A 72,089-nucleotide genomic window follows, 5' to 3' on the forward strand; every position below is an offset into this window, starting at 1 on the left:
CATTTCCTTCCCGTTGGAGATATTTCGACGTTTAAGCACTCGTTGAATTTCATTTTACAGTGCTAATGCAATGCACAACCATTTAAGCGCCGAAACAATCAAAATATCTCGCAAATCGCGAAGATTTCGTCGATTTTTACGAAAAATAGCCGTCATTTCCTTCCCGTTGGAGATATTTCGACGTTTATGCACTCGTTGAACTCCATTTCACAGTGCCAATGCAATGCACAACCGTTTAAGCGTCGAAACAATCAAAATATCTCGCAAATCACGATTTTGACGAAAATTAACTGTCATTTCCTTCCCGTTGGAGATATTTCGACGTTTAAGCGCTCGTTGAACTCCATTTTACAGTGCAAATGCATTGCACTACTGTTTAAGCGTCGAAACAATCAAAATAGCTCGCAAATCGCGAAGATTTCGTCCATTTTTACGAAAAATAGCCGTCATTTCCTTCCCGTTGGAGATATTTCGACGTTTATGCACTCGTTGAACACCATTTCACAGTGCCAATGCAATGCACAACCGTTTAAGCGTCGAAACAATCAAAATATCTCGCAAATCACGATTTTGACGAAAATTAACTGTCATTTCCTTCCCGTTGGAGATACTTCGACGTTTAAGCGCTCGTTGAACTCCATTTTACAGTGCAAATGCATTGCACTACTGTTTAAGCGTCGAAACAATCAAAATATCTCGCAAATCGCGATTTTGACGAAAAATAGCCGTCATTTCCTTCCCGTTGGAGATATTTCGACGTTTAAGCACTCGTTGAACTCTATTTCACAGTGCTAATGCAATGCACAACCGTTTAAGAGTCGAAACAATCAAAATATCTCGCAAATCGTGATTTTGACGAAAAATAGCCGTCATTTCTTTCCCGCTGGAGATATTTCGACGTTTAAGCGATCGTTGAACTCCATTTTACAGTGCAAATGCAATGCACTACAGTTTAAGCGTCGAAACAAGCAAAATAGCTCGCAAATCTCGATGATTTCGTCGATTTTGATGAAATTTAGCCGTCATTTCCCTCCCGCTACAGATATTTCGACGTTTAAGCGATCGTTGAGCTCCATTTTACAGTGCAAATGCAATGCACTACCGTTTAAGCGTCGAAACAAGCAAAATAGCTCGCAAATCTCGAAGATTTCGTCGACTTTGACGAAAACTAACCGTCATTTCCTTCCCGTTGGAGATATTTCGACGTTTAAGCACTCGTCGAACTCTATTTCACAGTGCAAATGCAATGCACTACCGTTTAAGCGTCGAAACATGCAAAATAGCTCGCAAATCGCTAAGATTTCGTCGATTTTGACGAAAACTAACCGTCATTTCCTTCCCGTTGGAGATATTTCGACGTTTAAGCACTCGTCGAACTCTATTTCACAGTGCAAATGCAATGCACTACCGTTTAAGCGTCGAAACATGCAAAATAGCTCGCAAATCGCGAAGATTTCGTCGATTTTGACGAAAAATAGCCGTCATTTCCTTCCCGTTGGAGATATTTCGACGTTTAAGCACTCGTTGAACTCCATTTCACAGTGCTAATGCAGTGCACAACCATTTAAGCGTCGAAACAATCAAAATATCTCGCAAATCGCGATTTTGACGAAAATTAACTGTCATTTCCTTCCCGTTGGAGATATTTCGACGTTTAAGCACTCGTTGAACTCCATTTTACAGTGCTAATGCAATGCACTACTGTTTAAGCGTCGAAACAATCAAAATATCTCGCAAATCGCGATTTTGACGAAAAATAGCCGTCATTTCCTTCCCGTTGGAGATATTTCGACGTTTAAGCACTCGTTGAACTCCATTTCACAGTGCTAATGCAGTGCACAACCATTTAAGCGTCGAAACAATCAAAATATCTAGCAAATCGCGATTTTGACGAAAAATAGCCGTCATTTCCTTCCCGTTGGAGATATTTCGACGTTTAAGCACTCGTTGAACTCCATTTTACAGTGCAAATGCATTGCACTACCGTTTAAGTGTCGAAACAATCAAAATAGCTCGCAAATCGCGAAGATTTCGTCGATTTTGACGAAAAATAGCCGTCGTTTCCTTCCCGTTGGAGATATTTCGACGTTTATGCACTCGTTGAACTCCATTTCACAGTGCCAATGCAATGCACAACCGTTTAAGCGTCGAAACAATCAAAATATCTCGCAAATCACGATTTTGACGAAAATTAACTGTCATTTCCTTCCCGTTGGAGATATTTCGACGTTTAAGCGCTCGTTGAACTCCATTTTGCAGTGCAAATGCATTGCACTACTGTTTAAGCGTCGAAACAATCAAAATAGCTCGCAAATCGCGAAGATTTCGTCGATTTTGACGAAAAATAGCCGTCATTTCCTTCCCGTTGGAGATATTTCGACGTTTAAGCACTCGTTGAACTCCATTTCACAGTGCTAATGCAATGCACAACCGTTTAAGCGTCGAAACAATCAAAATATCTAGCAAATCGCGATTTTGACGAAAAATAGCCGTCGTTTCCTTCCCGTTGGAGATATTTCGACGTTTAAGCGCTCGTTGAACTCCATTTCACAGTGCTAATGCAATGCACAACAGTTTAAGCGTCGAAACAAACAAAATATCTCGCAAATCGCGATTTTGACGAAAAATAGCCGTCATTTCCTGCCCGTTGGAGATATTTCGACGTTTAAGCACTCGTTGAACTCCATTTCACAGTGCTAATGCAATGCACAACCATTTAAGCGTCGAAACAATCAAAATATCTCGCAAATCGCGAAGATATCGTCGTTTTTGACGAAAAATAGCCGTCATTTCCTTCCCGTTGGAGATATTTCGACGTTTAAGCACTCGTTGAACTCCATTTCACAGTGCTAATGCAATGCACAACCGTTTAAGCTTCGAAACAATCAAAATATCTCGCAAATCGCGATTTTGAGGAAAAATAGCCGTCATTTCCTTCCCGTTGGAGATATTTCGACGTTTAAGCACTCGCTGAACTCCATTTCACAGTGCTAATGCAATGCACAACCGTTTAAGCGTCGAAACAATCAAAATATCACGCAAATCGCGATTTTAACGAAAAATAGCCGTCATTTCCTGCCCGTTGGAGATATTTTGACGTTCAAGCGCTCGGCGAACTCCATTTCACAGTGCAAATGCAATGTACTACCGTTTAAGCATCGAAACAAGCAAAATAGCTCGCAAATCGCGAAGATTTCGTCGATTTTGATTAAATCTATCCGTCATTTTCTTCCCGTTGGAGATATTTCGACGTTTAAGCGCTCGTTGATCTCCATTTCACAGTGCAAATGCAACGCACTACCGTTTAAGCGTCGAAACAAGCAAAATAGCTAGCAAATCGCGATGACTTCGTCGATTTTGACGAAAAATAGCCGTCATTTCCTTCCCGTTGGAGATATTTCGACGTCTAAGCTCTCGTTGAACTCCATTTCACAGTGCTAATGCAATGCACAACCGTTTAAGCGTCGAAACAATCAAAATATCTCGCAAATCGCGATTTTGATGAAAATTAACTGTCATTTCCTTCCCGTTGGAGATATTTCGACGTCTAAGCTCTCGTTGAACTCCATTTCTCAGTGCTAATGCAATGCACAACCATTTAAGCGTCGAAACAATCAAAATATCTCGCAAATCGCGAAGATTTCGTCGATTTTGACGGAAAATAGCCGTCATTTCCTTCCCGTTGGAGATATTTCGACGTTTAAGCACTCGTTGAACTCCATTTCACAGTGCTAATGCAATGCACAACCGTTTAAGCGTCGAAACAATCAAAATATCTCGCAAATCGCGAAGATTTCGCCGATTTTGACGAAAAATAGCCGTCATTTCCTTCCCGTTGGAGATATTTCGACGTTTTAGCACTCGTTGAACTCCATTTCACAGTGTTAATGCAATGCACAGCCATTTAAGCGTCGAAACAATCAAAATATCTCGCAAATCGCGAATATTTCGTCGATTTTGACGAAAAATAGCCGTCATTTCCTTCCCGTTGGAGATATTTCGACGTCTAAGCTCTCGTTGAACTCCATTTCACAGTGCTAATGCAATGCACAACCGTTTAAGCGTCGAAACAATCAAAATATCTCGCAAATCGCGATTTTGATGAAAATTAACTGTCATTTCCTTCCCGTTGGAGATATTTCGACGTTTAAGCGCTGGTTGAACTCCATTTCACAGTGCAAATGCAATGCAGTACCGTTTAAGCGTCGAAACAAGCAGAATAGCTCGCCAATCGCTAAGATTTCGTCGATTTTGATGAAATATAGCCGTCATTTCCTTCCCGTTGGAGATATTTCGACGTTTAAGCGCTCGCTGAACTCCATTTTACAGTGCAAATCCATTGCACTACCGTTTAAGCGTCGAAACAATCAAAATAGCTCGCAAATCGCGAAGATTTCGTCGATTTTGACCAAAAATAGCCGTCATTTCCTTCCCGTTGGAGATATTTCGACGTCTAAGCTCTCGTTGAACTCCATTTCACAGTGCTAATGCAATGCACAACCGTTTAAGCGTCGAAACAATCAAAATATCTCGCAAATCGCGAAGATTTCGCCGATTTTGACGAAAAATAGCCGTCATTTCCTTCCCGTTGGAGATATTTCGACGTTTAAGCACTCGTTGAACTCCATTTCACAGTGTTAATGCAATGCACAACCATTTAAGCGTCGAAACAATCAAAATATCTCGCAAATCGCGAAGATTTCGTCGATTTTGACGAAAAATAGCCGTCATTTCCTTCCCGTTGGAGATATTTCGACGTCTAAGCTCTCGTTGAACTCCATTTCACAGTGCTAATGCAATGCACAACCGTTTAAGCGTCGAAACAATCAAAATATCTCGCAAATCGCGATTTTGATGAAAATTAACTGTCATTTCCTTCCCGTTGGAGATATTTCGACGTTTAAGCGCTGGTTGAACTCCATTTCACAGTGCAAATGCAATGCAGTACCGTTTAAGCGTCGAAACAAGCAGAATAGCTCGCCAATCGCTAAGATTTCGTCGATTTTGATGAAATATAGCCGTCATTTCCTTTCCGCTGGAGATATTTCGACGTTTAAGCGCTCGCTGAACTCCATTTTACAGTGCAAATCCATTGCACTACCGTTTAAGCGTCGAAACAATCAAAATAGCTCGCAAATCGCGAAGATTTCGTCGATTTTGACCAAAAATAGCCGTCATTTCCTTCCCGTTGGAGATATTTCGACGTTTAAGCACTCGTTGAACTCCATTTCACAGTGCTAATGCAATGCACAACCATTTAGGCGTCGAAACAATCAAAATAGCTCGCAAATCGCGAAGATTTCGTCGATTTTGACCAAAAATAGCCGTCATTTCCTTCCCGTTGGAGATATTTCGACGTTTAAGCACTCGTTGAACTCCATTTCACAGTGCTAATGCAATGCACAACCATTTAGGCGTCGAAACAATCAAAATATCTCGCAAATCGCGAAGATTTCGTCGATTTTGACGAAAAATAGCCGTCATTTCCTTCCCGTTGGAGATATTTCGACGTTTAAGCACTCGTTGAACTCCATTTCACAGTGCCAATGCAATGCACAACCATTTAAGCGTCGAAACAATCAAAATATCTCGCAAATCGCGAAGATTTCGTCGATTTTGACGAAAAATAGCCGTCATTTCCTTCCCGTTGGAGATATTTCGACGTCTAAGCTCTCGTTGAACTCCATTTCACAGTGCTAATGCAATGCACAACCGTTTAAGCGTCGAAACAATCAAAATATCTCGCAAATCGCGATTTTGATGAAAATTAACTGTCATTTCCTTCCCGTTGGAGATATTTCGACGTTTAAGCACTCGTTGAACTCCATTTCACAGTGCTAATGCAATACACAACCGTTTAAGCGCCGAAACAATCAAAATATCTCGCAAATCGCGATTTTGATGAAAATTAACTGTCATTTCCTTCCCGTTGGAGATATTTCGACGTTTAAGCGCTCGTTGAACTCCATTTTACAGTGCAAATGCATTGCACAACCGTTTAAGCGTCGAAACAATCAAAATATCTCGCAATTCGCGAAGATTTCGTCGATTTTGACGAAAAATAGCTGTCATTTCCTTCCCGTTGGAGATATTTCGACGTCTAAGCTCTCGTTGAACTCCATTTCACAGTGCTAATGCAATGCACAACCGTTTAAGCGTCGAAACAATCAAAATATCTCGCAAATCGCGATTTTGATGAAAATTAACTGTCATTTCCTTCCCGTTGGAGATATTTCGACGTTTAAGCGCTGGTTGAACTCCATTTCACAGTGCAAATGCAACGCACTACCGTTTAAGCGTCGAAACAAGCAAAATAGCTAGCAAATCGCGAAGACTTCGTCGATTTTGACGAAAACTAACCGTCATTTCTTTCCGGCTGGGGATATTTCGACGTTTAAGCGCTCGTTGAACTCCATTTCACAGTGCAAATGCAATGTACTACCGTTTAAGCATCGAAACAAGCAAAATAGCTCGCAAATCGCGATGATTTCGTCGATTTTGATGAAATATAGCCGTCATTTCCTTCCCGCTGGAGATATTTCGACGTCTAAGCGCTCGTTGAACTCCATTTCACAGTGCAAATGCAATGCACTACCGTTTAAGCGTCGAAACTAGCAAAATAGCTCGCAAATCGCGAAGATTTCGTCGATTTTGATGAAATATAGTGTCACGTCCCGCGCTCCGCACGCGCCGTAACAAGAACAAGAAAACCATTCTATACAAAACGCGCAAGTAAGGATTTGAATGCACAAACGAACACACGGCGCTACAAAACTAAAGGAAGGATTAACAAAGCGAGGGCGACTAATAAATCCAATCAGTATGAAATAAAATAAATAAAACCAGCTAACGGATTGAACGAGTTACGAACCAAACAAATAAACCAGGAAATAAGAATAACTACAAAAGGGGAAATAATGGAAACCCCAGAAATACAAGTATATATATATATTTTAATCAATCAACTTTGAGAGTTACATATAAGTATAAACATATATGCTAGGCATGTAATAAAGTAGTAAATATTAGAGTTAGTGCTTATAATACTATGCAACAAATACAATATTATCAATTTATGAAATATAAGTATATACAAAGTTAAAAACTAATAGTCTAACGAATACATAAAACATACAATATTGTATTATTAAAGAAATAAAAGTTACACTGTCAGAAACATATATATATGTGTGCGCATTCTATTAAACAGATACATACTTAAAATTAGCCTACGTTCCGGTAAAGAATTATAAAATAAGAACTACATTACGAAACATGCATGTCTATATATAAATATATAAATTATATTCTAAACTAAACTACTATTAATGTATGCTCTTTCTACATTATTGATTCAAATCGATAATCTAAGATACATACTTAAAACTAGCCTACGTTCCGGTAAAGAGTTATAAAATAAGAACTACGCTACGAAACATGCATGTCTCTATACAAACATATAAAAATCTATATTCTAAACTACTACTAATCTATGTGCATTCTACAATCTAAAATACATACCTAAAACTAGCCTACATGCCGGTAAAGCATTATAAAATAAGAACTACATTATGAAACATGCATGTCTCTATATAAACACATAAATAATCTATTTTCTAAACTAAAACTACTATTAATAATCTACAAAAGAAATAGAACACACAACGCAACACTTGGGACTAAGCGACAACCTGTCGATAGCCCAAACGCTCAAAATAATTAAGACCGCAACGACTTGAGGAATTGCATACAGAAATTCTATCATCAAGCACAAATATGTAAACATACATTAAACGCACAATAATCTAGAAACAAAACCTTCAATACTATGTTGTCACAATACAAGATATATATGTATATATGAAATCAAATGATTGACACATAACCTCAAATACACAACACTATATCACTAAAGAATCTAAATGAAAATCACTTTGCCAGAAATATATACATATATACGTGTGCGTGTGCGTGTTCTATCTTATTAAAAGAAATTAATATAAAATAAATAATTAACATTTCATTTCGTATGAACACTATATGGGCAAGAGAAATATGCATATAAATACGTATATATATATATATATATATATATATATATATATATATATATATATATATATATATATGTGTGTGTGTGTGAGTGCATATGTTTTATATTATCGAATACTCTATAAAATAAACTACTCGAAACAATAAATAACGCAATCGAAGAATCACAAAACATTAGCCATACTGAAGTGACACACAACATAAACATATATATATATATACGTATATTCACACGAGCTATACTATTGTCACTTTAAAACAATATTAATAAATAAATGTTCTAATTGCGGTAGAATAAGGAAAAACGAGCGACAGACGAAAAATTACTTCGATATCAAACAAAACTAAAGACCCGTCACTAAAAACTTTACTGATGACATTTATGAGCAGCCATGTTGGATTTACACGCGTCATGGCGACAGGAATATTAGGGATTAATGGAAGTCAGGCGCGAGAAACAAATCATGAAAACACATTGTTAACACTTTTCTTTAATAAATTCTATGCGCAACTACAAATATAAAAATATATATATATATATATATATTGGACACAAAACAAAATACATCAAAAAAAAAATTAATAATAATAAGGAACATCAAACAGCGAACCAACGAAATTGAAGCAGCTACACTAAATCAAAATCGAAGCAAGGAGCTCCGGGATAAAGTTCGCTGAACTCACGCATACACCAATAGCGCACAACAGGGGAAATTCCCTTTCTCCCAGAAGCATGGTGACGAAGATGTGCCTCCAAAACCTCTTCGGGAATTTCATTCGCAAAACGAACTTTCACGCAACGATCGGTATCAACGATTTCAACCAGAGGGGGTTCCCTCTCCAATACGACGGTCTCTGCATCGAAGAAATTCTCGTCGAAAGTAACCAAATCGTCAAAGCCCAATTTCGACACGGCCTCGGCATCAATGTTGAATAGTTCCTCCAACCACTCTGATACTCGTGGTTTATCACAGGGCCGCATGCGTTTGATGGATCCTCCCGAGTCGCCCATGGGTTCTTCGGAATCCCTCTTTCGCTTGGGCTGAGAACAACACGGTATATTTTAAATAAAACGAAACAGGACGAATCAAGCGGACTAAAAACAAGACTAAATACATACCAGGGAAGTCTGGAAAGGAACCTCTGATGGAAACGACTCCGCAAACATTGTTCGAACGTCGATCACCGAAGCCTAGGGAAATAGCAAAAAAGGAAAAAACAATCAAAATCACAAAACAACCATAATATGCAAACGTCCAAACTTACGCAAAACAACTCGAAGGAGGAGGTCCTTGTTATGGGAGAGCAGCGGAGTTGCGCGTGTTGCCCGAGCAAACATTGAAATGATAATGATGCTGCAGCCACCAGCCCTTCCACGCGCCGAAGAAACACCGGTAATTCCCACGGTACAGCACGTGGAAGTTTCTCGCGGAAAGGACTAGATCAGCGTGGAATGCTTCAAATTTCCTAGACGCTAGCTCAGCAGAAACACAGGACTGATAGAAACTAAGTCGAAATATGGAATTTACATTTTGTCACGTACGATTCCAAGAAACCCAAACTGCAACATCCCGATTCCCACGGAAGCGTACCCCCAGTGGATCACCACCCCGTGGGGGATGGCATTATAAATAAGTGTAGCAACATAGCGCAGCGTTCATTAGTTTGTTCATAATTCTTGTGATCGTTTGTCATTACAGCTCATTATTCTTTGTTCATTATTCTTTGCGTTCGTTATTGCGCTCATCACTGCGTTTAGAAATTTTGTATTGTATTTTGCGTTTCGGGGTCTTTAGTTTTCCGGTAAAGAAAAGAGAGTTGCGACTAAGTAAAAAGAAAATTTTATCTTTGAAGTCCTCATTTCATCGCTTAGACACAAACGCGCATTGTAATTGCGATATTAATCTAGTTAGTAAATTGTTCTGTCCGTATCGAAATAGATAAATAAAGTAAACGTTGATAGTAAACTATATTCGAGTTCAAGTAATAAACCCAGCAAAAACTTCGACGACTAACGGAGCAGCTGAGGTAATGGCGCCAGACAGCGCCTACTCCTCAAGGTAAGAAAATTAATTTTGAGAATTTCCTTCTTCTCTGATAATTTCGTTGCCCTCGAGAATCGAATTAGAACTTCCTACCATCGATCTCGTTTTATTTTCGTGAACGGTTTTGAAGATAGAATCATTTGTAAACTTTAAACAAAAGAGTTGTCCGCTGTGTCGGCTTGTGCGAACGGTGTTTTCAGCTACTGAAACACCCACTGATCTTCGCATTCCTCCTCCCATCGTTGGCAAAATATTGCCCGTCTTTGGGCAAGGCTTGCGAAATCACACAAATCCCGCACAGAAAGGACTATCAAATACATCGTCGGGGTCAATCGAAAATTAAGAGCAATACCGGCATTGCTAATAACCGATATTCTTGCCATCGTTGCATGCGATTGTAAGAGAGAAATAGCAGAACAATTTCCCTTCGGAAATTTAACCAAAGGATCGTTCGCTGTGTTGGCTTGTGCAAACGGTGTTTTCGATTATCAAAAACACCCGTCGATCTTCGCATTCCTCCTCCCACTGTTGGTAAAATACTACCCGTCTTTGGGCAAGGCTTGCGAAATCACACGAGTCCCACGCAGAGAGGATCGTTAGAATCATCCTCGATTATTAAACTCAAAAGGCAAGAAAATCGTGGTAACAGAATTCATCGTAGTAAACGAATTGAGTTTCGGTTCTAACGGCAAACTACTACAGCGAAATTAAAAGAGAAGAAGAAGTCAAACGTAAAAATAAATTTATATAAAGCAACGAAAAATCTCACGTTCCTATCTAATCCAGCAACGCTAAAATATATATATCCAGCTAATAAAATATATATATACAATAACCTAAGCAATTCTACGTCGAAATAAAAATCCGTTCAACGAGGAAAAATATTTATTGTACCCAGCTTTAATCCTCTCCCGTGCTAGTATCCCTGCGCATAGCAGGTTAGCCAAAAGGTGGAATTCGTTTACCAGTTGCATTAAGTGTCAGTTAACGTTACCCATTAAACGTAAAAGAAGATCATAAAATAAAATATTTTGAAATAGTCCTTAGACTATTTCTGGTGGCAGCAACTACCGTATTAATTAGAAATTTAAATCAGTATTAAATACACAGAAATATCATTTCAATTTATTTCCCTTCAGATTAAATTCAAACTCAAACTATAAAAAAAAAATTTTTCAGTAAAATTTAAACTTAAGATTTGATCGATTTAAACAAATTGATACGTAACAGATTAGTAGATTAAAATTTTTGGTGGCAGCGGTGGGATCCGCTTCACGGAGGATTAAAATTGGTTTAAACGGTTCGATACGCTCCATAGAACATTAAAGTTGTCACGCTTGTCAATAAAATATATATATTTAAGAAACAATGGCGACTGTAGTGGAATCGTTGGACGAAGAAATGGTTTTGACATTGTCGGAAAAGCTTAAAGCATGGGATGCGAACTTTCGCGATGTGAGTGCAAAACTCGCCGAATTACAAACCGGCTTATTCGAACTTAAAACAAAACAGGAACCTAAAACACCCGTATCGTCGCCGACAACGCAACAAGAAACGGTCCAGACGAGTGTACATGCCCAGCCAATTAAGCTAAAAGACGCGATCGAATCGGTGCCAGTGTTTGACGGACATCGACCATCGGTATTCCACTTTTTAAGAGCTTGTGAGCGCGCGCGAAATATGATTCCCAGATATCAAGAACCTCAATTAGTAAAATTGTTAGTAAATAAGCTTCGTGGACACGCGTTCCTCGCCATCGAAGACACGGAATTAATGAGTTTAAATGATTTCGGAAACAAATTAAAGGATCTATTCGGCCCAAAGAAATCTCTTAACGAATATAAAGGAGAATTAGGAACGATATTTCAACGACCCGGGGAAGACATATTAGATTATATGGATCGCGTTAGAAATCTTAGATTGGCAATAATGGACGGAGAAAGAGGCGACTACGGCATCATATCCCCCGACATCCAAGATACTATAGATTGGAAAACGAGAGAAGCTTTCGTTAAAGGACTTCCGAACGAGGTATATGTACGAGTAAAAATAGCAGGGTACCATACTTTAGAAGATACTTGCGTATCGTCAAGCCGTTAAAGCAACACACGAATTGAGACAAATAACCGATAGAACACGACCCCATCGACCGACACCCTCGAACTATTACAGACGCGACAACGCACGTCCCTCGAACACTAACAACAATATCAGAAACAACCGCCAAGATCGAAGATCGGTACCTCCATCGCAGAATTTTCCGAATACTACTAGACAAAACATCACGTGTAATTATTGTAAAAAACCCGGGCATTTAGTGAAGGACTGTTACAAATTTAAAGCCCGAGTAGACGCCGGATTAATCGTACCCTATGCTTCGAGACCGTCGGGAAACCAAACACGTCCTTCGGGAGAATGGGGCGAGCCACGAGGGAACGATACGCCGAATCGCCCAAGAGTACAGGCGGCAATCAGGCGACCGGCGCCGACGGCAACAAACAGGACGAGGGCAGCCACCCACGCGAGATCGATTCCACCACCCATAACGAGAGACGGAGCGAACGCAATGCCGACTATAAGATCGAACGAACAGCCACTAAATACTGTGGGGGAGTCATCCCACAACCAAACAAGGCCACAGACAGAGAATCCAGAATCTCAAGACAAAAGGGAAAGAGCGAAGCACAAGCAACCGGCGAAGGAAAATCATCAAGAGTTGAATTCAGATTCGGAAGGCGACCTCTCCGAATTATTTCAGTAAAATTTAACGATTCTCCAACGACCCCAACTGCACGAATAGTTTCCCCAAATCTAAAAACTAAGACGAGTTTATTATTAGACTCTGGATCGGAAATCAATATTATCAAGAAACCTGCTTTACCCGATTCAGCCATCATCGACGAGAAAGAATCAATTGAAGTGCGAGGAATTACGGCAACAAGCCTGGTCTCCCTAGGGCAGACGGTAATACAGGTTGTGGGCCATCCGGTTATTTTTCATGTAGTCGATGATTCATTGCTAATCGATCAAGACGGAATCCTAGGATCCGAATTTTTTGCAGGTTGTAAAGCTCGTTTAGATTATGAAGAAAAACATATCAAGTGGGGAAATATTTATATTCCCTTCGATACTAAGGAGAAAATAATTATACCGAAGCGAAGTTCAATAACGTGTTCAATTAATATCGCTAATCCAGAGATAAAAGAGGGATTTATTCCAAGAATCGAGCCGAGCAAGGGAATCTATTTTGGAAATGCAGTTGTGAGGAATCATAAAGGAAAAGGCTATATAAGAGTAATAAATACTACTTCAAGAGATTACGAATTTACAACACCGACGATGGTAATTAAAGAATTTGAAAATCCCTCCTCGCTTCCTAGGACAGCGTGTAATACAGTTCTAAAATCGAAGGAAAGCAGATACGAAAAAATAAATGAGTTACTACGACTCGAACACTTGAACGAAGAAGAAAAGGAAAATGTTAAAAAATTGATTCGTAACAATCAAGATAGATTTCATATTCCAGGAGATACATTAGAAGCAACTGAAGTTCTGGAACATAGAATAATTACAACGGATAATATACCAATTAATACTAAACAGTATCGATATCCACCAATACATCGAGAAGAGATAAATCGACAGATTCAAGAATTACTAGATACGGACGTAGTGGAACCATCAATATCTCCATATAACTCCCCGTTATGGATTGTGCCCAAAAAACCCGATTCGCAAGGAAATAAGCGCTGGAGATTAGTCATCGATTATAGAAAATTGAACGATAAAACGATTGGCGATGCCTTCCCACTACCCAACATTACAGAAATATTGGATCAATTAGGAAGTGCAAAATATTTTTCCACGTTTGACTTGGCATCGGGCTTTCACCAGATCCGTATGTCACAGGAAGATGCCCACAAAACTGCATTTTCGACACCATACGGGCATTTTCAATTCAAAAGAATGCCCTTTGGATTAAAAAATGCCCCAGCAACATTTCAACGTTTGATGAATTCAATATTATCTGGTCTGCAAGGAATAGAACTATTCGTCTATCTGGATGACATAGTGATTTATTCCACGTCTCTCCAAGAACACGAAATTAAATTTAATAAATTAATGGAAAGACCGAGGAAAGTTAAATTACGATTACAACCTGATAAGTGCGAATTTTTACGACACGAGGTGAATTATTTAGGACATATAATTAGTGAGGATGGCGTGAAACCCGACCCAAAGAAAGTCGAAGCCGTATCAAAATTTCCACGACCAAAGAGGGCGAAAAATATCAAACAATTTCTGAGACTAGCAGGATATTACAGAAGATTTATACCCGATTTCTCCAAGGTCCCGAAACCATTGACACAACTATTAAAGAAAGACACTCCCTTTAAATGGACAGAAAATCAAGAAAACGCATTCAATAATTTAAAGACAGCGTTAGTGACGAAACCCATCCTGCAATATCCAGACTTTTCTAAACCCTTTAACCTTACTACAGACGCATCAGGATATGCAATAAGCGGTATACTGAGTCAAGGGCCAATCGGAAAGGATTTGCCGATTGCGTATGCCTCAAGGCTATAAAATCCCGCCGAACAAAACTACTCTACCATAGAAAAGGAGTGTCTGGCAATTGTTTACAGCGCAATACACTTCCGACCGTATCTTTACGGAAGAAAGTTTACCATCGTAACCGATCATAAACCTTCAGTGTGGATGCATTCTATCAAAGATCCTACTTCAAGAATTTGGAAATGGAAATTAAAGTTATCGGACTTCGAATTTGATATTGTACACAAAGAAGGCAGGGCGAACGCAAACGCAGACGCATTATCTAGGAACCCTCCAGAAGTTTGTTTACCAATCAGAAAGAGAGAGGAAGTCTCACCGATTCGCTATCCTGTCTCAAAAAGATTCGAAATAGATACGTCAACCGAAGACTCTCCCATATTCGAAGCTAAACCACACGTCTTGCCTCAATCCAGTGATTCTAAAAATCAAGGAAAGGGTTTTACCCGAAAACAGTTTACAATAGAAGAAACCCCCATAAAATATTTAGACCAAGCATTAGCAGAAATCGATGTAAGTACAGATAGAGAAATAACCAATCGAGAAAAAGAAGGCACGGATACAACAAGCGAAAAAGAGACCTCCACTGTAATTCCAGAACTAATTCAACAACGAGAAAAGGACACGAGACCTACGATAATTGCCGAACTAAGAATTTCAGAAACCCGAGACTCAATTGCGAGAGTAAATGACCATAAAGTAGTATTTATAGATATACATGGCAATCCGATAGATAAAGGAGCCTTAGAAATGAAGGAAACGGGAAAATTGCCTCGTTATGAAGATTTAATATTAGAAAAAGCAAGATTGAATTACGATTCTGGAAAATACATTGTATCCCTACCGATAAAGGAAAATAGAAATATTCCAATAACACCAGAAAATTTATTAAACTCGCTAAGATCTCTATTAGACGTAGTAAATGAAAAACAGTTAACTTCGTTTAGCATTAGCAAAGGAAACTTGGAGGAAATACCCTGGCAATATACAATCAGAAAATTAAAGGAAATATTTATGGAAAAAACCTTAACCATCACCATTTGCACTGGAGAAGTAATTACTCCACCTGTGGAAGCGCGGAACAACATAATACGAGAAAAACATGAATCAAGCGTAGCAGGACACAAAGGAATTACCAAAACTTGTCAAAGAATACGACAACACTACTATTGGGAAAATATGAAAAAGGAAATTCAAGATTATGTGAGAACATGTAAGGAATGTCAATTGAAGAAACTCACAAGAATAAAAGCAAAACAACCAATGGTACTTACAGACACACCAGGTAAAGCGTTCGACAAGATTAGCATGGATATTGTAGGTCCATTACCAAAAACTCAAAAGGGAAATGAATATATATTAACCATCCAAGATTTATTAACAAAATACTCAATCGGGATTCCACTAGGAGGAATCTCTTCAGCCGAGATAGCGGACGCTTTTGTAAAGCGATTTATTTGCCGTTTCGGATCACCGAGAGCTATTTTCACTGATCAAGGAACGAACTTTACATCCTCACTAATGAAGAAAGTAGCAAAGAGATTCCGCATCAAACAATATACCACGACGGCATATCATCCACAAAGTAACGGTTCAATTGAAAGATCTCACCACGTACTGATTGAATATCTCAAATTATACATTGAAAATTCCAGAAATTGGGACGAATGGGTAGAATTAGCTATGTTTTCCTATAATACCTCTGGACACGAAGGAACGAAATTCTCCCCGCACGAATTAGTTTCTGGACATCTAGCCAGAGAACCTACTGGTGAAGTAATAATCGAAGAGAACATGGAACCAACATACGCAGAATATCTCGAAGATCTGTTCGATAAAATTAACACCGTACAACGAATGGCGAGAGAAAATTTGATAAAATCCAAACTAAGATCAAAAGAATACTACGACCGACGAATCAACCCCCAGGATTTTAAAATAGGAGATTCGATATATTTACTAAAAGAACTCAGTAAAGGAAAATTCTCCGATCAATATACTGGACCATATAAAGTGCTAGAAATCTTGCAGAACCAAAACGTCAAGATTGAAGTAAAGGGGATTCCGCGAACGGTGCACTTAAACAAGCTAAAACTAGCGCATAACCGAAATAAGCAATGAATAAAGTGATTTCGGTGGGCAACGTAGTGCAGTAGTGTATGTTGTAGTGCTGTTCGTCGAATAATACAGATATCGAACACCTAAAAGGAAAAGGGAAAATTATTATATGTGTTTCAATTATTGCTTAATTATAAAACGTGTTAACTCAATGAATAATTAACTAGTGAAAGCGAAAGTTACCTTGTGAACAAGTGATCAACATACAAGGAAGTGTACGTGCAAGTATAGGTTATGGATCATTGTTCGTGGAACGTAATGTATGACAGCAACCTAAAATAAGTGAATAAATTAGTCTCAATTGTCTCAGTGCAAAATACAAGGTTACTAAGTGTTATAACTATGTTGTGAATAAATCAAAAGGAAGTGTGACACTGTCCATCGAATAATACAGATAGCGAAAACCTAAAAGGAAAAAAGAAAATTATCAGGTGTACTCCAATTATTGTTTGAATATACAACGTGTTGATTCAATAAATAATTAAAAGAGTGGAAGTGAAAGTTACCTTGTGAACAAGTGATCATCATACAAGAAGGTTTACATGCAAAATAGGTTATGGCTCCCTACTTGCGGAACACCATGTACAACAGTCAGCTGAAAAATAAATGAACAAATTAACTTCAACAGCCTTAATGCAAGATACAACAGTACTAAATGTCATAACAATACTGTGGAAGCATGCCACTGTTCGTCGAACAACACAGATAGCGGAACCCTGAAAAGGAAAAGAAGTTTATTACTAGTGCTCCGATTACTGTTTGAATGTGAAACGTGTTAGTTCAACGAATGATTAAAACAGTGAAAGTGCAACTTACCTCGTGAACAATTAATTACCATACAAGGAAGTGTACATGCATGAATGTCGCAGATTAACAAAAAGAAAGAAAATAGCTGATAAGTGTAGAAAGTGGTTAGAAAATAATTAAGCTAGATTAATTGAAAGTAAAGGGATATCTTATTATGTATTAATCTACGTAGTATTGTTATATTATTATATCTAACATGTAGAAGCAGATTTTGTAATACACAATAGCGGTCGCACACACAATGCATTATACACATATTAAACTAAATAAACTAAACAGTACCTTTATGGCCACAGATATAAGACGATTGAAGACAACCGTAGTAAGTATCCAAGGCATATCGAAGAATCAGATGATGTTGTGGGAATGATCTAGGTAAGTGATGCAGCATCGAAAAAGTAGAATCTGAAGAATTACAGACAATATTAATCTAACAAGTAGATTTTAATCACTAATAAGGGAACTAACTCATATCATACACAAAATAATAGCAAATAGCAAGTACATGCAATAATAAATTAATAGGGAAAATAAGAAAGGTTAATAAACACAGGAATAGGTTAGAAATTAATCAAGATAGACTAACTAAATATTAACAACATGACTGAACTTGGTGCAAAGGAATAAAGTTACGTTACACAAAATATCTGGTAACACAATACACAAAAAAAAAAGAAAAAAAAAACATTAACTAAATTAAACGAGATTTATATAAATGCGAGTCACGTATAATCAAAACAATGACTATCGAAATTCGAAAACAACACAATCCATGCTATCGCATTAAGGTAGCACACGGTATTGACACACACAATATCATGAAACACGAACAATATTACAGAAACACTACAAAATAAATTATAATGATTAACAAATTAACTATTTCAACAACACGCAACTGTTGACATTAAACAAACGATACACGCAAGCGACCATATTGAAAATTCGTCGCGCGCACCCCACACATACGCACCCCAACACAAATAATAGCCAGTACAATGTAATACAGCATTGCAGTAGCATTGCAATAGTACAAAAAAAAAAAAATATAATAAAAAAAAATAAAAAAAAAGAGAGATAAGGAAAACATATATAATAAACAATAACTAACATAACCATAACATATTATATATTATACCACATACAGGGATACAGTATTTGTACAAAGGGATAGGTCCGAACAAAACTTATAAAAAATTATAAAATATATATATTAACTGTTTTTGTATGTATGTACAGAACAGGTGGCGAGTTCATCAACCCTAACATAGAGGACTCAAACGGGCTCGTACCCGCATTCGATCTGAAAGCGACGGAGAATGTTCAGTCTTGCCTCTGTGTTCGGTTGATACGTTCTGTCTACCATTTAGATAACGGTCATCTTTGTCAAGACTGTTTCGATAACTTAGATCCAGATGACCAGGACCTATGTGACGACCCACCCACTCATTTCATATGCGGAGTATCTGCAAGAACACGAATATCATACTGTCGTATGTGTGATATAAACCTAGCGGACCTACAACCCGCTATATCATGCCTCCAATGCATGATCGTTTACACTAATCTAACTCACCTTGAAAGAAACTTTTTAGTTCAAGGAATAGCAATCCGCGCCGTAGAACTATAAAGTACTTGTATGCTACGCACAAGACCAAATACTGATGCCATCCACCTGTAAACAAATGACATTTATAATTATGCATATAACTTTCACTTAATGTTTACCAATATATATATACACGCATTTTGTAAAGTAGGCGATATCTATTGACAATCCAAGTGACTCGTAAAATAAGTCGTCATATTTACTATTTCACGCACATATATATATATATATATGTAATATCGTGATATAATGTGTTTACAAAGAGTGGACAATAGAGATGTTAATCAGACAGAAAAAGACGATTGTTGTTCAACCTGAACTATTCACGCCAAACGCACAGAAAACAGCGCAATCCACACTCTCTCGGCAACGCCACTCGCAACCTCTGTCTCCGCTCAGCTCGCACTCTGCTTCTCGACTCGCACTCTCTGCTTTTCGACTCGCACGCTGCTTTTCGACTAACTCTCTGGTCGTTGCCGCATTCTGTTGTCTTTTTCCTAGGCCCACCGCACACGTGTTCTGCAGACGCTCGTGGCCAGGGTCACGTAGGTCTTTTCCACGAAACTATGCACTTGAAAAGACCGATGACACATTGATGGGCCCGACGGCGCCTCGGCTCTCGCGACATTGTTCATAGTTCGCCCGATATTTCTTAGGCCTTTCGTCCACGATACTACATTCGGCCATCCTGCAATAACATCTGCCCTCAGATGTTGCCTTCTATCTCGCTGTCATCAGATGCGTCACTTTCGGCGTTTAGGACCCAAGGTTTCATAAAATCGAGGTGTGTGCGGGTCCTTCCTTCGGTACTGCTTCGCACGCTTTCTTCTTTTCTTGTAATTTTGCAGGTTCCCTTCTAGCTTACCTATGTTTCGTTCGGTTAGGCTACAGTCAAGGCAGTTGGATACCACGTGTTCGACCTTTTCGCGTAACCCCCTGAACCAGAAGTCCTTCTTGACCATAGCTTCTGTTTTGGTAACCTCGAAATGCCCACGCTCGTGCGCTTGCCTGACTACCTGAGCCCGCATCGCCTTCAATACTACTATTAGCACATCGTCCTTACGCTCCTTATACAAAATATTGTTTCTTACTGCCTGCCCATCGGCCTGACTGCACGTTGCGGCGTCCAAAATCCTACGGACTTCAATGTCCTTGTTCTGTGCCCTTCTCAACCGTGCAATCAGCCCGTCTTCACTCTCCGTTACATACATAGTGCTCGGCAGGGGGTTCCTACTCGGAGCATCTACATGCTGCATACTTTTCCCCGGCCGATGACACACCTGATACTTAAACTCGCCTAGTAACAAGGCCCATCTAGCCACACGCGCACACAAATCTTTCTTTCTAACTACACCTATCGGACTCGCATACTCCGAGTCTGACGATTTGATGACACCCTCGTTTGTCCACACTTCCATCAGATCATCTTCTTCCTTTCTTTCCGACGGCGCCAGTCTTCGCGGTCTTCGCGCTGCCGGCTTGTCGCTTTTCAGAACTATTTTCGCGGTTATCCCGACGTCTCTCTTCTTCTCCGGCCTATACCCTTCAATAATATCTCGAATTGCTTCACGATAATGAGGTTCTCGTACATGCGACAAGTCGATCTCGTCGGATTGTTCTATCGCGTTTACCCTCAGTACATCCGGCGCGTCCTCGTGACCGTCGGTCTGGTCGTCGAGTCGTAAAAATGTCACCTCGCCCCGTTTGACTCGCAACTCTACCTGGTCTAAAAAATCGGTACCTAAGAGTAGACTGTGTCTTGTCATTACCTTATTCGAGACAACATGCAGGGTGACAGTAAAGTCGTACCCGTCGACCGTCATTACCCTTGTAAACTCGCCCCAGGTACTATTGCCAGCGGAACCAAAACCATCAAACCTAAGTTTGCAGTTTCCCAGAGGTGGTGAACCTAACCTCGCATACTCATCCGCTCGTATGAACGTAAGGTCACTACCTGTATCCACTAACGAGACGAACCTGCAGCCATCTATCGACACGTCCTTCACGTACTTCTTCCTCCCCGGTCTTGAGATTACGTAAGTCTTTACTTGTCGCGCTGTACAATTCGCCGCCACATGTCCAAACTCGTTGCATTTGAAACACTTCATACCTTTTCCTTTCTCCGGGCACTTAACCCTTAGATGATCCTCACTACCGCAAATGGAGCATCTTCTTTTCTTCATTGCGTCTACAAATTGACTGGGCTTCCCGTTCTTCTGGGTTTTAGCCGGCTTCACAATCGACTTTGCTCTGCGATTCTTCTGCTCTTCGTACATCACTAACCTCTTCCTCAACTCTTTGATTGACGTAGCGCCGTACAATACAGCCTTATTGTTCTCGCCGTCTATTATTCCATCCACTATGTATTCCACCTTTGCTTCCTCCTCCATGTCCACATGGCTGGCTATTTCGAGCATGCGGTACATGTAAGCCAAACATGCTTCATCACTCTCCTTTTTCGTTTCTTCAAGTTTCTGATGAACTTGCCTACTGTTGACTTTCCTCGAAAATTCTTTCACTAGCCCCCTCTTCAACTCATGCCAAGTCCTGGCATGACACTCGAAGCTCGCGAATATTTTCGCTGATCCCTTCAGCAGCTTCCTGGCGTAGACTGCCTTCTGCCCATCCGACCACATGCACGTATCAGCGACTTCCTCGAACGACTCGAACCATCGTTCGACATTTTCACCTTTGTCGCCACTAAACGACTCTAATGCATCTTCGACGTCTCTAAAACTCAGTGTCGAACCAACGCATGCCCTTCGACAACATTCGTCACGGTCCTGATACACCCTTCGCGTATCTCTCTTGTATCCTCTTGCGTTTTTCTTGTCATCTTCATCCTCACTTTCGTCGTTGCTTTCTTCTTCCGACGATATGTCGTTACCATCCATGGCCGCTTGTAGCCGTGCGCGTAATTCTACTTTTCTTCCCGTCGTTTTTAAACCCAAACTAGCGAGGCGCTCCTTCAACTCCTTCGTATTCATTTTCTCAACATCTTCATCTTCGTTACAATCGCGCTCAGCTCTCTGTACATTTTCTAAATCTCGTTGACCGGTTAGCTCTTCACCGCCCGTCGATCCCTTACGATACGATTGTCCAGCCCTACACGCCCGATTCAGCCTTGCAATCAGCACTGACCTCGCACCCGATATAGGGAGGTTCATTCGCGCGAGCTTACTCCTCAGCTCCTCCAGCGTCGAACCCTCTTCACCCGACAATCGCTCGTCCCCGACGTTTGCCATTTTTCACACTACACAAACTTAAACCGTCAACGATATCGTCTTTTACCGCACCGCGTACCGGTAAATTCACAACTAGCTCGAATAGCTCTGTTAAACCGTTTCGTTTTCTGTCTTGTCCAATCCCGGACGAGCCCCCAAAAAATGTGTAATATCGTGATATAATGTGTTTACAAAGAGTGGACAATAGAGATGTTAATCAGACAGAAAAAGACGATTGTTGTTCAACCTGAACTATTCACGCCAAACGCACAGAAAACAGCGCAATCCACACTCTCTCGGCAACGCCACTCGCAACCTCTGTCTCCGCTCAGCTCGCACTCTGCTTCTCGACTCGCACTCTCTGCTTTTCGACTCGCACGCTGCTTTTCGTCTAACTCTCTGGTCGTTGCCGCATTCTGTTGTCTTTTTCCTAGGCCCACCGCACACGTGTTCTGCAGACGCTCGTGGCCAGGGTCACGTAGGTCTTTTCCACGAAACTATGCACTTGAAAAGACCGATGAAACATTGATGGGCCCGACGGCGCCTCGGCTCTCGCGACATTGTTCATAGTTCGCCCGATATTTCTTAGGCCTTTCGTCCACGATACTACATATATATTCAAAGACAAGCTATAATTGTAATATCTATTCCTATAGATAATATATACTTATATATTTATAACGATAAAACAAATCTCATCTATATTACTTACCAATACGTATATAATTATAACCCAGGTAGCATTCATGGTATTTATTTTCACTGATAACAAGTACATAAAACCTAAAATAAAACAAGGTTTTAACATTATAAAAAAAAAAAAAAAAAAAAAAACATATAAATATAAATTTTATATATATATATATATATATATATATATATATATATATATATATATATATATATATTAATAATAATAAAAGGTTATTCTTATTTCTAATAAACCCGAGAGTAAGAAACAATTTAATAAATTGTTAATAGGAAGATGAATCGCCTAGTCGTCGTACTCACCCTCATCAAAATAACATACGGCCTGGTAGGATACGACTGCAATGGCAACCACCTCAACGTTACCACTATCTCTCTAAACTCCATCGGGGACTGCAGCATACAGCCTACAATGACTGAAACCCAAGATATTTATATACAACTACTTCAACTCTCAGAATTTGAATTTACCAACGTAAGGCAATGCAAGGTGCAAATAACTCGAATTGTACATTACTGTGGCATGCACTCCCACACGTCGGCAGTGCATAACGGATTCGCCGAATACCTCCATGAAACAACCGCCCAACAATGTGCAAGGATGCACCAAGACGGCACGTTTTCACTCGGACCACAAAACCTTATAGTTGGCCTAAAAGATAATGCAACAGAAACAAGGTAGCTTGTACTAGCCGGCAAGCTAACAGACGACGGCAGCTGCCAGAGAACACAGTATGTAGACCCATACGGGAGCTGGGAAAAGGTCGTCGTACAAGCAACAGTAAGGATAAGTTTAAAATCAGCAGTTGTGCCAGTACGGATCGAGGCGAACAAAATTCTACTGAAATCAGGAACGGTATGTACCTTTAGCGAAGGAAACTGTCTAGACGCTGAAGACGGATACACTTACTGGCAACCACAACCGCCCTCACCATGCAAATTTGATCAGTACGATGTGCTATATGAAATATGCTATATGCACTGTGAAATGGAGTTAAACGAGCGCTTAAACGTCGAAATATCTCCAGCGGGAAGGAAATAACGGTTAGTTTTCGTCAAAATCGACGAAATCCTCGCGATTTGCGAGCTATTTTGCTTGTTTCGACGCTTAAACGGTAGTGCATTGCATTTGCACTGTGAAATGGAGTTCAACGAGCGCTTAAACCTCGAAATATCTCCAGCGGGAAGGAAATAACGGCTATATTTCATCAAAATCGACGACATCTTCGCGATTTGCGAGCTATTTTGCTTGTTTCGACGCTTAAACGGTAGTGCATTGCATTTGCACTGTGAAATGGAGTTCAACGTGCGCTTAAACGTCGAAATATCTCAAGCGGCAGGGAAATGACGGCTATATTTCATCAAAATCGACGATATCTTCGCGATTTGCGAGCTATTTTGCTTGTTTCGACGCTTAAACGGTAGTGCATTGCATTTGCACTGTGAAATGGAGTTCAACGAGCGCTTAAACCTCGAAATATCTCCAGCGGGAAGGAAATGACAGTTAATTTTCGTCAAAATCGACGAAATCTTCGCGATTTGCGAGATATTTTGATTGTTTCGACGCTTAAATGGTAGTGCATTGTATTTGCACTGTAAAATGGAGTTCAACGAGCGCTTGAACGTCGAAATATCACCAACGGGAAGAAAATGACAGTTAATTTTCGTCAAAATCGACGAAAACTTCGCGATTTGCGAGCTATTTTGCTTGTTTCGACGCTTAAACGGTAGTGCATTGCATTTGCACTGTGAAATAGAGTTCGACGAGTGCTTAAACGTCGAAATATCTCCAACGGGAAGGAAATGACGGCTATTTTTCGCCAACATCGACGAAATCTTCGCGATTTGCGAGATATTTTGATTGTTTCGACGCTTAAATGGTTGTGCATTGCATTAGCACTGTGAAATGGAGTTCAACGAGTGCTTAAACGTCGAAATATCTCCAACGGGAAGGAAATGACGGCTATTTTTCGTCAAAAACGACGATATCTTCGCGATTTGCGAGATATTTTGATTGTTTCGACGCTTAAATGGTTGTGCATTGCATTAGCACTGTGAAATGGAGTTCAACGAGTGCTTAAACGTCGAAATATCTCCAACGGGCAGGAAATGACGGCTATTTTTCGTCAAAATCGCGATTTGCGAGATATTTTGATTGTTTCGACGCTTAAACTGTTGTGCATTGCATTAGCACTGTGAAATGGAGTTCAACGAGCGCTTAAACGTCGAAATATCTCCAGCGGGAAGAAAATGACGGATAGTTTCCGTCAAAATCGACGAAATCATCGAGATTTGCGAGCTATTTTGCTTGTTTCGACGCTTAAACTGTAGTGCATTGCATTTGCACTGTAAAATGGAGTTCGACGATCGCTTAAACGTCGAAATATCTCCAGCGGGAAGAAAATGACGGATAGTTTCCGTCAAAATCGACGATATCTTCGCGATGTGCGAGCTATTTCGCTTGTTTCGATGCTTAAACGGCAGTGCATTGCATTTGCACTGTGAAATGGAGTTCAACGAGCTCTTGAACGTCGAAATATCTCCAGCGGGAAGGAAATGACGGCTATATGTCATCAAAATCGAAGAAATCGTCGCGATTTGCGAGCTATTTTGCTTGTTTCGACGCTTAAACGGTAGTGCATTAAATTTGCACTGTGAAATGGAGTTCAACGAGCTCTTGAACGTCGAAATATCTCCAGCGGGAAGGAAATGACGGCTATATGTCATCAAAATCGAAGAAATCGTCGCGATTTGCGAGCTATTTTGCTTGTTTCGACGCTTAAACGGTAGTGCATTGCATTTGCACTGTGAAATGGAGTTCAACGTGCGCTTAAACGTCGAAATATCTCAAGCGGCAGGGAAATGACGGCTATATTTCATCAAAATCGACGATATCTTCGCGATTTGCGAGCTATTTTGCTTGTTTCGACGCTTAAACGGTAGTGCATTGCATTTGCACTGTGAAATGGAGTTCAACGAGCGCTTAAACCTCGAAATATCTCCAGCGGGAAGGAAATGACAGTTAATTTTCGTCAAAATCGACGAAATCTTCGCGATTTGCGAGATATTTTGATTGTTTCGACGCTTAAATGGTAGTGCATTGCATTTGCACTGTAAAATGGAGTTCAACAAGCGCTTAAACGTCGAAATATCATCAACGGGAAGAAAATGACAGTTAATTTTCGTCAAAATCGACGAAAACTTCGCGATTTGCGAGCTATTTTGCTTGTTTCGACGCTTAAACGGTAGTGCATTGCATTTGCACTGTGAAATAGAGTTCGACGAGTGCTTAAACGTCGAAATATCTCCAACGGGAAGGAAATGACGGCTATTTTTCGTCAACATCGACGAAATCTTCGCGATTTGCGAGATATTTTGATTGTTTCGACGCTTAAATGGTTGTGCATTGCATTAGCACTGTGAAATGGAGTTCAACGAGTGCTTAAACGTCGAAATATCTCCAACGGGAAGGAAATGACGGCTATTTTTCGTCAAAAACGACGATATCTTCGCGATTTGCGAGATATTTTGATTGTTTCGACGCTTAAATGGTTGTGCATTGCATTAGCACTGTGAAATGGAGTTCAACGAGTGCTTAAACGTCGAAATATCTCCAACGGGCAGGAAATGACGGCTATTTTTCGTCAAAATCGCGATTTGCGAGATATTTTGATTGTTTCGACGCTTAAACTGTTGTGCATTGCATTAGCACTGTGAAATGGAGTTCAACGAGCGCTTAAACGTCGAAATATCTCCAGCGGGTAGAAAATGACGGATAGTTTCCGTCAAAATCGACGAAATCATCGAGATTTGCGAGCTATTTTGCTTGTTTCGACGCTTAAACTGTAGTGCATTGCATTTGCACTGTAAAATGGAGTTCAACGATCGCTTAAACGTCGAAATATCTCCAGCGGGAAGAAAATGACGGATAGTTTCCGTCAAAATCGACGATATCTTCGCGATGTGCGAGCTATTTCGCTTGTTTCGATGCTTAAACGGCAGTGCATTGCATTTGCACTGTGAAATGGAGTTCAACGAGCTCTTGAACGTCGAAATATCTCCAGCGGGAAGGAAATGACGGCTATATGTCATCAAAATCGAAGAAATCGTCGCGATTTGCGAGCTATTTTGCTTGTTTCGACGCTTAAACGGTAGTGCATTAAATTTGCACTGTGAAATGGAGTTCAACGAGCTCTTGAACGTCGAAATATCTCCAGCGGGAAGGAAATGACGGCTATATGTCATCAAAATCGAAGAAATCGTCGCGATTTGCGAGCTATTTTGCTTGTTTCGACGCTTAAACGGTAGTGCATTGCATTTGCACTGTGAAATGGAGTTCAACGTGCGCTTAAACGTCGAAATATCTCCAACGGGAAGGAAATGACGGCTATTTTTCGTCAAAAACGACGATATCTTCGCGATTTGCGAGATATTTTGATTGTTTCGACGCTTAAATGGTTGTGCATTGCATTAGCACTGTGAAATGGAGTTCAACGAGTGCTTAAAAGTCGAAATATCTCCAACGGGCAGGAAATGACGGCTATTTTTCGTCAAAATCGCGATTTGCGAGATATTTTGATTGTTTCGACGCTTAAACTGTTGTGCATTGCATTAGCACTGTGAAATGGAGTTCAACGAGCGCTTAAACGTCGAAATATCTCCAGCGGGTAGAAAATGACGGATAGTTTCCGTCAAAATCGACGAAATCATCGAGATTTGCGAGCTATTTTGCTTGTTTCGACGCTTAAACTGTAGTGCATTGCATTTGCACTGTAAAATGGAGTTCAACGATCGCTTAAACGTCGAAATATCTCCAGCGGGAAGAAAATGACGGATAGTTTCCGTCAAAATCGACGATATCTTCGCGATGTGCGAGCTATTTCGCTTGTTTCGATGCTTAAACGGCAGTGCATTGCATTTGCACTGTGAAATGGAGTTCAACGAGCTCTTGAACGTCGAAATATCTCCAGCGGGAAGGAAATGACGGCTATATGTCATCAAAATCGAAGAAATCGTCGCGATTTGCGAGCTATTTTGCTTGTTTCGACGCTTAAACGGTAGTGCATTAAATTTGCACTGTGAAATGGAGTTCAACGAGCGCTTAAACGTCGAAATATCTGTAGCGGGAGGGAAATGACGGCTATATTTCATCAAAATCGGCGAAATCTTCGCGATTTGCGAGCTATTTTGCTTGTTTCGACGCTTAAACGGTAGTGCATTGCATTTGCAGTGTAAAATGGAGTAAAATGAGCGCCTAAACGTCGAAATATCTCCAACGGGAAGGGATGACGGCTACTTTTCGTCAAAATCGACGAAATCATCGCGATTTGCGAGCTGTTGTGTCACGTCCCGCGCTCCACACGTGCCGTAACGAAAAACAGAAAATCGCAATATAGAAACAACACTAGTGACAGTTCGGTCACTCTAAAACAAACGCGCGGTACAACGAAAATGGAAATTCTTTGATAAAGGATTAATTAAACGTAGTTATGTATAGAGTATTAACATACGAGGGTAAATATCAAGTTATAAAATAGAAATAAATACTCTAACGAAGTAGGAAATATATAGAATGTAACATAACCTATATCAACTAACAACCCAAGCGAGGTGCGAATCAATCCGGAACAAGAACAATTATATCCGACGACAGGAAAATTTACTACAATTAATTAACGAAGATGGAATACGCAAATGCAAAACAAACTACTAAATAAAACCAACTAGTAAATCGAATAAGCCTGTAAAATCTAGAAGTTAAAATAATTATATACGAGATAATAACAAAAGAGAATAAATGGAAGTCACATTTTAATCAATCTACAAGCAAAAGAAGAAATTATAAAACAACTAATACAGAGCTGAATGAACTGCGAACTCACCTGATTAATCCAAAATAAAATAACAACGAGGAAATAATTAGGAAAAAAGGGACAAGAATACATGTTATATTTTATTGACAAATACAAGAAATAAATGGATAAATAAAATAACTAAACAAACCTCTTAACAAACCAAGTGATTAGGAATAGTTCACATTTTAATAAAAATTATTACATTACAAGTTATATATATGTCGAGTGAACGTCCGAATCTGGACCCGAGTCGTCCTCGTGGCGGGAGCTTGGGACAGGTAAGGATTCCTCACTGAAGCTATCCATGTTTTTTTTACACTGAAGTTATTTTTATTGACACACACGTAATTGTTACAGAGTTGACACAAACTCACAATGATCACACACTCGCGACGCTAGTGACAATGGTCTTAGGTTCGATAACGAATCCGCGGACAACGGGACGGTAGTCGTACGCACTCGCAAAAATCTAAGTCGGATTCTGTGTTAATATTCACTGACCGTATGGCGTTAATCTTTTTTGTCGATGAGATCGCAAGAGAAAATGACTTTCCGTCCCGGTGATACCTCAGAAGAAAACTATGACGGGGTGTGTCTATGAGCACGAGATCATCGGATTCGTCGAGAAAAGCGTTCGTTCAGAAAGTAAGGGAAATTGGCGTTGCTGCTAATTGGTCAATCTCCATATCGGTGGTTAGAAAAAGATGCTAGCTGCCCTCGAGGAAAAGTTGCTAGTGGGGGACGCCGCTCGTTGAAAAATAGGCCTCCCCTATTTTCCCGTAGTTGGGACAAAGACTGTTTGTCTGTGTGAAGGACTTTAGTTGACTAAATCTTAAGATTTATAACGGGCCCTCGAGCTAGCCGAACATGTACTGCGGAGACGCATCGACATCTGGCAATCATCTTACTCGAAGAATAGGGTCGGCGTGTGGCGAGCCACGGGACAGAAACCGTTGGAATGTTTACTGTCGCGTGTCGCCACGAATATTTCTTTTAAGGAGAGCTATAGAATTACTCCATACCTTTGTTAGGCAAAGCGTTCATCCAGTGACCACGGCTACGTTCGGCGACTGACTGTCGCCTCGAGCCCAAGCTCATTATCACAACTCTCAAACAATAACAATCGGGTTGAATAACTACAATTGTTCAATTACAGCTATAGTAGACTCTAGGTTACAGTGTTGCGGGATTATCCAAAATTCCAAAGGCCCCGGTGTTCTTTCATCTCCGACATATATTAATGAAATATGTTTGCATTTAAGCATTTAAATATTATTTCGAATTTACTATTTCTATGTGTGATGCTTTTATGATTATATTAATAACAATTTGGTTTTTTTACCATATGTATATTTAAACATAAGTTTATTTTTTAAAAACAAATAATGGGAAATAGTAATGGGAAATATCTTTCATAAATTATATTAAATATTTTTGTACTATTGAAAAACCTTAGAAATAAATATTTTTGGGAAGTTTCCTCTAATATTTTGCTTTGTACAGGACATATAAAAAAAAAATAAAAAACGTATAATAATGAATGTTAATAGTAACCTGATCAAAGTCGCCAAATATTTCATATAACATTGACATAAAAATTAAATTTATAAAAAACACACTTAATAGTAATTCATCACAAGAAATAGTACTTTTTAATTAATATCAGGTGTAGCAAAAGAAGAATTTTTATATGTTGTAAATAAATTATATTACTTTATAAAAAAGAAAGAAAACATTTATGTATTTTCATAATAATTTATAATGCTATGACAAAAGTGTAACGATAAATGTAACTTTTATCTCGTAAAATAAAAGTAAAATCGTGAATATTGTAAGAATATTATATTTAAAATGTTTGAGTTTAAATATGTCATTGTAATAAATAAACAAAAACGTATCCTAACGAACAATACGAATGAATATGAATGATTAAAGAATAAACATGGACAACAACCAAACATAGCGGCAGATATGGATAGTATTGTGTTACATAGAGGGTGGTCCGTCATTCATGATACAAATGTGGTTAGACAGATTCTATGGCTCAAAATAAGACGAAGATCAAAAATAACAAAATTGCGTTGGGAACTTCGTTTGTGAAAAATCGAGTTTGAAAATTCATGAAGTGTACGTGAATACGAACAACCATTTCATAAAACGACAAGAGGTGGTACCCAATTTCTACTACGCTTTGTAGTACCTAAAGCAGTAGACTGTATTCGATGTTTGTAGCGTATTAAAATGTTTTAGGAATATTTCAATAAATTGTAAAGGCGTATCCGCACTGTTCTATTACTATGATGTGTTATTATGTCATAGTTAGACGACTTGAATGTAAATCTACGTTGAGTTATATAGTTCATGTTACAGCGGTTCTTCATACCTCGATTTCACAACCTCTTTCACTCTTTTCGAACGAGATTTACCACGTGTGAGTGTCGTTCCTATTTCTTTTATTCGATTGTGTCTCATTTTGGTATTAACGTTATCATCACAATGCCACCTAAATTCGACCCTAATGAAATCAAGATAGGTATATTTTTAATATTTAATTTCAATATGTACTACAAGAATGTAAAATTTCCTCACATGTGCATATTTGTTTCAATAGTCTATCTAAGATGCGTTGGAGGTGAAGTAGGCGCAACTTCATCTCTGGCTCCAAAAATTGGTCCACTCGGTTTAGTAAGATTTTATTTTATAAATTTAAATTATTTATGAATAATATTTCTTCTAACTTTTTGAGAAACTATTCTATTTTATAATTGTAAATATTGATCTTCCTCTTTCATTGTTTGATTCTATTTTACATTCTATTGATAAATAAAAAACATTTATATAGTGCTTAAATATTGCTTTATATTTATAGTCTCCCAAGAAAGTTGGCGATGATATCGCCAAAGCTACCAGTGACTGGAAGGGTTTAAAAATCACCGTCCAGTTAACAATTCAAAATAGGCAAGCTACGATCGCAGTGGTTCCATCAGCCGCAGCCTTAATTATTAAGGCTTTAAAGGAGCCACCTAGGGACCGAAAGAAAATAAAAAATATAAAGCACAATGGAAATCTGTCGTTTGACGACATTGTTTCCATTGCTCGGTCAATGAGACCGAGGTCCATGGCGAAGTACCTTAGTGGTACTGTAAAAGAAATTCTAGGTACATGCCAATCAGTTGGATGTACCGTTGAATTTAGGCCACCACGAGAGCTTATCGAAGAAATTAATGGTGGAAAGCTCCAAGTCCCAGATGAATAATATGGTAAGTTTAGAGCTCCTTGCCAATATTTTCAGCACAATGTCTCATTTCATCAAATATTAGAGTTTATTACACAACTAAAATGATGGATAACTAAATAAATAAATGATATTTATATTGTTACGTAAAGTATTTGCTTCGAGCTCTGGGTAGGGGTTAGCATCCCATCCACCTGATAGCCGTAACAATTTATAACGTTGTTACAGACTATCGGGAATATTGCTACTGAGGAGAAAACCTCAATAAAAAGTCATCATTTAATATATCATACATATGTAGTATTTTAATTATAAAAGTTTTACGTTCCCATTGTTTCAGATTTATCATAAGGAGTAAAAAATAAAACATTTTTAATATGAAGGTGCTGTATTTTTATGTATGTTCCCTTCTTTTAATGAAATAAATAAATTAAAAATGTTTTAATGTATCATATACCTTGTACACAATGAATATATATCACACATCCATATAACATACTGTTATTGCATTTAATCAATGTTAGATATACTAATTATAGTATGTAACAAATATGTTATATAGTCAGAATAATTTGTTTGCAAGTACTGTACTAAAAGTGATTTTTAAACATAATGTTACTATTTATTTTCATTCATATAAAATTTATCTTTACTTTAGATTTGACATGTCTTAAAAGAAGCTGGATCTAATTATGATAAAGGTTTCATTTATTAAAAATTTTTTTTATTTTCTAATTTGTTAATTTATATTTTTCAATTCTGAAACGATCGAGAAATATGATATGATAAACATTATCAGCAGTGATTAATAATATTAATAATTAATTTTATTAAACATTAATAATATTTACTCTTTATATCTATTTACAGTCGTTGAAGTAACAATTTTCTTACAAGATATTAATGAGTTTAGTGATGTAAATGAACTCTACAAAGAATGTAAGATTTAATTTATGGTTTTATTTATATAAGTGTATGTTATATTTGTGTACATGTCTACGCGCCATTTCTTTTCCTTTAGTTTTTAAGGAGAACTATCCAACTGGATCTACATTCCAAGTTGGAAAGTTACCAATGGTGAGAAGTAACACACATATGAATATACACATGTAATTCAAAATCTAACCGCTAACGTTAAACGTAAAATATTGCTGTAGGGTGCAAAATTTGAAATTGAAGCTATCGCTGTTGTTGGCGAGGTAGAAACAATTTGAATATTATAAGCAAAATTAATTTAAATGTTATATATTAATGAAATATGTTTGCATTTAAGCATTTAAATATTATTTCGAATTTACTATTTCTATGTGTGATGCTTTTATGATTATATTAATAACAATTTGGTTTTTTTACCATATGTATATTTAAACATAAGTTTATTTTTTAAAAACAAATAATGGGAAAGAGTAATGGGAAATATCTTTCATAAATTATATTAAATATTTTTGTACTATTGAAAAACCTTAGAAATAAATATTTTTGGGAAGTTTCCTCTAATATTTTGCTTTGTACAGGACATATAAAAAAAAAATAAAAAACGTATAATAATGAATGTTAATAGTAACCTGATCAAAGTCGCCAAATATTTCATATAACATTGACATAAAAATTAAATTTATAAAAAACACACTTAATAGTAATTCATCACAAGAAATAGTACTTTTTAATTAATATCAGGTGTAGCAAAAGAAGAATTTTTATATGTTGTAAATAAATTATATTACTTTATAAAAAAGAAAGAAAACATTTATGTATTTTCATAATAATTTATAATGCTATGACAAAAGTGTAACGATAAATGTAACTTTTATCTCGTAAAATAAAAGTAAAATCGTGAATATTGTAAGAATATTATATTTAAAATGTTTGAGTTTAAATATGTCATTGTAATAAATAAACAAAAACGTATCCTAACGAACAATACGAATGAATATGAATGATTAAAGAATAAACATGGACAACAACCAAACATAGCGGCAGATATGGATAGTATTGTGTTACATAGAGGGTGGTCCGTCATTCATGATACAAATGTGGTTAGACAGATTCTATGACCCACAATAGGATCCTAGTTACTAATAAAATTACAATTGCAAGACACGTAGAATTTATAGGTAAAGATGATAATTTAGTAGGATTTCAAGAAGAAGATGGACTAGAGAATGAAACAGAAAAGGATTTTGACGAACATTCGGATTTAAACGAAATTGATGAAAATGAAATAAATGACGAAAAGGTCGAGCAGGTTGCAATAAAAGAGTAGAGAAATGTAAGTAACGAATCAGAAAGAAAACTTGAAGACATGGAAAATAATTTGAGAAGGTCAGGACGAGAAAGAAAGAAACCTCAAGGAAATGGCCAAACTAGCTCATATTTCATTTATGTTAGTTCTGCCCGAGCAGTCGAGCTATGCGGACGTGAGAACCGGTGCCTCCGTAAGTGCGACACGTTTTTTTTTTCATATTTATTACAATTACAATCAATTCTCGTGTTGAAAATTTTTAGTAGTTTTTCTGGCGTGGCGCAGTGACATGGCTGATTATTTATAATAAGTTAATACTTATTATAGATAAGTATAATTTATAAGTAAGTATTTTAAATAATTAAATATTACTTAATTTAAATAACTAGTTGAATCTATCGTTTAGGTGTAGCGGGTAGTGTCTCTTCAGCCTGCGGATCTGGTCCGTCGTATCAAGTAGTCCAGTGATTAGGGGGTTTCGATGTTTGTTGACTCTTTTGCTATATCTGTCGCTATATTTTGCTATTTCCTCTTGAACTGTGGGTATCTTGAGGTCGCGGTGTATTGTTTCATTGGTAACATACCAAGGTACATCAATTAGGGATCTTAGCGTTTTCGATTGGAAGCGTTGAAGTATTTCAATGTTGGAGTTACTTGCTGTTCCCCATAGTTGGATTCCGTAGGTCCAGACAGGTTTTATTACGGTCTTGTAGAGGGTAATTTTATTCTGTATGTTTAGTTTGGAGCGTCGGCCCGTGAGCCAATAGAATTTTTTTAGTTTGTCCTCTAGTTGCTTCGTTTTATCTGAGATGTGTTTTTTCCAAGTTAGTCTCCTGTCTAGGGTCATGCCCAGGTATCTGACTGAGTCCTTGCTAGGAATTATTGTGTTGTTAATGGTGACCTGGAGGCAGGTTTGTTTTCGGAGAGTGAAGATTACGTGTGAGGATTTTTTTTTTCGTTAATTTTGAAGTCCCATTTATGAAACCACTTTTCCATGGAGTCGAGACATCGCTGGAGAGTGGATGAGGCAATTACCGGGTCTGCGTGGATAGATAATAGCGCTGTTGCAATTGTTATCTCGTTTGATATAGGTAAGTCGGCAGTGTAGATGGAGTACAGCAGGGGTCCGAGGACACTACCTTGGGGTATGCCGGATTCTATTGGGAATGTTGCGGAAGTGGCGTCTAGGCATTTAACCATGAATTGTCTATTGGTTAGGTAGGAATTTAGGATGGAGTAGTAGGAGCGAGGTAGGATCTTTTTAAGCTTGTGTAGTAGCCCTTCATGCCTACTTTGTCGAATGCCTGTTGGATGTCTAGGAATACCGCTGAGCAATATTTTTTATTTTCAAGAGTTTGGCTGATCATGTGGGTTATGCGATGGATTTGCTCTACTGTTGAATGTTGTTTCCGAAAGCCGAATTGGTGATCTGGGAGTGTTTTCAAGTCCTCTAGGAGTGGAAGGGGTCGATTCGTGAGCATCTTCTCGAATAGTTTAGACAGGGTAGGTAAAAGACTGATTGGGCGATAGGAGCTAGTTTCATATATAGTTAAGGATAGCGTTAAAAATCGATGTGATGAGTGCAATCCCTTTTATGGGAAGTTCCTTGATTGCTTTATTGCCTATTAGGTCGTGCCCTGCTGCTTTCTTGGGATTTAGGCGACTGATTGATTCTATAATCTCTGCAGAAGTGAAGGGTTCAATGGGAGGGGACATTTGGAAGGGAGTGTGCAGGTATTCAGTAACGTCCGCGGCAGCTTTGGAGGAATGGGGTTTAAATACTTTAGACAAGTACTTAGCAAACAGGTTGGCTTTTGCTATAGGGCTACGCGCCCATCCACCTTGCGGACGGCGGATTGGAGGGATTATTTGTGGGGGGCGCGTGAGTTTCCTGGAGGCCTTCCATAGTGAGTAGTTGGAGTCAGCTGTGGGGGACAAACTGGCGAGATATTTATGAAAACAGTCATTTTTTCTTTAGCTTTTAGATAGCTTTCTAGTTGCGTTGTTTAGTTTGCGTTTGTCATCCGGTGTTCTATGGGTCTCCCATACTCTTCTTAGTTTACGTTTCTCTGGTATTTTTTTTAATATGTAATGGGGATATTCACGTTTGCTGATAGAAGTCTTTGTCGGTGTGGAGAAGCGGTTTATTATGCTCGTGTTTAAATATTCCGTGGCTGCTTCGATTTCTTCATTACTTTTTAGTGAAGTTAAGGCTGAAGTTGAGTGATTAAAGGCTTCTCTAAAGAGTTGCCAGTTGGTGAGTTGATTATAAATGAAGCCATTAGGTGTATTCTCGATAATTGTTGAACTGACCATTTGCTATCACGATGGAATGATCAGAAGAGGGATCAGCCGAAGAGTCGATTTGGACTATCTTGACGAGATGTTTTTAGTTATAAAGAAGTCAAGTAAGTCAGGTATTTTGTTAGTGTCACTGGTCCAGTATGTGAGTTCGTATGTGATAAGGTAGTTGAGATTGTTGGTTATTATGCTGTTTAAGAGATTTTTGCCTCTTGCTGTAACCCATTGGGTATGTTTGGCATTATAGTCTCCTCCAGCTATGAATCTATTGCCCAGGGTGTCCAGGAAGTTTTCAAAGTCTTCTTTGGAAATAGAATGTCTAGGAGGACAATATACTGCTGAAGTGGTGATTGTACCATGGCAGTCTTCTATTGCTACGTTTGTTGCTTGAAGGTAGTCTTTCTGGAATGATGGATGTTCGTAGTGCTTAATGCTTGATTTGATTATGATTCCAGTGTCGCCGTGGGCCTTTCCGCTGGGGTGTTGGGTATGGTAGAATTTATAACCGTTTATATTCAGGTAGTTTTTGTCGGCGAAGTGGGTTTCCGATACGAGCATTACGTCGATTTGCAGGATGGTCACCTTGACAGTGGATGCACTTCGCTGGGGTTTCCGGTGATTTACTGCACTGGTCAGTGGGCTGTGTACCTGCACATTTAACGCAGCGGATATTACGGTTGCAATATTTCTGCGTGTGACCGTACCTTTGGCATCTTTTACATTGCACTATCTCTTTTTTAACAAGCGGTGGTTCGAATTTTATTATCGAGTTCATTAGGCGACTGTTGTTGTAAATTTCCTTATTGTTAGGTCTTTGCTTTAAGTCGATTAAAAATAAGGATAACGGGTCTTTCGAGACTCTATGCTTTATGTTACTAACGTTGATGACTTTGTGGCCGAGTTTTAAGAGTTCGAATTTGAGTTCATCTATGTCCGCTGAGTGGTGGATGTTGCGTAGAACCACTCGAAAAGGTCTTTCTTGTTTGAGCTGGTAAGTGTGAAAGTTAGCGTTCAAGGTCTTAAGTAGTTTGGTGAGTCTTCTGTATGCATCCGGGTTTGTCGGCAGAATTTTTACTTTGTTGTTGTTGATTTTGAGGTTGAATTCTTCTTTGGAGATATCTCTCTCTATGGACTTGATCATCGTTTGTATGTCAATGACATCATCAACAAATATTGGTGGGGGCGGGGGATTTCTTTGGGTATGTTGGTTTGATGGTGGGTCTGCGATTTCCATGGAGTCGTTTGAGGATTCCAATATGGCGAACCTGTTGTGAGTGTTTACTTTGATTGTTGACTGTTCATTCTGGGTGTTGTTTGTGTTTGTTTTTAGTGTTTCTATCTTTCGCTTCTTTGCATTTTTGGCGTCATTGGTACGGGGGGATCTGTTGCACTTTTGCCACGGTGGAGGTAGCGCAGAGCAGTTATGAATTTGCTCAGGAGAGCCTGGTCGTGATTCCTGGGCCATCATCGAGCTAATTAATTCAAAATGAATAACTAGTCGTGAGGCTATGAGGCTAGTATTCGGGTAGAGGTTAGGAGCGTGGGATTTTTTTCTCTAAAGGATAGGAGACACTTGGCTGTGTTCACTTTCTACGGTTGGGTGACACGTGTTGTTTTACGAACTTCACAGAGCACTAGACACCCGTCTGCACGCTTCGGCACTCAACAGCGAACTGAACAGCTGAGTTAAAGTAGATTATATCGGTTAGAATAAATATTCTTGGGACGTACTGTCGCCAATGAATTCTAATAGAGTCGGTACCTATAGCATACGTAGATAATAATTCATATTAGATTTAATGCTTAAACGTCTTTTAATTCAGTAAATATTGCAGATATATAAAAGAGAAATAAACAGACATTTGTTTGTTTTATACGTAAAGCAACTTAATTTAGGTTTCTTTAAGTAAATAATACTTAAATAATTGCGAGATTTAATTTATCTTATATTTATTAGTCGGGTTTACATTAAAATTAGGGTTAGGGGCGTAAAACGAATCTTCATTTGGATTACACATTGTCGTTATGCAATAGAGAAGACATTGACTAGTGCAAATACGATTGTTACAGAACTTGACAAATAACCGTGGTACTTAGATACTCGGGAAGCTAATGACAATGATCCTAGGCTACGGTGCTTGGCTACAGTGGAAGTATAACTAAACTAACTCTACGTTAAAACGTGGAATATTCACCGAGCGTAAAGACGCTAAGTAACTCGCTAATACGACCTTACGAGAGAATGACCTTTCGTCGCGATGATGCTGCAGAGAAAAACTGCAGCATCATCTGCAGATGGGGTATGTCTAACTGCAAGATGGGGTGTGTCTAAGGACACAAGATCATCGGATTCGTCGAAGATAGCCTTCGTTCAGAAAGTGAGGGAAATTGACGCTGCTGTTAATTGGTCAATTTCCATGTTGGTGGTTAGAAAAAGATGCTGCTAGCCGTCCTCGAGGGAAAGCTGCACGTGTACTGCGGAAATGCATCGACATCTGGCAATCATCTTACTCGAAGAATAGGGTCTGCAAGTGGCGAGCTACGGGACAGAGACCGTTGGAATGTTTACTGTCGAGTGTTACAACTATTTCCTTTTTAAAGAGAACTATAGAATTACTCCATGCCTCTGCCAGACAAAGCGTTCATCCCATGACCGCGGCTACGTTCGACGACTGACTGTCGCCTCGAGCCCAAGCTCATTATCACAAATCTCGAACAAATACAATCGGATCGAATGACGACAATTGTTTAATTACGCCTATGATAGAATCTAGATTACGATATTAAGGGATTTTCCTGAAGTTCTAAAGGGAAGACTCCGATGTCCTTTCATCTCCAACATATTTATTTCTGAAATATCACTTTGTCGAAGAAGTTGCTATGAAATTTATAAAATGTCCTAACTATTTACCTTCTAATTATTTCTTTACGTATTACGTCACCTTCCTACAAATCTAAATATTAATTTTTGCTGCATTTTTAAATCATTAAATCGCCAAAGCGTTCCTGTATCTAGAAAATGTACGAAAGTGTTTCTTAATGGATACACTTATCGAAAGAATCATATTCAATCAGCGAAACACTAAACTGCCATATATTACAAGATGATGCAATGTGGGATCTCTTACTGCAAATCAAAGGAAAGATCCACACGTACAAGCACGTCTTTTATCTACGGGTAAAATCTTCGTGGCACTTGTATGTCAGTTCGCTGTTGAGTGCCGAAGCGTACAGACGTGTGTCTAGTGCTCTGTGAAGTTCGCAAAACAACACGTGACGCCCATCCGTCGAAAGCGATTCGAAACAGACTTAATCCAAGTGTTTCTTAACTAACCAGAGGAAAATCCAACGCTCCTAATCTCTGATCCGAATCATAGCCTCTCGACTAGTTATTTCAAATTGAATTAACTAGATCGATGATGGCCCAAGTATCCCGACCGGGCTCTCTTGAGCAAAACCACGACTGCTCCGCTCTTCCTCCCCCGTGGCAAAAGGACAATATGTTCCTCCTAACATTCGAGACGAAAAACATCAAAAAGCGTAAGCTAGAAATAGTTAAAACTAACGCAATCACTAGCCAAAACGAACAGATAACAAGCGGTGTAACCACCTATAATAGATACGCAATACTAAAATCCACTAACGACTCCATGGACACAGCGGAAACACCAACAGACCAAAATAAACGTAAAAATCCCCCTCCCCCACATATCTTTATTGACGACGTCATCGACATTCAAACAATGGTAAAGTCCGTTGAGAAAGAAATTAACAAAGAAGACTACAAACGTAAAATAAACAATAACCAAATCAAAATTCTGCCGACTAACCCAGAATCCTACAGGAAACTAAGATACTAAAAACCATAAAAGCAAACTACCACACGTATCAACCGAAGCAAGTAAGACCTTTTCGAGTGGTACTACGCAACATCCACCACTCAACTAACTTGGACGAACTGAAGTCCGAACTCCTAAATCATGGCCATGAAGTAACAAACATCAGCAACATAAGACATAGAATCTCGAAAAACCCGCTATCCTTATATTTCATAGACTTAAAACAAAAGCCAAATAATAAACAAATTTATAACATCAATCGATTAATGAACTCAGTAGTCAAATTCCAACCTCCTCTTATAAAAAAAAGAGATAGTGCAATGTAAAAGATGCCAAAGGTACGGTCACACGCAGTGTAAATTCGACCAATCGCGGGGAGACGTACTCGCGAGGAGAGTCGTCAACGGGGGTCGTAAATCCCCGTTACGATTATAACAATCGACACCACGAATTGATCGATCCCCTGATTTCCTTTGAGATAATGAGGGGTGATTGAGTTGGTATAACACTGGGATTCACAGTATTATAAAGTATATATTTCCAAGCACTTAGTTACAAAAGATTTGCGTGAAGAATGCGACTCTCGCGCTATGTGCAGACTGCCGCGTTAGGCGTTAGTTGGTAGACCGTCGCGTTAGGCGTTAGTTGGGAGACCGTCGCGTTAGGCGTTAGTTGGGAGACTGTCGCGTTAGGCGTTAGCTGGTAGACCGTTTGTCGCTCTTTTGTTTAATACGGAAGAAAGTTCGGTGTGGGTGTGCCCCTGTGCCTAAAGAACGCGGATTCGTTGGTCCCACTTTCGTTAGGAAAAGTGAGGGTAACGAACCGCGGTGTCGATTGGTCATGCTGCACTACTGCTCGAAGGGATGAGTAGGGAGTCTTCTACCATCGTGGTGCGTAAATGACTGTGTGTATGAGAAAACCTAGCCTGTTTTATTACAGGGCTATTCGGGTTTTCCTAATGGGTGCATACCCGCTTTCTCCGTGTTTTAAAGGCGACTAATAAACCCAAGGACACCTCTAAAACCGACTGTGTTTCGAGCATATTTTGGCTTGCAATTCTTCAAGACAATCGGATTGAAGACATATGGCGAAACAATGCAGGGAAGTGAAAGTTATGGTGGGTCCTTAGGTTTATTGAGGGTCGAAGTGCCGTTACGCAGGTCGGTTGTTGTCCGGTCGCGCGGGCTGGCGAGCAGATGTTTTAGGCGTCGTAACACGCAGAAATATTGCAACCGTAATATCCGCTGCGTTAAATGTGCAGGTACACAGCCCACTGACCAGTGCAGTAAATCACCGGAAACCCCAGCGAAGTGCATCCACTGTCAAGGTGACCATCCTGCAAATCGACGTAATGCTCGTATCGGAAACCCACTTCGCCGACAAAAACTACCTGAATATAAACGGTTATAAATTCTACCATACCCAACACCCCAGCGGAAAGGCCCACGGCGACACTGGAATCATAATCAAATCAAGCATTAAGCACTACGAACATCCATCATTCCAGAAAGACTACCTTCAAGCAACAAACGTAGCAATAGAAGACTGCCATGGTACAATCACCACTTCAGCAGTATATTGTCCTCCTAGACATTCTATTTCCAAAGAAGACTTTGAAAACTTCCTGGACACCCTGGGCAATAGATTCATAGCTGGAGGAGACTATAATGCCAAACATACCCAATGGGTTACAGCAAGAGGCAAAAATCTCTTAAACAGCATAATAACCAACAATCTCAACTACCTTATCACATACGAACTCACATACTGGACCAGTGACACTAACAAAATACCTGACTTACTTGACTTCTTTATAACTAAAAACATCTCGTCAAGATAGTCCAAATCGACTCTTCGGCTGATCCCTCTTCTGATCATTCCATCGTGATAGCAAATGGTCAGTTCAACAATTATCGAGAATACACCTAATGGCTTCATTTATAATCAACTCACCAACTGGCAACTCTTTAGAGAAGCCTTTAATCACTCAACTTCAGCCTTAACTTCACTAAAAAGTAATGAAGAAATCGAAGCAGCCACGGAATATTTAAACACGAGCATAATAAACCGCTTCTCCACACCGACAAAGACTTCTATCAGCAAACGTGAATATCCCCATTACATATTAAAAAAAATACCAGAGAAACGTAAACTAAGAAGAGTATGGGAGACCCATAGAACACCGGATGACAAACGCAAACTAAACAACGCAACTAGAAAGCTATCTAAAAGCTAAAGAAAAAATGACTGTTTTCATAAATATCTCGCCAGTTTGTCCCCCACAGCTGACTCCAACTACTCACTATGGAAGGCCTCCAGGAAACTCACGCGCCCCCCACAAATAATCCCTCCAATCCGCCGTCCGCAAGGTGGATGGGCGCGTAGCCCTATAGCAAAAGCCAACCTGTTTGCTAAGTACTTGTCTAAAGTATTTAAACCCCATTCCTCCAAAGCTGCCGCGGACGTTACTGAATACCTGCACACTCCCTTCCAAATGTCCCCTCCCATTGAACCCTTCACTTCTGCAGAGATTATAGAATCAATCAGTCGCCTAAATCCCAAGAAAGCAGCAGGGCACGACCTAATAGGCAATAAAGCAATCAAGGAACTTCCCATAAAAGGGATTGCACTCATCACATCGATTTTTAACGCTATCCTTAACTATATATGAAACTAGCTCCTATCGCCCAATCAGTCTTTTACCTACCCTGTCTAAACTATTCGAGAAGATGCTCACGAATCGACCCCTTCCACTCCTAGAGGACTTGAAAACACTCCCAGATCACCAATTCGGCTTTCGGAAACAACATTCAACAGTAGAGCAAATCCATCGCATAACCCACATGATCAGCCAAACTCTTGAAAATAAAAAATATTGCTCAGCGGTATTCCTAGACATCCAACAGGCATTCGACAAAGTAGGCATGAAGGGCTACTACACAAGCTTAAAAAGATCCTACCTCGCTCCTACTACTCCATCCTAAATTCCTACCTAACCAATAGACAATTCATGGTTAAATGCCTAGACGCCACTTCCGCAACATTCCCAATAGAATCCGGCATACCCCAAGGTAGTGTCCTCGGACCCCTGCTGTACTCCATCTACACTGCCGACTTACCTATATCAAACGAGATAACAATTGCAACAGCGCTATTATCTATCCACGCAGACCCGGTAATTGCCTCATCCACTCTCCAGCGATGTCTCGACTCCATGGAAAAGTGGTTTCATAAATGGGACTTCAAAATTAACGAAAAAAAAAATCCTCACACGTAATCTTCACTCTCCGAAAACAAACCTGCCTCCAGGTCACCATTAACAACACAATAATTCCTAGCAAGGACTCAGTCAGATACCTGGGCATGACCCTAGACAGGAGACTAACTTGGAAAAAACACATCTCAGATAAAACGAAGCAACTAGAGGACAAACTAAAAAAATTCTATTGGCTCACGGGCCGACGCTCCAAACTAAACATACAGAATAAAATTACCCTCTACAAGACCGTAATAAAACCTGTCTGGACCTACGGAATCCAACTATGGGGAACAGCAAGTAACTCCAACATTGAAATACTTCAACGCTTCCAATCGAAAACGCTAAGATCCCTAATTGATGTACCTTGGTATGTTACCAATGAAACAATACACCGCGACCTCAAGATACCCACAGTTCAAGAGGAAATAGCAAAATATAGCGACAGATATAGCAAAAGAGTCAACAAACATCGAAACCCCCTAATCACTGGACTACTTGATACGACGGACCAGATCCGCAGGCTGAAGAGACACTACCCGCTACACCTAAACGATAGATTCAACTAGTTATTTAAATTAAGTAATATTTAATTATTTAAAATACTTACTTATAAATTATACTTATCTATAATAAGTATTAACTTATTATAAATAATCAGCCATGTCACTGCGCCACGCCAGAAAAACTACTAAAAATTTTCAACACGAGAATTGATTGTAATTGTAATAAATATGAAAAAAAAAACGTGTCGCACTTACGGAGGCACCGGTTCTCACGTCCGCATAGCTCGACTGCTCGGGCAGAACTAACATAAATGAAATATGAGCTAGTTTGGCCATTTCCTTGAGGTTTCTTTCTTTCTCGTCCTGACCTTCTCAAATTATTTTCCATGTCTTCAAGTTTTCTTTCTGATTCGTTACTTACATTTCTCTACTCTTTTATTGCAACCTGCTCGACCTTTTCGTCATTTATTTCATTTTCATCAATTTCGTTTAAATCCGAATGTTCGTCAAAATCCTTTTCTGTTTCATTCTCTAGTCCATCTTCTTCTTGAAATCCTACTAAATTATCATCTTTACCTATAAATTCTACGTGTCTTGCAATTGTAATTTTATTAGTAACTAGGATCCTATTGTGGGTCATAGAATCTGTCTAACCACATTTGTATCATGAATGACGGACCACCCTCTATGTAACACAATACTATCCATATCTGCCGCTATGTTTGGTTGTTGTCCATGTTTATTCTTTAATCATTCATATTCATTCGTATTGTTCGTTAGGATACGTTTTTGTTTATTTATTACAATGACATATTTAAACTCAAACATTTTAAATATAATATTCTTACAATATTCACGATTTTACTTTTATTTTACGAGATAAAAGTTACATTTATCGTTACACTTTTGTCATAGCATTATAAATTATTATGAAAATACATAAATGTTTTCTTTCTTTTTTATAAAGTAATATAATTTATTTACAACATATAAAAATTCTTCTTTTGCTACACCTGATATTAATTAAAAAGTACTATTTCTTGTGATGAATTACTATTAAGTGTGTTTTTTATAAATTTAATTTTTATGTCAATGTTATATGAAATATTTGGCGACTTTGATCAGGTTACTATTAACATTCATTATTATACGTTTTTTATTTTTTTTTTATATGTCCTGTACAAAGCAAAATATTAGAGGAAACTTCCCAAAAATATTTATTTCTAAGGTTTTTCAATAGTACAAAAATATTTAATATAATTTATGAAAGATATTTCCCATTACTCTTTCCCATTATTTGTTTTTAAAAAATAAACTTATGTTTAAATATACATATGGTAAAAAAACCAAATTGTTATTAATATAATCATAAAAGCATCACACATAGAAATAGTAAATTCGAAATAATATTTAAATGCTTAAATGCAAACATATTTCATTAATATATAACATTTAAATTAATTTTGCTTATAATATTCAAATTGTTTCTACCTCGCCAACAACAGCGATAGCTTCAATTTCAAATTTTGCACCCTACAGCAATATTTTACGTTTAACGTTAGCGGTTAGATTTTGAATTACATGTGTATATTCATATGTGTGTTACTTCTCACCATTGGTAACTTTCCAACTTGGAATGTAGATCCAGTTGGATAGTTCTCCTTAAAAACTAAAGGAAAAGAAATGGCGCGTAGACATGTACACAAATATAACATACACTTATATAAATAAAACCATAAATTAAATCTTACATTCTTTGTAGAGTTCATTTACATCACTAAACTCATTAATATCTTGTAAGAAAATTGTTACTTCAACGACTGTAAATAGATATAAAGAGTAAATATTATTAATGTTTAATAAAATTAATTATTAATATTATTAATCACTGCTGATAATGTTTATCATATCATATTTCTCGATCGTTTCAGAATTGAAAAATATAAATTAACAAATTAGAAAATAAAAAAAATTTTTAATAAATGAAACCTTTATCATAATTAGATCCAGCTTCTTTTAAGACATGTCAAATCTAAAGTAAAGATAAATTTTATATGAATGAAAATAAATAGTAACATTATGTTTAAAAATCACTTTTAGTACAGTACTTGCAAACAAATTATTCTGACTATATAACATATTTGTTACATACTATAATTAGTATATCTAACATTGATTAAATGCAATAACAGTATGTTATATGGATGTGTGATATATATTCATTGTGTACAAGGTATATGATACATTAAAACATTTTTAATTTATTTATTTCATTAAAAGAAGGGAACATACATAAAAATACAGCACCTTCATATTAAAAATGTTTTATTTTTTACTCCTTATGATAAATCTGAAACAATGGGAACGTAAAACTTTTATAATTAAAATACTACATATGTATGATATATTAAATGATGACTTTTTATTGAGGTTTTCTCCTCAGTAGCAATATTCCCGATAGTCTGTAACAACGTTATAAATTGTTACGGCTATCAGGTGGATGGGATGCTAACCCCTACCCAGAGCTCGAAGCAAATACTTTACGTAACAATATAAATATCATTTATTTATTTAGTTATCCATCATTTTAGTTGTGTAATAAACTCTAATATTTGATGAAATGAGACATTGTGCTGAAAATATTGGCAAGGAGCTCTAAACTTACCATATTATTCATCTGGGACTTGGAGCTTTCCACCATTAATTTCTTCGATAAGCTCTCGTGGTGGCCTAAATTCAACGGTACATCCAACTGATTGGCATGTACCTAGAATTTCTTTTACAGTACCACTAAGGTACTTCGCCATGGACCTCGGTCTCATTGACCGAGCAATGGAAACAATGTCGTCAAACGACAGATTTCCATTGTGCTTTATATTTTTTATTTTCTTTCGGTCCCTAGGTGGCTCCTTTAAAGCCTTAATAATTAAGGCTGCGGCTGATGGAACCACTGCGATCGTAGCTTGCCTATTTTGAATTGTTAACTGGACGGTGATTTTTAAACCCTTCCAGTCACTGGTAGCTTTGGCGATATCATCGCCAACTTTCTTGGGAGACTATAAATATAAAGCAATATTTAAGCACTATATAAATGTTTTTTATTTATCAATAGAATGTAAAATAGAATCAAACAATGAAAGAGGAAGATCAATATTTACAATTATAAAATAGAATAGTTTCTCAAAAAGTTAGAAGAAATATTATTCATAAATAATTTAAATTTATAAAATAAAATCTTACTAAACCGAGTGGACCAATTTTTGGAGCCAGAGATGAAGTTGCGCCTACTTCACCTCCAACGCATCTTAGATAGACTATTGAAACAAATATGCACATGTGAGGAAATTTTACATTCTTGTAGTACATATTGAAATTAAATATTAAAAATATACCTATCTTGATTTCATTAGGGTCGAATTTAGGTGGCATTGTGATGATAACGTTAATACCAAAATGAGACACAATCGAATAAAAGAAATAGGAACGACACTCACACGTGGTAAATCTCGTTCGAAAAGAGTGAAAGAGGTTGTGAAATCGAGGTATGAAGAACCGCTGTAACATGAACTATATAACTCAACGTAGATTTACATTCAAGTCGTCTAACTATGACATAATAACACATCATAGTAATAGAACAGTGCGGATACGCCTTTACAATTTATTGAAATATTCCTAAAACATTTTAATACGCTACAAACATCGAATACAGTCTACTGCTTTAGGTACTACAAAGCGTAGTAGAAATTGGGTACCACCTCTTGTCGTTTTATGAAATGGTTGTTCGTATTCACGTACACTTCATGAATTTTCAAACTCGATTTTTCACAAACGAAGTTCCCAACGCAATTTTGTTATTTTTGATCTTCGTCTTATTTTGAGCCATAGAATCTGTCTAACCACATTTGTATCATGAATGACGGACCACCCTCTATGTAACACAATACTATCCATATCTGCCGCTATGTTTGGTTGTTGTCCATGTTTATTCTTTAATCATTCATATTCATTCGTATTGTTCGTTAGGATACGTTTTTGTTTATTTATTACAATGACATATTTAAACTCAAACATTTTAAATATAATATTCTTACAATATTCACGATTTTACTTTTATTTTACGAGATAAAAGTTACATTTATCGTTACACTTTTGTCATAGCATTATAAATTATTATGAAAATACATAAATGTTTTCTTTCTTTTTTATAAAGTAATATAATTTATTTACAACATATAAAAATTCTTCTTTTGCTACACCTGATATTAATTAAAAAGTACTATTTCTTGTGATGAATTACTATTAAGTGTGTTTTTTATAAATTTAATTTTTATGTCAATGTTATATGAAATATTTGGCGACTTTGATCAGGTTACTATTAACATTCATTATTATACGTTTTTTATTTTTTTTTTATATGTCCTGTACAAAGCAAAATATTAGAGGAAACTTCCCAAAAATATTTATTTCTAAGGTTTTTCAATAGTACAAAAATATTTAATATAATTTATGAAAGATATTTCCCATTACTCTTTCCCATTATTTGTTTTTAAAAAATAAACTTATGTTTAAATATACATATGGTAAAAAAACCAAATTGTTATTAATATAATCATAAAAGCATCACACATAGAAATAGTAAATTCGAAATAATATTTAAATGCTTAAATGCAAACATATTTCATTAATATATAACATTTAAATTAATTTTGCTTATAATATTCAAATTGTTTCTACCTCGCCAACAACAGCGATAGCTTCAATTTCAAATTTTGCACCCTACAGCAATATTTTACGTTTAACGTTAGCGGTTAGATTTTGAATTACATGTGTATATTCATATGTGTGTTACTTCTCACCATTGGTAACTTTCCAACTTGGAATGTAGATCCAGTTGGATAGTTCTCCTTAAAAACTAAAGGAAAAGAAATGGCGCGTAGACATGTACACAAATATAACATACACTTATATAAATAAAACCATAAATTAAATCTTACATTCTTTGTAGAGTTCATTTACATCACTAAACTCATTAATATCTTGTAAGAAAATTGTTACTTCAACGACTGTAAATAGATATAAAGAGTAAATATTATTAATGTTTAATAAAATTAATTATTAATATTATTAATCACTGCTGATAATGTTTATCATATCATATTTCTCGATCGTTTCAGAATTGAAAAATATAAATTAACAAATTAGAAAATAAAAAAAATTTTTAATAAATGAAACCTTTATCATAATTAGATCCAGCTTCTTTTAAGACATGTCAAATCTAAAGTAAAGATAAATTTTATATGAATGAAAATAAATAGTAACATTATGTTTAAAAATCACTTTTAGTACAGTACTTGCAAACAAATTATTCTGACTATATAACATATTTGTTACATACTATAATTAGTATATCTAACATTGATTAAATGCAATAACAGTATGTTATATGGATGTGTGATATATATTCATTGTGTACAAGGTATATGATACATTAAAACATTTTTAATTTATTTATTTCATTAAAAGAAGGGAACATACATAAAAATACAGCACCTTCATATTAAAAATGTTTTATTTTTTACTCCTTATGATAAATCTGAAACAATGGGAACGTAAAACTTTTATAATTAAAATACTACATATGTATGATATATTAAATGATGACTTTTTATTGAGGTTTTCTCCTCAGTAGCAATATTCCCGATAGTCTGTAACAACGTTATAAATTGTTACGGCTATCAGGTGGATGGGATGCTAACCCCTACCCAGAGCTCGAAGCAAATACTTTACGTAACAATATAAATATCATTTATTTATTTAGTTATCCATCATTTTAGTTGTGTAATAAACTCTAATATTTGATGAAATGAGACATTGTGCTGAAAATATTGGCAAGGAGCTCTAAACTTACCATATTATTCATCTGGGACTTGGAGCTTTCCACCATTAATTTCTTCGATAAGCTCTCGTGGTGGCCTAAATTCAACGGTACATCCAACTGATTGGCATGTACCTAGAATTTCTTTTACAGTACCACTAAGGTACTTCGCCATGGACCTCGGTCTCATTGACCGAGCAATGGAAACAATGTCGTCAAACGACAGATTTCCATTGTGCTTTATATTTTTTATTTTCTTTCGGTCCCTAGGTGGCTCCTTTAAAGCCTTAATAATTAAGGCTGCGGCTGATGGAACCACTGCGATCGTAGCTTGCCTATTTTGAATTGTTAACTGGACGGTGATTTTTAAACCCTTCCAGTCACTGGTAGCTTTGGCGATATCATCGCCAACTTTCTTGGGAGACTATAAATATAAAGCAATATTTAAGCACTATATAAATGTTTTTTATTTATCAATAGAATGTAAAATAGAATCAAACAATGAAAGAGGAAGATCAATATTTACAATTATAAAATAGAATAGTTTCTCAAAAAGTTAGAAGAAATATTATTCATAAATAATTTAAATTTATAAAATAAAATCTTACTAAACCGAGTGGACCAATTTTTGGAGCCAGAGATGAAGTTGCGCCTACTTCACCTCCAACGCATCTTAGATAGACTATTGAAACAAATATGCACATGTGAGGAAATTTTACATTCTTGTAGTACATATTGAAATTAAATATTAAAAATATACCTATCTTGATTTCATTAGGGTCGAATTTAGGTGGCATTGTGATGATAACGTTAATACCAAAATGAGACACAATCGAATAAAAGAAATAGGAACGACACTCACACGTGGTAAATCTCGTTCGAAAAGAGTGAAAGAGGTTGTGAAATCGAGGTATGAAGAACCGCTGTAACATGAACTATATAACTCAACGTAGATTTACATTCAAGTCGTCTAACTATGACATAATAACACATCATAGTAATAGAACAGTGCGGATACGCCTTTACAATTTATTGAAATATTCCTAAAACATTTTAATACGCTACAAACATCGAATACAGTCTACTGCTTTAGGTACTACAAAGCGTAGTAGAAATTGGGTACCACCTCTTGTCGTTTTATGAAATGGTTGTTCGTATTCACGTACACTTCATGAATTTTCAAACTCGATTTTTCACAAACGAAGTTCCCAACGCAATTTTGTTATTTTTGATCTTCGTCTTATTTTGAGCCATAGAATCTGTCTAACCACATTTGTATCATGAATGACGGACCACCCTCTATGTAACACAATACTATCCATATCTGCCGCTATGTTTGGTTGTTGTCCATGTTTATTCTTTAATCATTCATATTCATTCGTATTGTTCGTTAGGATACGTTTTTGTTTATTTATTACAATGACATATTTAAACTCAAACATTTTAAATATAATATTCTTACAATATTCACGATTTTACTTTTATTTTACGAGATAAAAGTTACATTTATCGTTACACTTTTGTCATAGCATTATAAATTATTATGAAAATACATAAATGTTTTCTTTCTTTTTTATAAAGTAATATAATTTATTTACAACATATAAAAATTCTTCTTTTGCTACACCTGATATTAATTAAAAAGTACTATTTCTTGTGATGAATTACTATTAAGTGTGTTTTTTATAAATTTAATTTTTATGTCAATGTTATATGAAATATTTGGCGACTTTGATCAGGTTACTATTAACATTCATTATTATACGTTTTTTATTTTTTTTTTATATGTCCTGTACAAAGCAAAATATTAGAGGAAACTTCCCAAAAATATTTATTTCTAAGGTTTTTCAATAGTACAAAAATATTTAATATAATTTATGAAAGATATTTCCCATTACTATTTCCCATTATTTGTTTTTAAAAAATAAACTTATGTTTAAATATACATATGGTAAAAAAACCAAATTGTTATTAATATAATCATAAAAGCATCACACATAGAAATAGTAAATTCGAAATAATATTTAAATGCTTAAATGCAAACATATTTCATTAATATATAACATTTAAATTAATTTTGCTTATAATATTCAAATTGTTTCTACCTCGCCAACAACAGCGATAGCTTCAATTTCAAATTTTGCACCCTACAGCAATATTTTACGTTTAACGTTAGCGGTTAGATTTTGAATTACATGTGTATATTCATATGTGTGTTACTTCTCACCATTGGTAACTTTCCAACTTGGAATGTAGATCCAGTTGGATAGTTCTCCTTAAAAACTAAAGGAAAAGAAATGGCGCGTAGACATGTACACAAATATAACATACACTTATATAAATAAAACCATAAATTAAATCTTACATTCTTTGTAGAGTTCATTTACATCACTAAACTCATTAATATCTTGTAAGAAAATTGTTACTTCAACGACTGTAAATAGATATAAAGAGTAAATATTATTAATGTTTAATAAAATTAATTATTAATATTATTAATCACTGCTGATAATGTTTATCATATCATATTTCTCGATCGTTTCAGAATTGAAAAATATAAATTAACAAATTAGAAAATAAAAAAAATTTTTAATAAATGAAACCTTTATCATAATTAGATCCAGCTTCTTTTAAGACATGTCAAATCTAAAGTAAAGATAAATTTTATATGAATGAAAATAAATAGTAACATTATGTTTAAAAATCACTTTTAGTACAGTACTTGCAAACAAATTATTCTGACTATATAACATATTTGTTACATACTATAATTAGTATATCTAACATTGATTAAATGCAATAACAGTATGTTATATGGATGTGTGATATATATTCATTGTGTACAAGGTATATGATACATTAAAACATTTTTAATTTATTTATTTCATTAAAAGAAGGGAACATACATAAAAATACAGCACCTTCATATTAAAAGTGTTTTATTTTTTACTCCTTATGATAAATCTGAAACAATGGGAACGTAAAACTTTTATAATTAAAATACTACATATGTATGATATATTAAATGATGACTTTTTATTGAGGTTTTCTCCTCAGTAGCAATATTCCCGTTCAGTATTGCTGGCGTTCGTGAGGCTTTCGTTTAAAAGATTTCTGCTTCGCGTTGGTCCCAAGTTTTCCATAGTCTAAATCGAACGTACGGTCTCTAAATAAATATGAATGAAAATATGTTGCGCGAACATAACACCTCCTCTTTTAGATGGGATATCGTTTGCTAATATGCTTCCACACTCATAGATCGAACACGGGGCAAGAAAATACTGAAGTGAACTGTTCCCCTGTAGTATGCGCGTTTCTATGTATATATGTAGGACTTATCGTTTACTCGCTTTATTCGATTTCCTGATTCTCTTAAGTGTGACATGTGACATCAGTCACTGTTTTCATCAGTTTAATGGGCGACCAACGGGCCATTCTTCCATTTGCACGATGGTTTCCTCTTGGTTGAATTGACTTTAGTGTTCTCGATCTTGAACTAAGATTCGGCACCTGTTGTTCTGAGATCGTGTGTTTGGTTGCCCCTTTTGCCTCTTTTAGCGTCACAACAACTTGCTCAATAAAAATACGCATATAGTCATTCAAATCGCGTGAATAATTCAAAGACGGGTCATTAACGAAAGAGAAATAAATTCTCCCGTTCTTCTTAACGAAATTAATTCGTTGCTCCGTTATGAACCAGTTTAATTTATAAAAAATTTTTACGTCAAAATTACGCTCCAGAAGATTTATATTCTGTGAACGTCAAATGTCTTAGCCAGGTCATCAAATTTAATGTCATATTGAGAATGTATAGCCATACCATACGCAGCTTTAATAAAACAATCTTGCGAGAGTCTCGTACATCCGCGCTTGGTTGACACAGGATACACGTAATCACGGAAGGTATTCTCTCCGATCTTTCCTTTTCTCAGTAACGCCCGCATGGTGACTACCCTCTGTTTTACGCGCGGAATCCCGCACGTCGACACAAGGCACGCAGCAGTGTATGTTAAAACGATTTCTTTTCACGTGACGCACATAGTTCGCCCCAACATCCACTATGTACGCCTCGTCGCCTTCCAACGTGCCTTTTACGTTATTGTCGTAATGTAGGTTACGCAAAACCCATTCCTCACAACACAACCACGAAGCCGCGGACATGGCATGAGGATGGTTTATTTTCCCAGTTACAACCACATCTTTATCTAATTTGTGTTCAAAAATAGCAGTAGTATTTTTTATCAACGGAACCAATTTCGTTTCTTCCTTAACAAAAGTGTCTCGCTCTAGTTTCGAAAAAGGCACATTAGTATGTAAGAAACATTGACACGCACCCATCAAATGGTAGTCACACTTTCCAGCTGTTAACGTCTTTCTTTTCAAATCGAATATGTTGTCTTCAAAAAGCAAAGCCCTCATCTGGTCAGGAGTCAAAAAATTTGTGTGTTGATTTAGATACCTTCTCAACCCTGACAAAAATTTGTCTTCCTTCTCGTTTACAATTTCGGTTTCAATGACGTTCAAAGAAAAATTTTGAAAAATTAAATAAACTTCAGAATTCCCTTTGCAGCTGCAAAAGGGCTTATAATAAACAATTTTCCCAAAACAACCAGACAACGAGGATATGTTCAATTTAAAAAAATTATCGTGCTTACTTCCCGCCAGGAAAAAGGGCCTGTTTCGTTGCTTCCTCTTTTTATTTTTAATGCGCTTCTCAGGGTACCAAGCTTCACTAAGTGTTCGAATCTCGGTAACCCTAATCCTCCGTAATTTTTCGGAGCGTAAAAGAACCCGGTGGCGGTCGATGACACCAAATGCAGAATCGCTTTAATTTCCTACATGACCTCGCTATTCATAAGCTCCAAGACACCGTCGCTTGGTAGATTAATGAATAAGTTGTAAATGAATCGAGGGAAGATATACTTTGTCAATAATTCGATCTTTTGGCATGGCTTCAAGGACCCTACTTTTCTCACCATGCTCAGAATGTCGGGCACTACTATGCCACAATGGACGGCTTTCCATGGACTAATTTTCGCACCCATATACCTGAAGGCTACGTCTGGGTCTATTGCGGGTATTCTTGTGTTGTTGATCTTCATGATTCATGCCCAGGCTCTCCAGGTATTTGTGAAGCTCGTCCATCTGGCATTGTGCCTCTCTCTCGTCTTCACCAAGCAAGACGATATCATCAGCGAAGGTCAGCACAGGAATCTTGTTTCCTTCATTAATATTTATGCCCGCGGTACTATTCTTTTCGATTTCTTTCAGCAGCAGCTCAAAACATAAGTTGAACAGCCGCGGTGACAAAGGAACACCATGCTTTACTCCCCTGAGGATTTCAATCTCGACCTCTATATTGTCTTTTGTTTTTACTTGATCTTACATCCTTTATACATTTTCTCTATGACTTCTATTATAGGGGTCGGAACGCCTTTTATCGCCAGGCAAGATCTTGTAGCGGCACTCGACAGCACAAATACCGCTACTCGACATAAACAACTAACGGACGACGGTAGCGCAGTGGTTAGCGCATTAGGTTACAAACGTTCGGAACGCGGGATCGAATCCCGGCGACCGAAGTCCGATTTTTATTCCACGATTCTAAATAGGAAGAAAATATAGCAGTACCCCCAGCAGCGACATCTACAGCCACCAGCCATAATCATCACGGACTCGACTCATCCTCTATCTTAGTCTTATCGCAAAATGGGGTATCATATTTTGAAGGCCTTGGAAATATCCACAATTGTGAATACACCCCGCCCCCGATTTCTCTTACTGTAATTCAATGCTGCATTTAATAGATCAATGTTAACTTTACATCCGCTCTCGGATGTGAATCCATTTTGCATAATATTTTAAGCGATGCCCTCTCTCAACCGTCCGTCGAGGATAGATGAGAAAATTCGGCCGAGAATTGGGCCTATTGTAATTGGCCACCAATTCTCAACTTTGCTTCCATCTTGGTTAGCTTTAGACATTAACGTTCCTTCCATGCGCCCGGAAAATAGAAACCATATCATAGTATATTGAACACTTTAGCTATTATTATCGGTAGGCCAGATATTTGGAGATGTTCCTTTAAAAGTCCGTCTGGCCCTGCCGCTGTTTTATGTCGAATTCTTTTATTCTCTCGCCTAGTAACAACTCTGAGGCTTTGCTTTCTGGAATTATAGGATTTGTGGGTCCAATTCTACCCCACAGAGCTTCATAGAGCCTCTTCACTTCCCTTGTCTTTGGCGGTTGCCTGGCTGGTTCTAAGTTGGCTAGATCGTTGTTTACAATTACGTCGGCCAACTTTTTTGGATATTCCTTGAATATCTCCTGGTAACGTGCGTAGGAGTTCCTTTTTCTCTTATTTCTGCTTGCTTTTTTCTTTCCTTGATCCCTTACATTATAATTTGCCTTCTGATTATATCGGGGCTTATCTTTTACATCACTTTTATTTCTTAGTGCTCCATACAAAGATGTGCCAATAAAATTATCCATTTTTTCGATTAAAAGTTGTCTGTTCTCTTTTGATTCGGCCCAAATGTATTCATTCAATGTATGTAATGGGTGTAAATATTCCTTAACACAGGGGGCACCTCGGTTTGATTTTCAATCTCAGTTTTAAGACTTTGCCGCCACTCGTGAAACATTGCCTCATTAGTTTCGTTTGTTTCTGGGCCCGCAGACGCCATGGATGGTTCAACGAGATCGCACCCGCCCTCTGTCTCTAGGCCTACCTCCTGAAGACCCCCTTCCATGTTTGCAATTCTTAAGGTCTTCCTTTTGCTTCTTATTTGCTCAGCAGTTTTCGTTGTTAAAATTTTGCTGATCTCTAAATTGGGGTATTTGTGATCTTTATATATTGCATCAAGTTCCTTCAGAAGAGTAACCTCTTCTACTTTCCATACTCTGTCACTTGTTTCCTCTGTCCGTCGTCCTCCTTGTTTTGATATTTCTGACAGCAGGGTGCGCGTGTCGTTCATGAGTCAATAGCCCTTTTTTTTTTTTTTTTTTATTTATTTGTTGAAATTACAATCAATTCTCGCGTTGAGAATTTTCAGTAATTTTTCTGGCGTGGCGCAGTGACATGGCTGTTTATTTACAATAAGTTAATACTTATTATAGATAGATATAATTTATAATCTATAAGTATTATAAGTAAGTACATATGCTTGATTTGGATAATTAAATGAATCTAACGTTTAGGTCTAGCGGGTAGTGCCTCTTCAGCCTGCGAATCTGGTCCGTCGTATCGAGTAGTCCAGTGATTAGGGGGTTTCGGTGTTTGTTGATTCTTTTGCTGTATCTGTTGCTATATTTTGCTATTTCCTCTTTGACGGTGGGTATCTTGAGGTCGCGGTGTATTGTTTCATTGGTTACATACCAAGTTGCGTCAATTAGGGATCTTAGCGCTTTCGATTGAAAGCGTTGGAGTATTTCGATGTTGGAGTTACTTGCTGTTCCCCATAGTTGTATTCCGTAGGTCCAGACAGGTTTTATTACGGTCTTGTAGAAGGTAATTTTATTATGTAAATTTAGTTTGGAGCGTCGGCCCGTGAGCCAATAGAGTTTTTTTAGTTTGTCCTTTAGTTGCTTCCTTTTATCTGAGATGTGTGTCTTCCACGTTAGTCTCCTGTCCAGGGTCATGCCCAGGTATCGGACTGTGTCCCTGCTAGGAACTGTTGCATTGTTGATGGTGACCTGGGGGCAGGTTTGTTTTCGGAGCGTGAAGGTTACATGTGAGGATTTCTTTTCGTTGACTTTGAAGCCCCATTTGTGAAACCACTTTTCCATGGAGTCGAGACTTCGCTGGAGAGTGGATGAGGCTATTACCGGGTCTGCGTGGGAAGCTAATAGCGCTGTGTCGTCTGCAAATGTCGCTATTGTTATATCGTTTGATATAGGTAGGTCGGCAGTGTAGATGGAGTACAGTAGGGGTCCGAGGACACTACCTTGGGGTATGCCGGCTTCTATTGGGAATGTTGCGGAAGTGGCGTCTAGGTCTTTAACCATGAATTGTCTATTGGTTAGGTAAGATTTTAGGATGGAGTAGTAGGGGTGGGGTAGGATCTTTTTAAGTATGTATAGTAGCCCTTCATGCCATACTTTATCGAATGCCTGTTGGATGTCTAGGAAAACCGCTGAGCAATATTTTTTCTTTTCGAGTGTTTGGCTGATCGTATGAGTTAAGCGGTGGATTTGCTCTACTGTAGAATGATGTTTTCGGAAGCCGAATTGGTGATCTGGGAGTGTTTTCAAGTTCTCTAGGATTAGAAGGAGTCGGTTTGTGAGCATCTTCTCGAATAGTTTGGACAGGGTAGGTAAAAGACTGATTGGGCGATAGGAGCAGGTTTCGTGTATCGGTTTACCGGGTTTAGGGATGAGGGTAATCAATGAGATTTTCCAAGCCTTAGGATAGTGTTCCAGGCGAAGGATAGCATTAAAAATTGATGTGATGAGTGCTATCCCTTTTGTGGGAAGTTCCTTGATTGCTCTATTGCCTATTAGGTCGTGTCCTGCTGCTTTCTTGGGGTTTAGGCGACTGATTGTTTCTATAGTCTCAGCAGAGGAGAAGGGTTCGATAGGAGGGGACATTTGGAAGGGGGTGTGTAGGTATTCAGTAACGTCCGCGGCGGCTTGGGGGGAATGGGGTTTGAATACTTTTGACAAGTGTTTTGCAAACAGGTCGGCTTTTTCTATAGGGCTTCGCGCCCATCCACCTTGCGGACGGCGGATAGGTGGGATTATTTGTGGGGGACGTGTGAGTTTCCTGGAGGCCTTCCATAGTGAGTAGTTGGCGTCGGCTGTGGGGGATAAGCTGGCGAGGTATTTATGGAAGCAGTCGTTTTTGTAGTTTGTTAAGGTTCTGGATAGCTTTCTAGTTGCGTTGTTAAGTTTGCGTTTGTCCTCCGGTGTTCTGTGGGTCTGCCATACTCTTCTTAGTCTACGTTTTTCTGCTATTTTTTTTTAGTATGTATTGTGGATATTCTTGTTTGCTGTTAGTTGGCTTTGTCGGTGTGGAGAGGCGGATTGCGTTTATTATACTCGTGTTTAAGTATTCCGTGGCTGCTTCGATATCTTCCTTTGTTTTTAGTGGGGTGAAGGCTGAGGTTGAGTGTGTAAAGACTTCTCTGAAGAGCTGCCAGTTGGTGTGTTGGTTGTGAATGGAGCCATTAGGTGTACTCTCGATGATTGTTGAACTGACTGTTGCTATCACGGGAGAATGATCAGAGGAGAGATCAGCCGAGGAGTTGATCTGGACGTGTCTTGATGGGATATTTTTAGTTATGAAGAAGTCGAGAAGGTCGGGTATTTTGTTGGTGTCAGTGGGCCAGTATGTGGGTTCGTATGTGGTGAGGTAGTTGAGGTTGTTGTTTATTATGCTGTTTAAGAGGTTTTTGCCTCTTGCTGTAACCAGTCTGCTGCCCCATTGGATGTGCTTGGCGTTATAGTCTCCTCCAACTATGAATCTGTTGCCCAGGGTGTCCAGGAAGTTATCAAAGTCTTCTTTGGCGATGGAGTGTCTGGGAGGGCAGTATACTGCTGAGGTGGTGATTGAGCCATGACAGTCTTCTATTGCTACGTTTGTTGCTTGGAGGTAGTCTTCCTGGAATGGTGGGAGTTCGTAGTGCTTAATACTTGCTTTGATTATTATTCCGGTGCCACCGTGGGCCTTTCCGCTGGGGTGTTGGGTATGGTAGAATTTGTAACCATTTATTTTCAGGTAGCTCTTATCGGTGAAGTGGGTTTCCGATACGAGCATTACGTCGATTTGCTGGTGTTTTAAGAAGAGTTCTAGTTCACGTTTGTGTTGCGCTAGACCGTTGGCGTTCCAGAGTGCTATGCGCCTTGGTTTTATTTTGAGTCGGGGCGTGCTAATTTTTCCACGATCAGTGTTAGTAGCGATAGCAAGTGATTTATTTGCTCCGATTGTTTCTCTATTAGCTTTTCGAGCCTTGAGGAGTTGTCTGCGTTTGGTGGGTTGGGGACACTGTTTTGGGGAAGGTTCCTTTGGCTGTTCGGGTCATTTTGGATGCCTTGTACTGCTTGGGCATAGGAGGTTGAGGTGGAGATGAATTTGGTAGGACTGGGTGTTTGGTTGGTTGAGGGGGTTGGGGTAGTCGTGAATTTCGGCGGGCTGGGTGTTTGGTTGGATACCTCTTTTGCTCTGAGCTTAGGGTACCTGTTCGTGTATAGTGTTTTATATGCTGGGCAGCCTTTGTAGTTGGCAGGGTGGTCCCCTTGGCAGTGGATGCATTTCGCTGGGGTTTCCGGTGATTTGGCGCACTGGTCAGTGGAGTGAGAGCCTGCGCATTTAACGCAGCGGAAAGTATGGTTGCAGTATTTCTGCGTATGACCGTACCTTTGGCACCTTTTGCACTGCACTATTTCTTTTTTCACGAGCGGTGGTTCGATCTTTACTATCGCGTTCATTAGGTGACTGATGTTGTATATTTCCTTGTTATTCGGTTTTTGTTTAATGTCTAGGAAGAATAAGGATAACGGGTCTTTCGAGACTCTATGCCTTATATTACTTACGTTGATGACTTCGTGGCCAAGTTTTGAGAGTTCGTATTTTAGTTCGTCTATGTCTGCTGAGTGGTGTATGTTTCGTAGGACCACCCGGAAAGGCCTTTCCTGTTTGAGTTGGTAGGTGTGGAAGTTGGCGTTCAGGGTCCTGAGTGTCTTGGTGAGTTTTCCGTAAGCTTCTGGGTTCGTCGGTAGTATTTTCACCTTGTTGTTGCTTATCTTAAGGTTATATTCCTCCTTGCTGGTTTCTCTCTCTAGGGACTTGATCATTGTCTGTATGTCAATGACGTCGTCCACAAATATTGGTGGGGGAGGGGGGATTCTCTGTGAGTGTTGGTTTGGTGGCGGTTCTACGATTTCCATGGCGTCGTTTGAGGATTCCAATACGGCGAACCTGTTGTGTGTGTTTATTTGCGTTGCTGGTTCTATTTTCCTTTTCTTTGTAGTGTTAGCGTCGTTAGTGCGGAGAGTTCTGCTGCACTTCTGCCACGGGGGGGGGGGGGGTAGCACGGGGTAGCTGCGAGTCTGCTCCGGAGAGCCTGGTCGCGGTTGCTGGGCCATCATCGAGCTAGTTAATTCGGAATGAACAACTAGTCGTGAGGCTGTGAGGCTAGTATTCGGGTTGGGGTTAGGTGCGTGGGATTTTCTTCTCCCTAGAGGGTAAGGGACACTTAGCTGCGTTCTCTTTCGACGGTTGGGCGACACGTGTTGTTTTCGAACTACGCTGGGCACTAGAGACACGTCTGCACGCTTCGGCACTCCACAGCGAACTGAATAGCCCTTTTTGGAACCCGAAACTCATGGGGAAAGCGTCGCATTTAAATCGACCCTCATTGGCATTGCGGGCGGTTTGCTATATTTTGGAATATGACATCTTGCCCCATGGAGCTTAAAAAAGCTTTTTCCACATTTGAAACATCCCCATTCAATGCGGGCATCCACATGATGTAGACTAAGGCGCTTGTCCAGGTCTCGCAACGTCATAAAGAAAAGATTGACTTCCCTTTTCTTGCAGACCAGACAAGCAACCTCGTCCCCCACTAACGGCACCACCATTTTAAATGTCAAGTCCAGGGACATAGCCAAGACGTCAACGATGGTCCTTTTCGAAGCGGATAAATCCGCCACAACGCTTCCGGGCCGACGCTGCGTACATGTTACCGCCGATAGCACGGGGAGGTAGGAGTGCGACTTGAACAGATGAGACCTAAGTCTCCCATGCTTCCGAACAACTCTGACTCTCCAAGGGACCCGCAGTATGACCGTTTAACAGAGGTATGCTGCTTACAGCCCTTAAGAGAGTCATAGTTACCCTCGCCGTTTACCCGCCCTGTTTTGAATTTCTTCAAGTTGACATTCAGAGCTTTGGGCAGAAATCACATTACGTCAACAACCTTGGGGTCTATAGCAATTTGGTTAGAGACAGCCAGGCCGGGGATTCTCTTATCGGTATTAACCCTTTTGCTACGGCGATTTTGTTCCACGACTGAATTGGACCCCGCGCCGAAAGTATACGCATTGTTTATCTTGGAAAAAAGGGACTTTTCTTTAAAACAATATACTCATAATTTCAACATAAAAGATATATCATAAACTTATTTAATGGGTATAAAGAGTCTGATTAACAATTGAAAATAGTGAAAGAATAATATACAGTGACTAATAATTCAATTTAGTATATGTTTTGAAACATAAAAACACACACAACCGAACATCACATTCTTGGCATTGATAACGAGATTCTCGTCTTTTATGATCTTTCGCACATCCAACACATCTTCGTGATGTAATTTTTCCTGTAGCTTCATAAAGTGAAGGAAAATATCTTCCGTTGAGTCTTGATGAGTGATTATTTCCGGATGTAATAGGACATCGGGTTGTTTTTTTCTGCTATTTCATTAAAATTTGATCTATTAATTTCAGTTGAAATTTCACAATTGATATTGTTTTGTTGGTTTACAATGTATACAGACAATATGAATTCCATAAACAGGTATGAATATACTGGAAGAAATATTTTTTTTGTACTATTTCGTTATTTTGCGAGTAGAATTTATAGTGCTGATGGCCATGTCGGTCCTGTCTGCAGCACCCATAAATTTATTATAGTCGTGTACACAAGATGGTTTCTGTAAAATTTCTTGTGCACTGTAGTGTTTTGGCACATCTACAAATTCTTCTGTATGTATTATTGAAATTATGAAAATCTCTTTTTTATCATGCCATTTTATGTCTAATATATTTACAGGCTAGCGGAAGCACGCTTCTCCTTTTTGTAATTTTTCGCTCATTTCTGGTATCAGGTAGTTCGCTGTGGAGTGCCGAAGCGTGCAGACGTGTCTCTAGTGCCTAGCGTAGTTCGAAAACAACACGTGTCGCCCAACCGTCGAAAGAGAACGCAGCTAAGTGTCCCTTACCCTCTAGGGAGAAGAAAATCCCACGCACCTAACCCCAACCCGAATACTAGCCTCACAGCCTCATGACTAGTTGTTCATTCCGAATTAACTAGCTCGATGATGGCCCAGCAACCGCGACCAGGCTCTCCGGAGCAGACTCGCAGCTACCCCGTGCTACCCCCCCCCCCCCCCCCCCCCCCGTGGCAGAAGTGCAGCAGAACTCTCCGCACTAACGACGCTAACACTACAAAGAAAAGGAAAATAGAACCAGCAACGCAAATAAACACACACAACAGGTTCGCCGTATTGGAATCCTCAAACGACGCCATGGAAATCGTAGAACCGCCACCAAACCAACACTCACAGAGAATCCCCCCTCCCCCACCAATATTTGTGGACGACGTCATTGACATACAGACAATGATCAAGTCCCTAGAGAGAGAAACCAGCAAGGAGGAATATAACCTTAAGATAAGCAACAACAAGGTGAAAATACTACCGACGAACCCAGAAGCTTACGGAAAACTCACCAAGACACTCAGGACCCTGAACGCCAACTTCCACACCTACCAACTCAAACAGGAAAGGCCTTTCCGGGTGGTCCTACGAAACATACACCACTCAGCAGACATAGACGAACTAAAATACGAACTCTCAAAACTTGGCCACGAAGTCATCAACGTAAGTAATATAAGGCATAGAGTCTCGAAAGACCCGTTATCCTTATTCTTCCTAGACATTAAACAAAAACCGAATAACAAGGAAATATACAACATCAGTCACCTAATGAACGCGATAGTAAAGATCGAACCACCGCTCGTGAAAAAAGAAATAGTGCAGTGCAAAAGGTGCCAAAGGTACGGTCATACGCAGAAATACTGCAACCATACTTTCCGCTGCGTTAAATGCGCAGGCTCTCACTCCACTGACCAGTGCGCCAAATCACCGGAAACCCCAGCGAAATGCATCCACTGCCAAGGGGACCACCCTGCCAACTACAAAGGCTGCCCAGCATATAAAACACTATACACGAACAGGTACCCTAAGCTCAGAGCAAAAGAGGTATCCAACCAAACACCCAGCCCGCCGAAATTCACGACTACCCCAACCCCCTCAACCAACCAAACACCCAGTCCTACCAAATTCATCTCCACCTCAACCTCCTATGCCCAAGCAGTACAAGGCATCCAAAATGACCCGAACAGCCAAAGGAACCTTCCCCAAAACAGTGTCCCCAACCCACCAAACGCAGACAACTCCTCAAGGCTCGAAAAGCTAATAGAGAAACAATCGGAGCAAATAAATCACTTGCTATCGCTACTAACACTGATCGTGGAAAAATTAGCACGCCCCGACTCAAAATAAAACCAAGGCGCATAGCACTCTGGAACGCCAACGGTCTAGCGCAACACAAACGTGAACTAGAACTCTTCTTAAAACACCAGCAAATCGACGTAATGCTCGTATCGGAAACCCACTTCACCGATAAGAGCTACCTGAAAATAAATGGTTACAAATTCTACCATACCCAACACCCCAGCGGAAAGGCCCACGGTGGCACCGGAATAATAATCAAAGCAAGTATTAAGCACTACGAACTCCCACCATTCCAGGAAGACTACCTCCAAGCAACAAACGTAGCAATAGAAGACTGTCATGGCTCAATCACCACCTCAGCAGTATACTGCCCTCCCAGACACTCCATCGCCAAAGAAGACTTTGATAACTTCCTGGACACCCTGGGCAACAGATTCATAGTTGGAGGAGACTATAACGCCAAGCACATCCAATGGGGCAGCAGACTGGTTACAGCAAGAGGCAAAAACCTCTTAAACAGCATAATAAACAACAACCTCAACTACCTCACCACATACGAACCCACATACTGGCCCACTGACACCAACAAAATACCCGACCTTCTCGACTTCTTCATAACTAAAAATATCCCATCAAGACACGTCCAGATCAACTCCTCGGCTGATCTCTCCTCTGATCATTCTCCCGTGATAGCAACAGTCAGTTCAACAATCATCGAGAGTACACCTAATGGCTCCATTCACAACCAACACACCAACTGGCAGCTCTTCAGAGAAGTCTTTACACACTCAACCTCAGCCTTCACCCCACTAAAAACAAAGGAAGATATCGAAGCAGCCACGGAATACTTAAACACGAGTATAATAAACGCAATCCGCCTCTCCACACCGACAAAGCCAACTAACAGCAAACAAGAATATCCACAATACATACTAAAAAAAAATAGCAGAAAAACGTAGACTAAGAAGAGTATGGCAGACCCACAGAACACCGGAGGACAAACGCAAACTTAACAACGCAACTAGAAAGCTATCCAGAACCTTAACAAACTACAAAAACGACTGCTTCCATAAATACCTCGCCAGCTTATCCCCCACAGCCGACGCCAACTACTCACTATGGAAGGCCTCCAGGAAACTCACACGTCCCCCACAAATAATCCCACCTATCCGCCGTCCGCAAGGTGGATGGGCGCGAAGCCCTATAGAAAAAGCCGACCTGTTTGCAAAACACTTGTCAAAAGTATTCAAACCCCATTCCCCCCAAGCCGCCGCGGACGTTACTGAATACCTACACACCCCCTTCCAAATGTCCCCTCCTATCGAACCCTTCTCCTCTGCTGAGACTATAGAAACAATCAGTCGCCTAAACCCCAAGAAAGCAGCAGGACACGACCTAATAGGCAATAGAGCAATCAAGGAACTTCCCACAAAAGGGATAGCACTCATCACATCAATTTTTAATGCTATCCTTCGCCTGGAACACTATCCTAAGGCTTGGAAAATCTCATTGATTACCCTCATCCCTAAACCCGGTAAACCGATACACGAAACCTGCTCCTATCGCCCAATCAGTCTTTTACCTACCCTGTCCAAACTATTCGAGAAGATGCTCACAAACCGACTCCTTCTAATCCTAGAGAACTTGAAAACACTCCCAGATCACCAATTCGGCTTCCGAAAACATCATTCTACAGTAGAGCAAATCCACCGCTTAACTCATACGATCAGCCAAACACTCGAAAAGAAAAAATATTGCTCAGCGGTTTTCCTAGACATCCAACAGGCATTCGATAAAGTATGGCATGAAGGGCTACTATACATACTTAAAAAGATCCTACCCCACCCCTACTACTCCATCCTAAAATCTTACCTAACCAATAGACAATTCATGGTTAAAGACCTAGACGCCACTTCCGCAACATTCCCAATAGAAGCCGGCATACCCCAAGGTAGTGTCCTCGGACCCCTACTGTACTCCATCTACACTGCCGACCTACCTATATCAAACGATATAACAATAGCGACATTTGCAGACGACACAGCGCTATTAGCTTCCCACGCAGACCCGGTAATAGCCTCATCCACTCTCCAGCGAAGTCTCGACTCCATGGAAAAGTGGTTTCACAAATGGGGCTTCAAAGTCAACGAAAAGAAATCCTCACATGTAACCTTCACGCTCCGAAAACAAACCTGCCCCCAGGTCACCATCAACAATGCAACAGTTCCTAGCAGGGACACAGTCCGATACCTGGGCATGACCCTGGACAGGAGACTAACGTGGAAGACACACATCTCAGATAAAAGGAAGCAACTAAAGGACAAACTAAAAAAACTCTATTGGCTCACGGGCCGACGCTCCAAACTAAATTTACATAATAAAATTACCTTCTACAAGACCGTAATAAAACCTGTCTGGACCTACGGAATACAACTATGGGGAACAGCAAGTAACTCCAACATCGAAATACTCCAACGCTTTCAATCGAAAGCGCTAAGATCCCTAATTGACGCAACTTGGTATGTAACCAATGAAACAATACACCGCGACCTCAAGATACCCACCGTCAAAGAGGAAATAGCAAAATATAGCAACAGATACAGCAAAAGAATCAACAAACACCGAAACCCCCTAATCACTGGACTACTCGATACGACGGACCAGATTCGCAGGCTGAAGAGGCACTACCCGCTAGACCTAAACGTTAGATTCATTTAATTATCCAAATCAAGCATATGTACTTACTTATAATACTTATAGATTATAAATTATATCTATCTATAATAAGTATTAACTTATTGTAAATAAACAGCCATGTCACTGCGCCACGCCAGAAAAATTACTGAAAATTCTCAACGCGAGAATTGATTGTAATTTCAACAAATAAATAAAAAAAAAAAATTTCTGGTATTCCTTCTTTCCTCTCTTTTACGGTGCCACACGCATTTGTAAAACTTTGTATAATATATCAAATAATGCGGGGCTTGTGTACCAATTGTCGACGTAAAGGGTGTGGCCTTTACCTAAATGTGCTTCTAGGAGGGACATCACAATACTTCCTAATTTACCACAGTCTTTATGTTCGGGTCCTATAGTAGTACCAGCCTTCGTATCAATAACAAAGTCTTGAATGTAACCCGTCTTGCAGTCACAAAGAACAAACGATTTATCCAGCATTAGGAGCAAAAGGGTTAATATAACCTATTAGCAAAGCTGATCGGTAGTTTTGTGTGTACATTTTTTATACATAATTTGTAAACTAACGATCGCCAGTTATATGTATAGAAAAAAATTGTCCACAACGTTGAGCCCCGCAACATATTTCAATATCATCCAAATTGTAAAGAAATTAGCGTCCAGACAAGTTGCCCAAAATGGTGATTATTCTTAAAATTTCCAGCAGTTCCCGTACTAAACCACCAGTGTCGTTACACTTCTATATTGATACAAATAACAAATAACTGACAAATGCCATCTCTTTCGCGAGGATCCATCACACTGCATATAAGGAAGTGTGGGTATTTTTAGTAGCATATAAAAATGCATTATAGTTCCATTCGTAAATTATTTATCGTAGTTTATACATGTTCGCGGTTTTATTAAAATATTACTCCTGAAGAGGAATATAGATGGTGCATACTTTACTTTGAATTCATTTAAAAAAATGATATAAGTAATGATTTGGATCAGATAAATCGCCATCAAAGTTGAACAACGATTAGACGTGCTTTGGATCTATGATTCTTTGCTAATTCTAACATAAACAGGTCAACTAAGAGTCTATGGTATTCTCATCGCGCCCTACAGATACAAGGAATTTAAAAGCTATGTGCAATTTGTATATAGTATATAAAATTATGTAAAATATAATAATATATAATATAATATATAATATAATAGCTCCAGCGGTACAGTCCCATGCAATGCCTCGGGCATTTCCGTTTGAAACTCCTGAGCTGGCTCGTTGTGACATTGAACCAAATCGGACAGGCATAAGTCGGGATAGGATTATTGCCAGCAATTTGTACAACAGAAGACTACACTTCACGTAGAGATGCTTTGAGAAGAACGAACCATTATTTGTTATAAAAGTCTTTTCTGATTTATTTTACATTTGCGTTTTAATATGCTGTGTCATCTGTAATTTGCAATACAAATATATATCCTGATATTTGACCATTTTCTTATGCGGGACGGATAGGGGCTATTACCAGTGATAAGAAATCAGTGAGAATGTCGAGTCATATCACAGTTGAAATTAAAATGTCTAGACATGCACAGCCTCAAAGGGATAGACTGACACTTTCTAGTACTTATACAGAGCTTTCAGTTATCACAGTAAACCATAATTCGATCGAAAACTTTCTGTGGCTTGGAATTAATTTTTGACGTATGCATTGGCGCTGCGCAAATCAGGAGGTCATTAGCAAATATCAACGCGCATAGGCTAAGGTTGTTATTGAGATGGAAGAGGCTCAAGGCATGATTAAAATACAAATTAAACAGGATGGAGGTGTCGAACGTTCCCTGCTGCAGCCTGTCATCCACCCCGAAGACGACATTATAGTTTGCACCATCCAATGAGACACCTTCAGAAGATTATGGACTAAATCACCTGAACAAAATGTTTAAGGAAACCGTATCGTATCAACTTTTACACCAAACCGCTCGATCGAAACATGTCAAAAACCCTTTCCAGGTCTATGAGTAGAGTTTCGTTAACAACAGACGTCTAACACTTTATTGTTGCGTGTACTTTACTGTATTTGACCCTGTAGTCAAATTGCTGATCGGGAGGAATGGAAGCCTCCTTACAATGAAACAGTATGAGTCTCTGTATCATCCTCTCAAAGAGCTTACTAATGGATGCTCTGCAAACACCAAATTCATTGACCTGTACCTAGCTGGATTTGGTTTGTTCTTATCCTTTTGAAGCAAGGGAACCGCTTTCCCCATTTCCTCCCAGATAACCTTTTTTCCATTCAGAAACTTAATTTGAATCGTTAATGAATGTACCGATGTGAAATAATTCTCTCAGACATCGGAGCTGGAGCGGTTACTAGCCCCGTTTCCTCGGGTGAAGGTACAGACCTTGTTCCAGCGGCCCGACTCAACGAAGATCTTAATTTCCAAGGTTATAAAATTTGGGAATCTGAGAAGATCACCACACACATTTCAGCGTACATATTCAAAATTTGTACTCAATAGTCTTGCAGGATTCACGAAGCTTACCGCGCGGTAGAAAGGAGACCGGACAGTGAATGTTTTGCTACATACAAATAACAAGTGCTACTGTAACGAGTGATAAAAGTTTAACAAATTTAAAGTGATGAAATAGCACGCGAGCACAATACTAATTAAGGACCTGTACAAAGAACAGTCTATAATTTGAAAGGATGTCACGGCACACAATCGTGAATAACAGAAGGACGTGTCGCGTACACGTTTATTCTTGGCTTCTCATCGCGTTACTATCAAGATCTGGGGAGCCGGCAGCAGCGGAGACGTTATGATCTCGACTTGTTTGTCGGCTTGGTACCAGTAACGATGCATCCTCTGCTCTGTCGCACTAGGCGAGGAGGATGTTCAACTGTGGAAGATGGTGAGAATCGTTTGAAGAAAATTTCAGGGTGCCGATCACGAAGTTAGCCCTGTTGCCTAGCACACGTCAACTTGCAGAAAAATGCTTTTGGAATCTTTGATTCTTTGGATCCAGAGAATTGGTGAATCTATCAGGGTCTTTCCTGATCTTATAGCTCTATAGCACTTGCCGCGTTCGATGAACGATGAGATAAAGTAACATAGTGTGTCGAAGCGCTTCTTCAGCCGATTTAAGGATGCGGGAGATTCTGTGTTTGTCTTGAAGAAAACCTCCGAAGCGGGAATCCGGATATCTCTCAACGCAATGTGAGAGCTGTAATGGAGACTTCTGGGGCCGAAAGAATATTATTATTTATGGTCTGGAGGACGATCTCTACTTCTGCTGACTGTGTACTACTGACTGTTATCTCAGTGTTCTTATCATCGTCTACAGAGATATCAAATTCTGACAGCTCGGTGCAGAAAAATATCCAGCTTTTCCGCGAGTACGAAATCCAAGAACGACTGCACCGTGACAAATCAAATGCCATCAAAACCAGTGTCACTGAACTGGAGGATCAGATCTACCTGTTACTCGTTAAATCAGTGTCACAGGTTCTCGTATCTGTTATTATTTAACGTGCTGCTCCAGGGAACGTGTTTCGCGTTATAATTACCATCGAGGATGAAAAAATTGTATTGCATAGATAGAGTTTTTCGAAAAGCGCGTCTCATTCTTCGGCAGAGACGTTGTGACAAGACACAAACTTAAGAGCCTGCAACGAAAATAAAATATATGTATATATGTATATATGAAAATAATAATAAAATATATATGAAAATAAAATATATGAGAATGACTTTCCGTACCGGTGATACCTCAGAGGAGAACTATGATGGGGTGTGTCTAAGGACATGAGATCATCGGATTCGTCGGGGATATCCTACGTTCGGAAAGTAAGGGAAATTGACGTTGCTGCTAATTGGCCAATCTCCATATCGGTAGTTAAAAAAGGATGCTAGCCGCCCTCGAGGGAAGGTTGCTAGTGGGAGACGTCGTTCGTGGAAAAATAGGTCTCTCCTGTCTTCCTGTAACTGGGACAAAGACTGTTTATCTGTCGAAGGATTTTAGGTAACTAGATATTAGTGTTTATAACGGTCCTCGGGCTAGCCGATCATGTACTGCGGAGACGCGTCGGCATGTGGTAAACATCCTGCCCGGAGAATAGGATCTGCGTGTGGCGAGCTACGGGACAGAAACCGTTGGAATGTTTACTGCCACGTGCCGCTACAAATATTTCTTTTAAGGAGAGCTATAGGGTTACTCAATGCCTTTGTTAGATGGAGAGTTCGTCCCATTGACCGTGGCTACGTTCGGCGACTAATTGTCGCCTTGAGCCCAAGCTCATTGTCACAAGTCTCAAACAAATACAACTGGGCAGAATGACGGCAAATCGCTTAATTACAACTGTAGACTCCAACTATAATGCCCCTATGGATCCTCCCGAGGTTTCAGAGGGAAGGCACCGGTGTCCTCTTGTTACGTCGCGTAACACTCTACCTAGCCGAGGCCACACACCGCAGGCAATATGGCAACCAGATGTCTTCGGATACTCGCAGCGTATCCTCCATAGTTTCAAGGACCTTCCATAAATCTAATAGATTTCCTAGAAAAGGTCCTTCAAACAAAACAAACATCTGGTTCGGAAGAATTTCTAAAGACTATTGTCTACCACGGCGAAAAAGGGAAAGTTAGTTTTTCTCACGTACGCTGCAATTTTCCTCCCACTAACCACTTTCTCTCGAGGGCGGTTAAGACCCTTCGTTTAACCAATTAAAAACGAAGCCTATTCCCTCACTCTTCTAAGTAACATCGGCACCAACAAATCCGATGGTCCCGTGCGCTAGACACACCCATCCTCAGCTCTCCTCCGAGACAGCATCGTCTCCCAAGGGTACTGATTTTACATCCTTCGAACGGTCAACATCCTTCCACCGGGTAGACACACCCGTAGATCAGTC

General features: G+C 38.8%; 3 protein-coding genes and 2 long non-coding RNA genes across 7 annotated transcripts; 2 read left to right on the top strand and 3 right to left on the bottom strand.

Moving 5' to 3' along the window:
* Nucleotides 1–6,164: 6,164 nt before the first annotated feature.
* On the top strand, nucleotides 6,165–8,578 carry LOC126869011 (uncharacterized). Its single transcript, XR_007690806.1, has 2 exons — nucleotides 6,165–6,435; nucleotides 6,666–8,578. It is a non-coding gene; the product is annotated as an uncharacterized LOC126869011 (long non-coding RNA).
* Nucleotides 8,579–31,037: 22,459 nt separating this feature from the next.
* On the top strand, nucleotides 31,038–32,682 carry LOC126868763 (60S ribosomal protein L12-like). The gene is made up of 4 exons (XM_050624559.1): nucleotides 31,038–31,526; nucleotides 31,605–31,678; nucleotides 31,863–32,253; nucleotides 32,569–32,682. Exons 1-3 carry the CDS (start codon nucleotides 31,355–31,357, stop codon nucleotides 32,247–32,249), a joined length of 633 nt encoding a protein of 210 aa, XP_050480516.1. The 5' UTR covers nucleotides 31,038–31,354; the 3' UTR covers nucleotides 32,250–32,253; nucleotides 32,569–32,682.
* Nucleotides 32,683–45,141: 12,459 nt separating this feature from the next.
* Nucleotides 45,142–53,317, bottom strand: LOC126868764 (uncharacterized). The gene is made up of 2 exons (XR_007690749.1): nucleotides 52,616–53,317; nucleotides 45,142–46,041 (listed from the first exon to the last, which is right to left on the bottom strand). It is a non-coding gene; the product is annotated as an uncharacterized LOC126868764 (long non-coding RNA).
* LOC126868762 (60S ribosomal protein L12-like) lies at nucleotides 46,609–48,063 on the bottom strand. The gene is made up of 4 exons (XM_050624558.1): nucleotides 47,765–48,063; nucleotides 47,613–47,686; nucleotides 47,038–47,428; nucleotides 46,609–46,722 (listed from the first exon to the last, which is right to left on the bottom strand). Exons 1-3 carry the CDS (start codon nucleotides 47,934–47,936, stop codon nucleotides 47,042–47,044), a joined length of 633 nt encoding a protein of 210 aa, XP_050480515.1. The 5' UTR covers nucleotides 47,937–48,063; the 3' UTR covers nucleotides 46,609–46,722; nucleotides 47,038–47,041.
* LOC126868761 (60S ribosomal protein L12-like) lies at nucleotides 46,609–51,500 on the bottom strand. Of its 3 annotated transcripts, none has more exons than XM_050624556.1 (4): nucleotides 51,011–51,499; nucleotides 50,859–50,932; nucleotides 50,284–50,674; nucleotides 46,609–46,722 (listed from the first exon to the last, which is right to left on the bottom strand). In XM_050624556.1, the coding sequence occupies exons 1-3, from the start codon at nucleotides 51,180–51,182 to the stop codon at nucleotides 50,288–50,290; spliced, it is 633 nt and encodes a 210-aa protein (XP_050480513.1). In that variant the 5' UTR covers nucleotides 51,183–51,499; the 3' UTR covers nucleotides 46,609–46,722; nucleotides 50,284–50,287. The 3 variants fall into 3 exon arrangements, with proteins under 3 accessions (XP_050480513.1, XP_050480511.1, XP_050480514.1); XM_050624554.1 differs by lacking the exon at nucleotides 46,609–46,722 and adding an exon at nucleotides 49,855–49,968; XM_050624557.1 differs by lacking the exon at nucleotides 46,609–46,722 and having other exon boundaries at nucleotides 49,869–50,674; nucleotides 51,011–51,500.
* Nucleotides 53,318–72,089: the final 18,772 nt, after the last annotated feature.

This window comes from Bombus huntii, chromosome 8 (genome assembly GCF_024542735.1).
Source record: "Bombus huntii isolate Logan2020A chromosome 8, iyBomHunt1.1, whole genome shotgun sequence".
NCBI lineage: Eukaryota > Metazoa > Arthropoda > Insecta > Hymenoptera > Apidae > Bombus > Bombus huntii.

What these genes read in the sequence shown, in the direction of transcription:
- LOC126868762 (XM_050624558.1), bottom strand. Translation starts at nt 47,936, where the DNA reads ATGTTACAGCGGTTCTTCATACCTCGATTTCACAACCTCTTTCACTCT. An exon ending in CCCTAATGAAATCAAGATAG is followed by an intron (nt 47,687 to 47,764) that starts GTATATTTTTAA and finishes TTGTTTCAATAG; the next exon opens with TCTATCTAAGATGCGTTGGA. An exon ending in AAATTGGTCCACTCGGTTTA is followed by an intron (nt 47,429 to 47,612) that starts GTAAGATTTTAT and finishes TTATATTTATAG; the next exon opens with TCTCCCAAGAAAGTTGGCGA.
- LOC126868761 (XM_050624556.1), bottom strand. Translation starts at nt 51,182, where the DNA reads ATGTTACAGCGGTTCTTCATACCTCGATTTCACAACCTCTTTCACTCT. An exon ending in CCCTAATGAAATCAAGATAG is followed by an intron (nt 50,933 to 51,010) that starts GTATATTTTTAA and finishes TTGTTTCAATAG; the next exon opens with TCTATCTAAGATGCGTTGGA. An exon ending in AAATTGGTCCACTCGGTTTA is followed by an intron (nt 50,675 to 50,858) that starts GTAAGATTTTAT and finishes TTATATTTATAG; the next exon opens with TCTCCCAAGAAAGTTGGCGA.
- LOC126868763 (XM_050624559.1), top strand. Translation starts at nt 31,355, where the DNA reads ATGTTACAGCGGTTCTTCATACCTCGATTTCACAACCTCTTTCACTCT. An exon ending in CCCTAATGAAATCAAGATAG is followed by an intron (nt 31,527 to 31,604) that starts GTATATTTTTAA and finishes TTGTTTCAATAG; the next exon opens with TCTATCTAAGATGCGTTGGA. An exon ending in AAATTGGTCCACTCGGTTTA is followed by an intron (nt 31,679 to 31,862) that starts GTAAGATTTTAT and finishes TTATATTTATAG; the next exon opens with TCTCCCAAGAAAGTTGGCGA.